Below are 60,948 nucleotides of genomic sequence, written 5' to 3' on the forward strand. Positions count from 1 at the left end.
ACCAACATCATGCCTGGCAAGCCTCTGAAGGACATCAATTTCAATCATTGCAGCTTCCCGATATTTGTGTATGGAGCGAACAACCTTGATTGCCACCACTTCTTTATTTTCATTGTCAAAACATTCCAGGACTTGCCCAAATGTCCCTGCAAAAGTTCTGGGTAAAAGATCACAAGCAGCAAATAAAATCTATAAGCATTACAGAAACATGAGATCCCATATAAAACCTGAATAGTGCGGATAGAAATTCAACTCCATTATTCTTTTTTTAATAAGTAAGAAAATTTATTGATCCACATAATTAGGCATGGCCCAAGTACACAGGTAATATACAAGAGAGAGAAATTCAACTCCATTATTTCAACCCCCAAAAAAGTACCCAAGAGATAGTAAACATATATACTACCATTTAAAGAGGATATCATTTCATAAATGAAAAATGAAATTGAAACATATAAAGATAAAGGAAGGAAAAATAAAAAACTGAGTGAAATACTGACCTTCCCCCATTTTGCCAAGAATCCTGTCTGCATGTATAATAAGAAAAAAAAAACGTATAAGGTTAGATACTAGTGAACAAGTAATAAATAGCAGTATCACTCATGGATCAGAAGAATCCATAATAAAATAGCAACATAAACAAAAGCATGCATAAAATCAATATATGAATGATTCTCCACGCATGTATACCGAAAATGGACAAGGTGTTCAGTCATGCTATAACAATTGAGACCAAAACTATTTCGCATCCAAATCAGAAGCCCAGAAGCCACACTAACACTTCCGTTTAAATATGCAGGATGTCCACAAGTGGCAACTCAAGCATAATCTGAAGCACATTTTACTCATACACAACCACAAAATATGGTTGCTTATAAAGTTTTAACACTCCCACCAAATTTTGAGAGGAGAATTGTGAAAGATATTTAATCAACATCCTACATATATGCACGAATAAATCACGAACACGATGTACAACTTCACCCAAAACCTAAGAGCAATTATTATCACACTGCGATATGTTATCATTTTTTCATTTAAAGGGCTATATTTTACAATGATTGGGAATATGCTTACAGCGAGGAGTTATATTTTCCCCGATCACAAAAACATAATGGCCATCTTTGTCGTCCGGTCTCCAAGGTGGGGAGCCATAGCGAGGCATTCCCCTGTTGTAGAATACAGATGAAGAATGTGCATAATTGTATGCTGGAATCACCTGCATTCGAAAAGCACAAAATAGAACATTAGCGTCTACCATTCATATAAAACAGACCACGTCAAGAAAATTAGGTAAAAATTAAAACCAGTTGACAATTCTTAGATCTAGCGGACAGTTACAAAATAATGAAAAAGGCGAAAAACAATTCAGTAATTACACAGTGAAAATTACGCTTTTTCTCGTAAGCTAAAAATTGTAGAACCACATCAAGAGCGAATTTTCGAATTTAAAAAATAAAAATAAATAAATAAATATACCTCATTTAATTTAAGATGAAAATTAAGAAATCGTTGGCAGGATTAAAAAATAATCAACAATCAAGGATAGCGAAATCCCGTAAAACCGTACAGAATACGTATAATGAAATAGAAAACAGAGAGAAGATTAATACCTTGGGAAGAGGAAGAGGAGGGGGCACATCCCAAGCTAAACGAGGTCTCTTCCTCGGGCGCTTGTCCATGTTTTTGAGCGGGAATTCCATCATTCTATACGTTTCCCTTTTTCTTTCTTTATTTTTCTCCAATTTCCCTCTTCGCAAGAGAGATGACACGATGAATCTGCAGAATCAAGAACTTTCAAGAAGCCATGGATCCGATTCGAACTGATCCAGAATTAAAACGGAGAGATTCGAAAGCTAGAAACCCTAATCAGGAAGCAGATCTGGAAGCTAAACCAGAAGCGAGGAGGAACCAAACCCTCAGATTCATGGTGTGCTTCTAACCATGGTTGAACTTGAGAGATCTGGGCCACCTGAGAGTTGAGGGCCTGAGGCCTGACTGCTTCCCTCGATCACAAAGTTTTTGTGTTTTTAATAAAAACCGGCCTCGCATTCAGGCCCATAATGCTTTTCGGCATTTCCCATGGCATCGTCATCCTATTCTCGTATATGATTATAATTAGTCAAATACATGCAGAAAAAAAATTATTAATTTTTTTATAAAAGTTTTATATGTAATTACTTTTGCGTATTCTTTATGCATTCGTGATTGGCCACATCATTTTTTTAATATAAAATAACTAATTTAACCAATCACATTAGTAGAATGTGCAAAAAATATACAAAAATGACAATATATAGTAGAACTCGTTATTTTAATATATAATTTGATTAATTTATTTTAAATTTATTTGTGAGTAGCTTTGTGGATTACTATATTTCAAACTAAATATAGAAGAAAGAAAGAAGATAAAAGCAAATCAAACTTTTAAAATTTTAATTTGCTTAATATTTATTGACATGACTTTTTATAATATTTTAAATTCGAGTGGTACTGTTTGAATGACATAATTTGATTTACAAGAAAAAATTAAAATTACTATTATTTTTTTTTTAATAAATCAAATCTTGTGTTACTTGATTTGCGAGGAATTTCGAGGGCATCCTTTTCAAAATCCACCATTCTATGCCGGTTATAAGTAATACGTGTAAGCAAATAACATTGATACGTTTTCTTTGGTAGTACATAGGTTAAGGCTTTGTTTGCTTCTGTAATTCATCTCAACTCATATCAACTCATTATTATAACTTTTTCAAATTCAAATATAAAATATAATATATAATTCAACTTTTTCAAATCTCAAAATAATAATAATAATATTAAAAAAATAATATTCTAACAATATTTTATTATCTCAACTCAACTTAGTTCAATATCCAAACGCAGTCTAAGGCATTCACCAACTCTTCATCTTCGAATAGGATACCATTTTATTTCACTTGAAGATTATAGTATTTATTTAGTATAAAATATAATGTAGTTAGGTCATTTCACTTATAATCTAATCACTTTTATAAATGAGTCATACTAGATACAAGTCTAAATTGTGCAAGCTTTGTGCAAGTCCTTTATAAAATGAGACTGCACAAGACTTATATATTTGAGATTTGTATATATCATCACTCTTTAAAAGTACTAGTTAAAAGTACCACATATAGTATGTAATGCTTAATAAATTGAAAAATGCTTAAGACAGTCGCCTGCCTCAAGCGTCGTGCAAACGGTTGCTGAGTTGGCAAAACACAAAACGCATCGTTTTGTTTTCTTGTCATTTGTCCCTCTACAAGACCCTTCCCTCTCCTCGAGACATCCCAAATCATGCAGACCCAGAACTTCTCCTTGAAGCATCCCAAATCAAGCAGACCCTTCCCTCTCCTCCATCACAAATCACGCTGCAAGACCTCTCTCTCCTCAGACCCACACCACAAGACGGCAAGACCCTTCCCTCTCCTCCATCCCAAGACCATCACGCTGCAAGACCTTCCCTCTCTCTCCTCAGACCCACGCTGCAAGACCTTCCCTCTCTCTGCACAAATCTTACGGACTCGGGAGCTCACATAGGTCCGACATCACCTGGTAGTTCAAGGCCCACGCGGATCCGTCCCAGTAATATCCTTGGAGGTTCCCGTCCGGTTCTAACCGAAGTCGAAGGAATCCATTGATGGGTCTGTGGAATCTGTTGAAGGGTTGTATGTCCACTGGTTTGCTTCCATTTTGATACATGCCCAGATATCCATCTGTGTTTACTTGGGTATAAATCAGTCCTTGCCCTTCTACTACCTCTGCTTTGGCCTCCATCATTGTGTGTTTGCAGTATATCTAATTAGAGTTCGATCCAAAGTTCGCATATAAGCCCCAAAAGTCGTAACCTAAGCGCATCGAGTAAAGCCCATTCGATGAAATCAAAAACAAATAATCTGTAATGGGAGTTTCTCCTCCATCACAGAAACATGAATTTCATTCACACAAGAATTTGCATTTCTTGCAGTATATCTAATCAGAGTTCGATCCAGAGTTCGCATATAAGCCCCAAAAGTCGTAACCTAAGCACATTGAGTAAAGCCCATTTGATGAAATCAAACACAAATAATCTGTAATGGGAGTTTCTCCTCTATCACAGACACATGAATTTCATTCACACAAGAATTTGCATTTCTACGGCATAAACACAAGAATATGTTTTTTATTTTTGTGTTTTCATGTTTTTTTTTAAATAATAAATAAAAATTGACGTGACATTATTATATTTGATGTTTACGTCCCGTTTGCACGAGGCGACTATATGTAGAAGTTCTGTAATAAATAATACTAGAGAAGGGGTGAGATTTGCATAGGACATATATTCAAATATTATTAAAAAAAATACAGTCTAGGTCCGGTTTGGATAGTGAGATGAGATAGTTTTAGATCAAAATTGAATAAAATATTATTATAATATTATTTTGTAATAATATTATTATTTTGAGATTTGAAAAGGTTGAATTGTTTATTATATTTTTGTGCAAAAATTTGAGAAATTTGAAATGATAAGATGAGATGAGATTAAACACTTTCACTATCCAAACGAGACCTAAATTTCAAGATCTCTTTTAGAGATTTTTCTTCTATTCTCTTCTCTTTCTTTTTTCTTTTTTTTTTTCTTGGAAAAAAATTTGTTTTGGGGGGGGGGGGGGGGGGCGTTAGTGGTGAGCACTCACCCAATTGGAGTCGGACTCCCCTAAATCCGATTTCAACTTCCAAATTTGAATTCCGACTCCAACTTGTTGGAGCGAAGCCAGATTTGGACTTTTTTTAGTTTCATATTTAGCCTATTTTTAAAAATGATATTTTTGTAGGCTTTTAAATTTCAATTTTTTTCAAAAATTAAAAACTAAAACTAAATCGTTCACAGTTGATTTATTTCTATACTAATATCTAATTTATTTTATGCTAGACTTATACTATAGTGTCTAATTACATGTTATTATACTTTAGTAAATTAGTATTATGTTATGATACTAGACTTATTAATTAATTAATTCTATACTAGTGTTTAATTTATTTTTATATAAGACTTATTCTATAGTGCTGTTTAATTACATATTATTATAAAAATATCTAACTCATTTCTAACTTGATTCTATATTAGATTTTCTACTGTGTCTAATTATTATTATACTTTAGTAAATTAGTATTATATGTGATTAACTTATTATATTAATCTTATTTCATTACTAGTGTCTAACTTATTTCTATACTTGATCATATGATAAAAATACTATGATGTCTATATATATTAAACTATTATTAGTCTATTTATATTATAGTATAAGTATATTATTTTATATTAGTATATTATTGAATTTAACTATATAATTTTTCATTATATAACTATATAACTATATATGATAAACATATAGATAACTACATATTTTTATATCATATTTATAATATCAGAGTTTGATTCAGAGTCGGAGTTGAGTAGGTCTAGCAACTCCTCCAACTCCAACTAAAAAATTAAAAAAAAAATCTGACACGGAGTCAGAACGGAGTCAGATTTTTGAATTTTTGCTCAGTCCTAGGTGGCTGTACGTGTTTTAAGAAAAATTAGTACTAATTTCTCTTCATTACAAATGAACTTCCTCTACCATAAGTTTCAATAAGATCATTAGCTTCACATAGAATTTAAAAGAAAAAAAATGCCAAAAACCAAAATTCAAAGAAAAGATAGCATATATATATATATATATATATATATTTAAATTATTCTCGCCAGCCACCATTTACCATCTCACACCTTACATCTTATGTAAAATACCCCCACACCTTATGAAAAATATCCTCACACTCTATGAAAAAAGTTGTAAGTGTAGGGTGTGGGAGTAAATAGTGAATGATGCATGGTGTGTGTATATATATATATATATATATATAACCCCATGCCACAGCGCCACGTGCATGAAAGGGAATGAAAGATCACATCCTTTTCTACCAAAACTCACGCAGTGTGGGTTTTCCATGCTAACACGTACAAGTCACTTTCCATGCTACAATATCGTTCACATGTATTGTTTTCCCATATCAACTTTAACCTGAATTATGAAGACTGATGGTGGAAACATTGAAAATAATCACAAAATATGTGAAGCAAGTTTCCTTTACAGTTGCAGCTTGTCCCAATAACCAAATTTTCCTTTCCTTTATAATTGCTTGTCTTTGACTCACTGTGTATTTGGCATGATTTTCCACTCGACAAAAGCAGGCCGAGGCCAGTCAATTATACGTGTATTCTTATTTTCTTGACTATCCTTATTAGCCCTCGCTTCCATTCCTCTGCAATTCTAGCCTTACTCATTCCAACATGCAGTGAAATTTTTAAGATCTCCGTGTGTTTGGATCAGCTTGCTGGCCCTTAACTCGGTTCTATAACTCACATAAGTTTGATTTTCGATCTGTCCAATGTGTCTACATAGGAGCAAGCCTAGCCCACAAAGGATCCATATGTTACCACATTCCCACCAAACGTACCTACATTTCCAAAGACATAAAATTTGACGAAACATGTTTTCCATTTGCCCAAACAAATGCCTTTCAGCCCACTTCATCTACTGAACCCACCTATTCATACATTCCCCTTCTCTTAGTTCATGTGGGCCCCTCCTCACCTACCCAATCCATTTTAGGCCCACCACCATCGTCATCTTACTTTTCTATCTCGTTTGCTCCTCACATGTATACACTTCCTGCTCAGCACTCTGTCCGTTCAGTCACGGCATGTTCACATATCAGCTCAGCTCACCTATGTTAGTTCACCGACAGCACCATCACTTGGCCTCCACCCTGAGCTCATATCACCACCACATTAGATATTCCTGAAACCCCAACCTGCTTCTCCACTACTCAGAAATACCAAGAATGGCTCAATGCCATGTCCACAGAGTTTAATGTCCTTCTCAAAAATAATATGGACTCCTATTTCCCCATCTGAGGCCCCTAATGTCATCTCATGCAAATGGGTGTTTAGAACAAAACATAATGCAAATGGTACCATTGAGCGGCGCAAAGCTCGATTGGTGGTCAAAGGGTTCTTTCAAAAGTTTGTTTTAAACTATGATCAGACGTTTAGTCCATTCATAAAGGCAACCACAATTCGCCTTGCTCTAGCTCTTGCAATCACTAACAACTGGCTCATTCACTAATATGATGTAGCAAATGCATTTCTTCGAGGCCCTTTGTCTAAGACTGTGTATATGGAACAACCACCCGGATTTATTCATCCTCAATTTCTCACACACGTATGCAAGCTCTAAAAGGCCATCTATGGCTTAAAGCAATCCCCAAGAGCTTGGTACTCTCGCCTCAGCCAGAAACTCATTAATGTTGGCTTCAGTATATGCTCTGCCGATTGCTCATTATTTGTGCAAAAAGATGGACCCAGTGCACTTTATATGCTTGTTTATGTGGATGACCTGCTTGTAACAGGTTCTACAATGGCCATAATTACGGAACTTCTTCATGCACTACAAGCTGAATTTCCAATTACTGATCTGGGTTCTCTCAATTTCTTTCTAGGGATCGAAGCAAAAGACACCAAGGAGGACCTCTTACTCACTCAAAGAAAATACATTTATGATCTTTTGCAGCAAACAAACAGGGCTCATGCAAAGCCTGTTAAAACACCCATGGCCACTTCAATACCACTCAATCTGCACACTGGCCATCCTTTTGAAGATCCCTCCTTATACCGAAGCATTGTTGGATCATTACAATATCTCAGCTTCACGCAACATGATCTCACATTTGCGGTAAGTAAGGTATGTCAATACATGCATGCTCCTCGAGTACCTCATTGGCAAGCGGTAAAACGGATTCTCCAATATCTCAAGCGAACTTCACAACTCGGTCTATTCTTCTGCAAATCATCATCCATGAACATCAATGCCATCTTAGACGCGGATTGGGCTGAGTGTCCCGACAATAGGAAATCCACTGGTGCATACCTCATTTACTCTGGTTCCAATTTGATCTCATGGTCCTCTAAGAAGCAACCAACAATTGCTAGGTCTTCTACTGAAATTAAGTTTAAAGTTGTAGCCAAAGTCACAACTGAAAATCATCTGGATTCAACACATTTGCAAAGGTCTTAGCATCTGTCTTACAACTGCACCTACAAAGCACTATGACAATTTGGGCAAACCTAGTATTCCATGCTAGGACAAAACACGTGGAGATTGATTTTCATTTTGTAAGAAATTGAGTTCTAAACAAATCGCTAACAATAGCATTCATCTTTGAAAAAGAACAACTGGCTGATGTCCTAACTAAGCCATTATCGTCTACAAGATTCCAGACTTTGTTTTCAAGTCTACGCTTAAGGCAGCTTGACTTGAGGGGGCCTGTTCAAGTTACATTCCATGCCCATGCAAACCATGCACATTCACGTATTGAAATGCACGATACCACAACAAACTACATACCAGCAGCGCACTCACCTTCCACAACAAATTCTCTGCAGCGCCATTCGTTGTAGCTCATGCAGTGTGCATGCCGCAGTGCATAGCACTAGCTGTACAGTTTCCATTAAATCTAGAATACTCTTTCATACTTGTATAAAAAGGGCACTTAGCCTCTCATTGTATTAAAGGATATAGAGAATGAAATATATAAAGTAAGTTTTCAGCAAGAGGAAAAATAGGCTTCGATTGGAGAAAATTTCGTGAATATAATTAGAAACCTTAGATCACATCTAAGAATAGTGAGTTCTTCCACTCTTTGTTCTTTGAATCTTACTTAACATGTACCAGTTCAAGTTTTGTACAATTAACACTTTAGTTCATGTTATATGTGCTAAGACAAATATAAATGATTAAATCTCTATCTTTTCACTAGATTAAACTATTGGGATAAGTGGTGACTTCACATGTTATCAGAATAGAGATCCTGAGTTTGAACTATGACTCTACAGTTGCACTCATCTGATCATTAAATATTCCACGTATTGGCCCAACTCATTAAGATCAAAGAGTTTGGCCTACATATGAATGAGAGTGTTAAGACAAATATAAATGAATAAATCTAATACCTAATTTTTCCATGAGTTTAACCTTTTAGGACAAATTATGATTTCACAATATATATATATATATATATATATATATATAAAAGGTCTGAGAGGCATCAAGCTATATTCTCTTCAAAAAGACTTCTAGGATTATATTACCTCATAATGTAGCTTAAGATAGCTAGTAGAATGTGAAGTACTTCAAGTATCTTAAGGGAGAAAGCTTCCCATGCACTTAATGATATATCATTCTTATAATGAACATGGAAAATTCCAGATTCGTCTAAAAATATCCTCGTGACTCTGATTAATTAGCGTTATGGAAAATCTTAGTATATTATGTTGCCCACACAGTACGTGGGAAAATGCCAAGTCATCCTTAAATTAATTGTTTTAGTAAGATTGGTATTGCTGACATATAATCTATTATAATGTAATTTATATTACAATGTATGTTTCCCTACACTTCGCAGATTTATATATATATATATATATATATATATAATGTTGGACCATAAAATGAGTAGAAAAGACACTCTAATTAGGGCAAACTTGTGCTTGGACCAGCTTTAGATATCGTTTGGATTCGAAGATGAGTTGAGATGGGTTGTGAATAGTAGTGAAATGAGTTGTGAATAGTAGTGAGATTTATGGTTAAAGTTGATGAATAATAATGAATAGTAATAAGATGAGTTGAGATGAGTTAAAATGAGTTGAGAGATGACTTGCAAATACAAACTGGGCCTTAGTCGATGCAGGAGAATCAATAGGGAAAGTATATCATGTTGAGACAATTCTCAATAGTGCCTGCAATGTCCTCTACGTCCATGATCATTGCCTGCAAAACAGAGAAACAAACTCGAGCTAGTGATTCCAGTGGAGATATTTTTTTATGATTATGGTATGTTTGGGTAATGAGCTGATCTCAAATGATATGTAAATAGTAGTGAAAAAAAGGTAAAAAAATAACGATAATAATAGTGAATAGTAGTGAAAATTAGATAAAAAGTGACTCACTCAAAAATGAGTAGCACAAAGGATATCCCAAGTGCAAGAGGGTATTGTGTAATAATTAAGAATAAATTCCTAAATCGTCTCCTCAGTGAAAGTTACTTAAAATCAAACTCGTTTAAAATGGTAAAAATATTCACAAAGAAAAAATAAAAGTAATGGTATGTGCAATGAATGGAAGAGTGCAACAGGAATGAAAAGGGCACTAGTCTTGGACTAGATTTATATTTTTAGATTTTTGAGTGTCGAAATGAAATGTAAAAGACTAACAAATTGAAATTAATAATCAAAGAATCAACTAAACTAAACAATCTTAATTAATCTGAAAATTAAATAATAAAACTGAAATTATTTAAGTCCTAATTAAGCTTTAATTAATCTAATATGCAATTAAACTAAGAGATTAATAAAACTAAGCCAAGAATTAACCTAGATTAGAAAGTAATTGATAAAATATGAACTGAGAATTGAAAAGTCCCAAAATCACGATTATAGAGTTCATTCTTGTATTCAAATCATAAATTCTCAAAATCAATCCATAACAATTGTAATCACTGTTAAACGAAAGCTTAAAAGAGTAAGAAAAATAACTACATCAAACTTAAACATACTGAAAATAAAATATTCAAACTCAAATGATTCTAAAAATAAAATAGAGATTAGGGAAAGAAAAGAGCAAGCCAAATAAATGGAGATAAAGATGGAAAGAAGTGGAGGAGGCTGGGCAGCGGCAGACATTGGACTCCTCAAAGTTCTTCAAACTGAAAGAAAAAAAAAAGAATAAAAAGGATATGCTGCCCTCTCTATTTTTCGTCCGTTTCTTCCAAAAAAAAAAACCCAATAAAATCAACTTCCGTTGTGGCGTTTTTCTTTTGGCGTGCATGCATTTGCGTCCGTAAAAACCATAAGGCCCCCACTTCTAGTCCAAATCCCATTATAGAAATTGGGCCGAGTCTTTTGCTTTTGACCTTTTTGACTCTTTTTTTCTTTTCTATATGCGTGCTTCACCTATATATATCTTTTCGATTATATAAAAGCCAAGTTCACTTCCTGACTTGGCATGTGTATCGCATTTGCTGGTTTTACAGTTGATTCGTGTCGCATTACTTGGGTACTCAAGCATCAACCAAGATTATTTATGAAGTGGTGGGAAATGGAACCGGGCTAGCAAGATTGTTAAAGAGATTGTTTATGAAGCGGTGCTGCAGAAAGGAAACCGACAATCACACAAATGGGCAAGCGGTGCTTCAAACCAACTCTCCGGTACCATAAGTTACCGTCTTGCCCATATAATTCAATAGCAGTTTTTATCACCATTTTTCAAATAGTCAAGCGGTGTAGAAGATGAGAATAGTAGTTCTTTTTGTGCCAATTTTCTACGAGCTTTAAGATTGTTTCGTGGTGGGGTTTCTCTACATAGATGAGAATTTTGCAAATTATGGCTTTTCTTTCTTATTGGCGGATCTCAACTCAATGCGCCTGATCTTTGGTCCACAAAACCCAATGCATTTCAGAAAATCCCGAAACTGATAACAAAAATGAAATCCAACCAAGTGGGAAGTAATGGCAGGCTATCTGTTCGTGCTAAGTACCGGTATATTCTGGACTTCAATGATCAATCTATGTGAAGTTTTATGTCTGAATATTTATATTGCATATGAATACAGACCGGGTTATAAAAAGTCTTTATTTTCTTTGCTTTTTGTTGGCTTTATATGATGGAATGTGTTTTTTAAATCCTGTTAAAATCTATAGATAAATTACACTATTTTTGCTCTCTTCTGTTTATATTAAGTGAAAATTTAAAAAGTAATCTTAAAACTATTTATAGATTATTAAAACTGTAGTTTTGTGTTTGTAATAATCTTAAACCACCCTATAAACCATTTTGAATTTCTTCACTATAAAATCCAGTGTCTCTCTAATTTTCTCTCCCTCATACACAACAATTCGCAAATTGCACGGGTTATAGGCTCGTATATATAAAATAGAAATCAGAAAAAATAAAAAAAGAAGAATAAAATATCAAAAATTGTGTTATACATGTGAAAAAATATAGTTCAATTAAATCACAAGTTATAAAATTAAGCATAAACCATGCTATAAACCAATTTAAATCACAACTTGGATTTATGCATTTTAACATCTAAAACCAATAATAATGTAATGTAATAATTAAAATATATTAGTTCTAAATGTATAAAATATGCAATAACTCAGCTCAATCAAAAAGTAATAATAAAATATTGAATAATAGTATCATTCCGCTACCCAAATACAACCAAATCAACAAGAAAAGCAATAATCTCTAAGTGAATCTATACATTTTGTAATACGCACTTGAAAATATACATATTTATAGAATTTGGAGAGCACAACATGGAAGAGAGAGAGAAAAGCTAGGGAACAGCCCGGCTGCTTAGTAAACAATAGTAGCCCTCCATTTGCAGCACAACACGTAGGCGATTTATTGTGAAATTTTTACATCTGCAGACACCAGATCATTGAATTCATTACACATTCTTTACTCGTATTTGTATGTTGCCCTTTCTACTTCTTCCTGAGGAACCCCGACGGGCTAAAGATCTCAACACTGCGATCTCGCATGGCACTCGACCCAAACGGTGGCGGAGCTTGACCCAGACGGTGGCGATGACCCAGACGAACAGCTCGACCCAAATGTTGTATTTCTCATCTTTGTCTCTCAGTAATCTCTCTCTCCGTCTCTTTCAAATTTCTCGGTTATATTTGTTTCTTCTTTCTAGTTGTTTTTTGTTACTATAGAATTTCTCTTCTGAATCTTGTTTCTATAGCTTTGCTAGAATTCAGAAACCCTAATTAATTGTAAACCCGTAACTCAAATCACCGAGGGAAGTGTAAATTAGGGTTTGAAATTAGGGATGTAAATTTGGGAATTGTAAATTCACTATTGGGTTTAAATTCCGTAACTAGATAGCTAGCATTGTTGATTGGAGAAACAAGAGTAGAGTTCTGCAGTGAGAGTTCTCATGCTATCCATGTGGGCTTAAAAACGAGATAGATTACCTCAATCATCTGTTACCCACAACTATGAATTCAACAATCGAACAAAAGGCAATAGAACAAGAAGTTTTGAAATTGGGAGAGAGTTATGAAATTAGATTATAGTTCTGGGAATATAGTAACTCATCATCGGCATCTTGTCTTCGATAGTCAATCAATAGACATGAAGTCTTTTTAATTTTTTGATTCCTAATTAAATCAATGGTTGATTATTAGGACCATTGCTAGGTCATTTCATGCCTTCCCTCTTCCACAATTTTATTTGAAATGTTTGTGTTAATTAATATTAGTCATGGATTTGAAAGAGGTGTTTCTTTTTGCATGCATTATCATTTGTTTTTGAGATAATACGGACTAAAATGTTTGTGTTAATTAATACTAGGACCATTGATCTTTTCTTGACATTTGTTTGCACTAATTGCAGTGAAGTGCAGTAAGTATTTACGGATGTAGAGTATCCATTATTTTTATGAGATAATACAAATCTAAATTCTACATGACATCATTGGGCACATTGTTGACCATGTACATTTTGAATTAGGACTCCAAAATTGTTATTAGTAGAATCAAAATTTTCTAGTAACTTACACTTTCTGAAAATTTTGAGCTGGGGATTCTTGCTGGTAATGATCTGAATAGTGCTGGTAATTTTGTCTGTTGTATGCCAGCTTGTGATGTAGTAGTTGTTTAGGAAATTTATTTTTTGATCTCTTTTTCAAATTTTTTGTTTTTGTCCCATATATGCTTACTTTCTTCTATATTTTCCAGAAAATGAAAAATTGGTGTTCTCATTCCAGTTCAAGTCCGTGGACCTCAAGAGGGAAGGAAAAACATGTTTGGACAGGCCACTTTGCTACTGTGGCATTCCATCGAAGTGCCGAATCTCTAGCCTGGATAATAGCTTTTGCAAAAGATTTTACAACTGCCCAAACTATAAGATCAATAAACAATGTGACTTTTTTCAATTGATTGATCTTGAAAGTGAACAAAACTCATGCTTCAAGTTCACATTGGAGTTAGCTCAACGAATGAATGAGAGGTTACTTCATGAACATCAATTGACTAAACAAGCCAAATATAAAGCAATGGAGAAAAAGTATAGGGGAACTTTGAAAGTGTCGTTGACATCGTAGTTTTGTTAATTGTGCTTTTTGTTGTAATTATTATGTATCCTAAAAATATTAGTGTAGATCGGATAATGCTCTCTTAAACTTTTGAACAATTGATTGTAATCAAAATGTGAAGATTAGCTGAGAACAATTGTACAACTATTTTGAGTTTGCTGTGTATTTTAGCTATGTATTTGGACACAGACTTTTAGCAACTATATGTTTGCAAGTTTGTGAATCACTTTTGCCCCTTTATTGAAATTGTATTTCCTTCCAATCATATTACAGTTAATTTTTTTCACTACTTCGGCATCTCAATACAAATAAGGGCTTAAATAGTGGCTGCAGAACTAATGTAAAAGCATTTTAATTTTATCCCTTCTACTAAGGGGTTAGGTTGCAGGACTGATAAATCACATTGTAAACAGGGGCTTAAACAAGTGCCAACTCCTTAATTTATAAGCAATAAAAATACATAACATTTGTGCCAAGGACATAAGCACACTGACTTACATTGAATTACAAATTGAGCATAACATTTGGTGCCAAAGACATAGTTACATAAGTTCAAACTGAAAGTTTCCTCAAGTCTCAATCAACAAAATTACTAAGAATATGAAGCTTCAATCCACAAATACCCGATAAAAAATATCCCTACTTCAACTCTCCCAACACATTAACCGTAAAACCATTACATTTATAAGGACATATCTCAAATAAAATAAAAAATAAAAAATTGTTCAAAACAAAGATATAAGCAAACCTCCAAGTTAGTGCGCTTGATCTCAGGTGTATGTCCAATATTCCTATATAAACAACAGTAAATGCAATATATATATAAAAAAAAGTAACACTTCGATTAGAACAAATAAAAAAAGAGTATTCAAATTTACAATACCTTACTAAAAGACAGTTGATCCTGGCATATGCTTTATTTTTGCAAATGGTTCAACATCTTTTCTTGGTTGGTTGAGTCTCTTTTGGGTTCTTCGCTCTCAATGCCTTTGAGCGCCCTTTCGTGGGCACCTGTGGAGGGTCTTACACCGTTTGTGAAAAGTTCGACACAACTTGACTTCTTAATATTTGATCATTAGTGGTTGCCTCCATTCTTTGTAAACATTCTACATGATCTTCCATTGCAAACAACTCTTTGTAAACTTTCTCTAATGCAAGTGTGAAGTGATTGTATTTTTCTGTTGTTTGTGATGCAAGTTCTACAATGTCATAAAGTTGTATCATTATCATGTTTTTTCTCATCGTAGGTTCACATTGTCCTTGCCCAACTTGCCCTTCAAAACATGGTATGTTGGGAATGGGCCAACTCTTAGCATTAATAATCCATCTATCTAGTACATAATTATGTGGCAACCTGTTTAATTTCGCTTTCTTGCCAAAAAACACACAAGATATGCCTACAAAGAATCTCCATAAACTCCTACATATGGCATGTACATGTTGCATGTCCTTCATCGCCCTCCAATATCACATGGTAAAGAAGTGTTTCTTTACCATAAGCTGTCACTCCATATGTCTTGGTCTCACCCTCTTTGAAAAACTTTTTCGCTTGGTACCATAGACTGTCAAATAGCTCATTTTGGAAGATCATGAAAGACTTTTTTGTATAAACATTTGCCGCCTTCTCTTCAATTTTAAGAGGTGTCTTCAATATCTCCTGTGTAGATTTAGTCTTGACATTCTTCTCCTTCTTTTTAAAGTAACATGCATCTATAGCTTTTTCATACTGATACATGAAGTCACTAATCATGGTGCTTGAACGAACATAATCTTTAAAAAATTTGTTCATGCTTTCACTCCTTTGAGTTGTTGACATACCGGCAAAAAATATCTAACACAAGTAAGCCAGTACCCACTTATCCCGTCGGCTGTAAAGATTTTACAATCAAATATTTTCCTCTAGCTCATACATCATTACTATTGAAGCTCATTCTTGGTTGAACTCATCAAATGTAATTATCTCATCGATGCAATGACAAAATTCTTTTTGAAAGTCTGAGAATTTGTTATATACATAGGCCAAGTGTTTGGAAAACTTTTGTAAAATGTGCCACAAGCACAACCTATGAGTTGTATTCAAGAGTACCTCTACAATGACTTTTGTCATTGCCTTGTCATCATTGGTAATTATAGTTGAAGGGGCACGCCCAAGCATAGTATCTTGCCATGTTCTCAATAACCAAGTATATGATTCTGTTGTTTCATTAACTAACAAAGCACAACTAAATATTATGGTCTGATGTTGATGGTTAATTCCAGAAAACAGTACAAATGACATCTTATAAATCTTGGTCAGATAAGTGGCATCAAATGTAACAACATCCCCCAAAATATTGGTATGCAACTCTTGATCGCGCATCAGTCCAAAAATAACTTTCCATACACCAATCCTTATCAACTTGCATGAAATAAACAAATCCAGATTCTTTGAGTTGCCAATCAATAAAGTAGGAATATAACCTTTGTGCATCTCATCTTCAAATAATTTTCTCCTTTTGGTTTCAAAATAATTTTCAACATCCTTGCCAATACAACTAACATTAAAGTCACCACTTGATTTTTTACTCAACACCTACATAATTTTCATGTCCGTACACCGAACTCATTCAACGTCATAATCAGTTTTTTTTAGACTTTAGTAACTCTCCTATGTCCATGAAGCAAATTAGTACTTCTTAGGGTGAGTAGAATATGGTTATGTCCAACTACAAATTTGTTGACTATCTACTTTTCACCAACTTTTTTTATTCTCATTATTACTTTACATCTAATCTTTGTCTCTGGAGGTTCAGGGAGTGTTTGATCTTTTTCTTTCCGACTAACCCACCGGAATCCTGCCCTTGTGCAAACATAGTCTACTGTACAAAGAGTTTTATAATCTTTCGACAACCAAGTATGATTCGTTCAAATTGTAAAATATTTTCGTCTTGCATATGCCTTATAAAATGTTTGGGCGTTTTCCACATTCTCAAATACCATACCAATGAATGGCTTCAAAGTACCACTACTAGAAGAGACTCCTCCATCCACATTCACCCCATCTCCGACATTCACACCATCTCCGACATTCACCCCATCTTCAAGATTCAGATCATCTGAAATATATACACTTTTAGCCTCAAATTCATCACTATTACCATAAAAAATTTGTTCCTACAATAAAAAACCGCCACATTATAAATTTAGTACTTATTCAAAATAACCACATTAACTATATTGAAATTCTAAATCAAATAATTTTAATCAGCATGGTATGAGACTTGCCCAAAAAATAAAAACTTAAATTCTCTCTTATCTGTTTTATGAGGAATTTCAACTCTTTTTCAAACTTTAATTTTGCTACTTCATTAGGATTATAAAACTGAGATGGTTGGTGAGTTTAATAGTGTTAAAGTATCAATTTCACGTAAATATATAATATTACAGTTTTTAATTTGTCTGAACCTTATTGGAATGTGAAAACGAAAGTGGGAGCTCATGCATGGCATAATGTTATATATATAATTATAATATAATGAAGTACAAAATTAGGAGGGAATTTGTTTGTAATGCGCAAAGTGTATGGGTGATTGAACTAACTAGGTAGGAGCAGGGTTCAAAGATGTGGATAAAAGCACATAGAAAAGTCTATAATACTTGACCGAAATTAAAGTAATGATCATCATTCTTTTTGATGATTTGCAGACTCTTGAAATGGGTTGTTAGAATGCTACAAACACAACTTACAAACTAAAACTTCATTTGAATAAAATGTTATGGCATCAGGAGAAGAACTTATGCGTCATTCAATTTGTGAAGATACATTATATTTTCTCACTTCCGACAGCCTCTCTTCAATATATATATCTACATACAAATCAATACCCAGTACAAATCAATATATATCATGAGTTTAATAAGCTGAGATGTTTCTCATTGACATTTAATCAAACACATATAGGGTAACCAATACGCATGCCGATTGGGGTGGTGCAAAACAATAAGTTGCCGACTGGGGTGGTACGAAATTACCTGAGCAACACCAAAGTCACCTTCCTCAGCCATGGAAACCCATAAATTGCTTCGGTGGTGGTCGAAATCTAGTCGTCTGAAAATTTATTGAAGTGGTAACTTGATTCGACGTCGGAATTAGATGGTGGTGGTGGAACCTTGGTCGGTGTCCGACGGTGGTGCTCAAGTCTTGGTCAGTGGGTGGCAAGCTTGGTGGCGCAACAAGGAGGCAAGCTGGAAGTGCAGGAAGACAAGAAAAGAAATATGAAAGTTGGAAACCCGATTCTGTGAAGAGAATTACTTGTGATTCTGTGTGGTGAGGTCTAAAGGGTTTATTGTATTTTTGTCTACGTGTCACCGTGTGATTGGAGGGCTGCTATTCTAAGCTTAACAGCCGGACCACTCCTCAGCATTTCTGCATGGAAGAATCGTACGTGTCACCCCCGGTACAATATTTGCTCCTTTATTTTTCTATCATTGAATGGGCATATTTGAAAGAGTTGATTGCCTAAGACACCTAGCAAGTCCCTACTTTGTATATTGAGAATATTTCAGATATTCTCAAAATGTCTCATTATTTTTTTATTATTATTTTACACATACTTTTCACTACTATTTAATATTTTATCATTACTTTTTCATTATTATTCATAAAATAATTTAAAATATCTCATTACCCATACACAGTGTTAGGTTTGGACAATAAGTTGAGATGAGATGAGTTAAAATAAAAGTTAAAGGTTAAATAAAATATTGTTAGAATATTATTTTTTAACATTATTATTATTATTTTGAAATTTGAAAAAGTTGAATTGTTTATTATATTTTATGTAAAAAATTGTTTAAATTATAAAAGTAAAATAAAATAAGATAAGATGAATTGAAAGTATTTCTCAAATTTGCAAAATGGTCCATGAACACACCTGCCTTTAAATTATCAAATTGGCAACTAAACAATAGTTTTAAGAACAAGCTGAAATGGGCCCTCACATAAAGCAGTGTCCCAAATCCCACGTTTGGGGGTAGTCTCAGACCTATACATAGAGAACTACTTTTACATATCGAAATTGATTTTGACTGGAAAAAGATTAGCTGTACTCTTGATACATGATGGAAAGGTAATCAAAGCAACACATCCTATCTTTGGCCTTCATGTGTAGAGCCTAGCTGTATTTTGTGGAGGTCCGATTGAATAATTTGACTCAACAAGGACGCGTTGTCCTTTTTTTTATGGATTTTTAATGCGATGTGAGTCAGGAAGTAGAAGTTTGGGCCAATAAGTAATGGGATTAACCGAATATTTAGAGATGACTTTGAAATAGGTTAGCGGAAGTAAATAATAAAAATTTAACAATCACATAAATAATACTAAAATTTAAATATTTTATTTGAACAACAGCTTACATCTACTGGTAGAGTCGATCTCAAAAAATTCATTATCACAAAATAGAGTACAAGAAAGAAATCACAAATTACTTTTCAATCCCAAAAACCTCAATTAGCTCTTGTAATCTCACAAAAGGGTTTCTCTCTCTTTCTAGCCGCAACTCACTTTACCAAAAATATATTTATATATAAAACAGTGTGAGAGCTAGGGTTTCTGAACATTCACTCGAGCGGAGTGTCGATTGAACAATCTGTCTAAAGTTTGCTCGAGTCAAGGTCGAGCCAAAATTCGCTCGAGCCAAGTCTCTAGAATGGTGTTTTCAACAGGAAATCAAGCCAACATTCCAACAAATTTCCACCTTGGCTTGAATTCCGTCAATCCTAAATAAATATCCAAAAGCTATTGAAGGAGAAAGGTTCACCCAATAGCAAGCTGTATTGATCGCTTCACCCATTAGACAAGTCTGAGATACCAAAAGCATACTACGGGCTTTCACACAAGAGTCTGATTCACTCCGTTCAACTACCATTTTTGTGTGGAGTGAACCCAACTGTACAATATCTGAAATCACTCTACCTTCTTGCCTGTCGGATTCTCAAGGCCTTCACAAGTGTTTGAACTTATCAAACACTTCACTCACTGCTTCAAAAAAATAAGTCTAGCTTTTTCTCAAAATGGTCACCAAACAACATGAGTAAGAATAAGGCACCACTTTGCACAAGATGTACCCCAAAATCAAAACAAATAAACTACAATAAACTTGATTCTGCACTGATTCACAAAGATACAATGCTAACACAAAAAAAAAAAAAAAAAGGCTTCCCTATCTTCTGATTACACAAAAGCAAAAAGTTGTCTTCTCGCAAATGACCAGCTTGTTCACCAATATAGCCCAATCACATGTGTCATAAACGAGTCATACTTGAATCTGGAATGTATAAAAATAACTTGTGCCTTCCTTCTTGTTTTTCAATCCCAGACACTTATTCATGTAATGATCAAATTTGTAACAATAGTGGCATTTAATGTTTTTCTTGTTAAATTTAGAGCTACCACTAGAACTACTCACACTCTGATCCAAACCTCCTCCACCAGATCTACCACTAGAGGAACATTTCACAAACAGACTATCATCTTGATTATACGTGCCTTGTACACCCAATTTTATTCTCAACTCTTTAAAATTCAAAACAGATTTTACATTCGCTAAGAAGATGGTATCTCTACCATACAACATCGAGTTCACAAAGTTATCAAACGACGTAGGCAACAACACAACAAAATTAAAGCTTGACCTTCCTCGTCAAGTTCAATATCAATGTTCCTTAGATCCATAATGATTTTGTTAAATTCATCTAGATAATCGGACATACAAGTACCTTCATTCATTTGGAGAGTGTACAACCATTGCTTCAAATATGTACAAACGGTTGGTGAGTGACTTCTTCAAATACAAACTCTCCAATTTCCACCAAAGACCTGTGACGGTCTCTTCATCGGCCACTTCGTGCAAACCTGCATTAGAAACAGATAGCAAAATCGCACTAAATGCTTTCTCTTTCTCTTCCTTTGATGATGTAGAAGGTTCATCCATCACCTTCTCCTCCGAGACTTTCGCCAACCCTTGTTCTCGTAACGAGACCCTCATCTTGATGTATCACAAGCTGAAACCATTTTGACCATCGAATTTCTCTACATCAAATTTCATCGAAGCCATCTCTCAAGAACAAAGATATTCCATAAAGCCTAGCCCTCTGATACCAGTTTGTTGGGATTAGCCAGATATCTAGATATGACTTTGAAATAGAATAGCGGAAGCAAATAACAAAAATTTGATAATTACACAAAGCATACCAAGATTTAAGTGGTTCGACTTGAACAATAGCCTACATTCCCTGGCAGAGTCGATTTCAAGGAATTCACTATCACAAAATGGAGTATAAGAGAGAAATCACAAATAACTCCTCAATCCCAAAAGTCCCAATACACTCAATGAGCTCTCAAAATCTCACAAAAGGAGCTCTCTCTTTCTGGTAGCAATTCACTTTACAAAAAAGTAAGTTTATATATAAAACGACATAAGAAATAGGGTTTCTGAACATTGGCTCAAGCGGAATGTCGAGCAAATATTCTGTCTGAAGTTCGTTTGAGTGGAGTTTCGAGCGAATGTTATGTCTGAAGTTCGCTCAAGCCAAGGTCGAGCCACAGTCAAGCCAAGTCTCTAGAATGTCGTTTACAATAGGAAATCAAGCCACCATTTCAACAATAAGCTCAGCTCAAGTTGGCAATCATAGACTTAAGTCTTGTTAGGGTCCGCCCTCGAATTTTTTTTTGACTAATTTCTCTTGTTAATCTTACTTGACCTGCTAATTATGGTTTACTATATATTGTATTAAATCCTTGTACATCCGCCACACTATATCTTTAATTTTCATCTGAATAAATTCATCTACAACTTTGTGACATAAGCACGTTATCAATCCACGTAAACTTATGGTTTGTGTGATTAATTCCACCTTTTTTTATTTTATTTTTTTCTCTTATAGTTCCAAACAAGCTATGCTTGTTTTTTATGTTTGTCAGTTTTTTCACTATAAGAAAAATGTCTTTTTCTAGCGATTTTATGTTTGACAGAAATAAAATCACTACAAAAAACCTTTATTTCCGGCGATATTGATGTCGTTGCAAAGTTTTTACATCAAAGTTTGAAATTGGTTTTTTATAGCGATTTTTTTTTTTACTCTTTATGACGACTATAATTCGCCGCAATATTCAAATTGGTTTTTTCCCGGCGATTTTTTCTTTGTTGCAATAGAAAAATTGCCGCAATAATCAAAAACCAAAAAAATACCATTTTCCAGTGATGTAAATTTAGTCCTAAAAGCTCAATTTTAATCACTTAGTGCCAAAAAGCCTTATACTCACTTTTTTCCTCCCCTCTCTCTCTTCCCCCTGTGCCGTTCTACTTCCCTCCCTCATGGCTTCTCTCTCTCTCACGAATCTTCCTCTCCCTTCACCCTTGAAGTTGTTTCTCTCTCGGGTTCCCAGTGCTGCCGCTTCCTCAGCTGCCGCACCACATCTAGCTACCAGCGTAGCTACCCGTCCATCCCCTCCACAAGCTCTCCCTCTCTCTCACCATATATCTACTCTCCCCCCGCACAGATCTCTCTTAAGCACCTCATACAAGCCCTGCATCGCCTTCCTCCACGGCGCAACACCACCGCAAGTCAGCCCTCTACAAGGCCGCAACGCCACCCCCATGCTCCACCGCCTCCTCTTCAACGCTGTAAGCCAACCTAAAATAGAGTAACTCTCTGCTTTTGTTTACCAACATATAGGAAAGTAGCTTTTATCTCCAATTAAGTGAAATTCTTAGTGCCTTGATGGTGGGTTTGGTAGATAGTTGTGAATATAACTCATAAATCTAGCAGCTATTTTGGTTTCTCGGATGCTTATACTCACTGTTAGATTCAATTTCCTATATATATATATATATATATTTTGTTCTTCCCTGATTTCAAATTATTGGTATACCAAAATGCTTGCTAGTTGGTCTACTTCTATCAGCATCCATTGATCACATTGTGAAATTCTTATACTTTATTAGGTAAGAATATGGTCTGTAATTTTTATTGGGTTTTATTTCTTTAACTTTGATTGAGTTTCATGACATGTGGAATCTTTGCTAACAGCCTAATTTAAAATTTAGTGTGTAATTTTTATGCCTTTAACAACTATATCAGCTTCATTATTTTGTTTACATAGTTTTTATCTCATTTAGAATGTAAATGACAAATACTCTGATTATGTATTACTTATTCAAAATGAAATCTTTCATGCTTTTGTATTGATACTTGAAACACTCTTATATTGATCTGTCACATTGTAACATAAATACTCAATGAAATTATGATGCTTGCTTGCAATTTTTCCTGTTTTATTATTATTCGTTAGTGATGTGGTAGATATCACATTGGTATATTGCATTCTTGAAACAAAAATTCTAAAGTTTCTTGTTGATACTTTTTAATAATTAGTCTTCCTATACAGCAAGTTCATTGTGGATGTATTGTTTCGATTCAAACATTTAGTTTCTTGGATCGGGGAGGGATTGAATGCATGAAGTGTGCAAGGAAAAGTGTCCTTTGGGTACAGATATATTTTTCTTCCTTTATGATTCTTTTTTTTTTCATTAGTTGTTTGTAGTGCTACATTTTGTATACTGTCCAATTTGTTGTTTTGGTGTTTTTGCTGATATATCATTATTATAACTATCAACTCACTAAAAATTATAAGCTTTTTGTCTGCTGCTACATCTTTCTTCACATATTTTTACCAGCTTTAATTTCCATTTGGTGATCCACCAACATGCAATTTACTTTTTTAAAAAAAAAAAATCTAGAAGTTTTCTCTAAGTAAAATGAAGATAAGACGGCATTTTGTTGTGCTTCCTTAAATGATTCTTTTTAAAACGCGCTAGTTTGTTATGGTAGAAACAAGGCAAACTTATGCATTGATTTATGAAAGTTTTTTGAGCTGGAGCTTGTGAATGATTAACCAAATGTGGCCTTTATAATGAGTAAATGATTTTATATATTTAAGTTTCTATGTTGCTTGTTGGCAGTTCCTCAGGGTAGAATCATATATATATATATATATATATATATATATATATAGCTCTGGAACTAAATCCTATAATACAAAATCAAAGACAATGCATGCAGCTAATGTTCAATGGATAAGAGTTCTTTACTGTGTCCTTTACTTCAATGGCAATTGCAGTGTGTGCCTATTAAGAATCATGTGGCAAACTATTTGCTTTGAGGAACTGTTTTAGGTTGTAATGTGGTTTTTCATTATCCATAAGCATCCTAGAACAAATCGATGCGCTATGCTAAGCAAAGTTTCTTATTGGCTGGAATTAGTTGTGTAATGGCATTCTCTAGTATTGTCCATGGTTTTGGTAAGTGAAGTTTTGCGTAATTGTTTGTATGTATTTAGTATGTTTTTCATGTGGGCATTTCACTTGTTGACGGCAGTCATACATAATGGTTATTAGATAGAGAAATCCCAGAAACTACCATGAATCTTGTTAGTTGGTTGTAGGTGAATAGATTGGTCTATGGTAGTTTATCCTCTAGTAGTTTTCTCCATAGATGTTGCATATCATATTGCTTCCTTCCTTCCTTACCCGATAAAAATAGATTACTGAAAATCTTTCCACTTCTTTATTCTACATAACAAGATAGCTTATCTATGAATTTTCTATTTTTTTAAGAGGCTTTTAATTCCTATTGTAATGTTGATGTTACAGTAAGGAGGATACTGGGATGAAAACTGCAAAGCTCAGAGATGAGTAAGAAGTTCTAGACAGCCAACAATATGCTGATACTGAATTTCAAAAGAATCTGGAATAGAATCTTCAACAGCTTATAAATCAAGATGACAGGTATGTGGTTTGTTGGTGTACTTGTTTGGTTGATACTTTTTTAAAGACAGAGCCTTTTCCCTTTTAATATATTCATTTGATTAGTATATTCTTTTAGCCTATGGCTTGTATATCTTTTGCCATCTTCTTCTATGTATTCCTTAGATTCGAAAATATACTTTTTGAAATGAATAGAAAAGGAAACGATAAATCAATTTTACTTATTTTCTATCATTTGTTTTGTAATGAATGTACGTTTTGATAATGTTATATGTGGCTAATGAGATCATGGTATTTGTTGAAGTTTTCCTTCATTTGGTTTCCCTGTTTTATGCTAATCTGAATCAAGTCTTTTCATTCAATTCCTTTCTGCTGAATTTTTTATGTGCATTAATGTTTGCAATGGATCTTTTGATGATTTATAATTATGCTGTATTACTGTGAGTCTTGTACTTTCATTCCTTCTATTGGCCATCTTTCTCTTCTTGAAGCCATAAAAGTTTAATTTTTTTTCTGTCTTATTTGGGGATATTTTTTTGACTGTGATATGCAAGGCACGTACATGGAAGGCCCCATTCCTTCTAACATATCAAGGTTGGCGAACTTAGAAGAATTGTGAGTATATGTTCCTTTCCCGGACATTAATTGAGTAGAAATGTGAAATCTGAAGGATTGTACATTTGATTTGTATTAATCTATCATGTTTATCAAGAGGATATTTGATTTAAAATGATCAAGTATTGGTTTTTGTTTTGTTTCTTAAATTTATGGAGTTGTTTCTCTTATTTCTATGCTTTCAGGCTGCTTAGGAATTGCTTAATCACTTCTTCAATCCCAGTTTATATTGGAGAGTTGACAGAATTGAAGATATTGTAAGTTGCTTAAAATGAACTAATTATGTTGTATTGGCTTCTCCACATTACATACCATAGAGTCTCTGTGAGTTCCAAACACCTCCAGAATATAAGTATCCTAGAACAAAATTTGTCTTTGATATTGTATATTGCAGTTGCAGTTAGCATGTAATGGTCTTAGCTATAGAGGTTTAGATCAATAGGTCTTGTAGAGCATACTAATTCTAAAAGCAGGATCACACAAGGGGATTAGGGTAAATACTTAACAGTGTGCATTGGAGAGAACAATTTTCAAGCAGAATTCTTTCTCTGGTTCGTTAGAAACTATAAATTGTAAAACACAGTACTCAATGCCAATTTTTGTCATATTAGTAGCTCATACTTTGGATCTTTTTTGAGTATGTAAAAAAAATATTAGTGCAATCCATAGTGCAAGGTAAAATTGTGAAGCCTACAAAACTTGGATGTGTATAATATTCTTCCTGTATTATGTTTTGTCCTTTTTTTTTCTTCCTTAAACTCCTTTTTCGATGAGTAAAATTTGCCGGAAATAATTATTTCATAGGAGAAACATATTTGGGCGATATGAAATCGCCGCAAATAATATTTTGCGGCGAGACTTATCTACTAGAAATACTTAATGACGACGATAATTTAAAATTGCTGGAAAAAATAATGAGTTATTTGCGGCGATTTATTAACTTTTTGTGACGATACATATCGCCGGAAATAACTTTTATCAGCGATTTTAATGGTAAACGGGAAGGCCATTTCTGTCGATTTTTGAAACATTTGTGACAGACTAAAATCACCGAAAATAGTAGTTTTTTGTGACGATTTTTACCTATCATTGAAATTGATCAAAAGCGACTTTAGGATTTCGGCGAACCTGTAGCGATTTATAAGTCGCTAAAAATGATCAAATGTAACAATTATTATGGATATTTGTAATAATTTTAAGCGCTAGATATCATGTTAACTAATTTTTTATCTCATTATACTTAAGCCAATAGGAGAGGTAAATTTAATAATTTAATTTATATTCAAGTATCCTAGTGTGAATTACGATTTTCTTTAGCATATTGGAAGCCTCTTATAGTTCAACTGCTGATCAATTAATTGATGAATTCGTATGAGTCCAAGTCAGCCAGTCAACAACTGATGGCAATTTGCTCATCCAAAAGTTGAACAATCGTTTGGTGGTTGTCTCGTTCGAGCCCTTTACACATGTTTATGAAGTTGAAAACTAACCATGCATTGCGTAGTAATTGCAAGATATATGCCGTAGTTGCAATTACTACGGCATTCGCGTGTCTCGTTTATTTTTACTATCATTTTTATCTTATTTTATTTAATTATTATAATTTTTTTAAATTTTTATATAAAATAAAATAAATAATTTATTTTTTTAATTTAAAAAAAATATTAAAAAATATTTGAATAATATTTTATTTTATTTTTAATTTTTATCTAATCTTATTTCATCGAAACAAACAAATGAGGATGTTGAAATGGCAACTTAAAAATTTGACTTTGTCTCAAAATTGGGTACAGTTTTGATTTCTTTCGTTCAAGTTTGCCAAACACTCAACCCAGAAGTTGCACTAACTTGCATGCAAAGTTATGGAGGGTCATGTGGGGTCCACACGTTGATGAAGCATTCTGCGAAGCTAGCTGTACTTGTTCTCGAAGGAGCTACTAGCGGCTACTTTTCGCGGTTTCTCCCGGTTCTACATTTCCTGCAACAAGAACTGCCTTCAATTTTGTTATCAACTTTTGCCGGATTTATTGTTTATTATAATACAGTAGAAATATTTATATTAACAATAATAAATATTATATCTATTTCTCTTATCCTTCAAACTTTTAAATTTGATTGCAAATTTAGAACGTCAAGGCCTTTGTTCGTGTAACAAAGTATTCTTATATATTTTATTTCAGATGTTTAAATAAAACATAAAAAGTAATTAGGTTTTTGAAATTTTAAATTTTAAATTATATTTAAAAATTATATTTAAATAATTTTTTAATTTTATAATATTTTTATTCAATTTTTTCTTTCTTACTTTTTAAAATTCAATAAAATATTTTAATAAATCATTTCACTTTTTTACAAATAGTTTATATGAAATTTATTTATTTTTAACTTCTATTTAGTATTATTCAATTTTATTTAAGAGTTGAAAAATTTATAATAATTAAAAGAGATGAAATGAAATTAGATGGTTTATAAAAATAAACCAATCCTAAGTGAATAGGTATAGGTTGAGGAAAAATACTTAGGATCTCAAAAATGGGTACCGAATATTTTTCTTGAAATTTGTTTTTATTTAATGATTAAAAAAATAATTTTTAATAATATTGTGAATTTTTTATTTTTTAAAAAATATTTATGACAATTAAAAAAATACATGAAAAAATAAAATGAACTATACGATCATTCGGAACATATTTTCAGTGACTGTAGCACCGTTCTAGGCTGAATAGCTATGATGATTGCGTCATTTGAAGCCAGTTGCGGCGTGTCTGAAACGAACAGTAAGCACCGTGTGAATATAAGGAGTGACGTCAGACTAACATACCAGCCAAAGTGATAAAAGAATCCAAAACCTGCGGGCCGCGTACTAAAGTTTGTTATTCTTGCTTTATGGTGTGGTTATGGTGTGGAAGCTCCAACTACTGCCGCCGCCAATTTTGTAGAAGAGTACTGATATTATACAATATATTATATAATAATATTTTAAAATAGAGTATTTTATAAAATTATATTATTTTTATAAAATATTTTATAAAAATACTCTTAATTTAACACATTATTATATAATATGTTATACAAAATATTATGTGTAGATCATTTTTCTTTACGAAAACATTAAAATATAAAATAAAATAAAATAATAATACATGAAGAAACATCTTAGAAATTAATACCATTTGAATTGTTCAATCCCATCTTTGAATTGAGATGTTTTCCATTTTTTTTGTTCAAATTCTATACTAGTTATTAGTTACAATATCCAGACCTTATACTATTTACAAAACAATTAATTTTTTCCTAAAAGTTCGTGTCTATCTATATTATTCCATCTTGGTTATCAAAATTAGATTCTTAAAAAATCTCATCAAAACTTTAGGATTTAAAGTGAAAAATATAGATGCTTGAAATATGTCATATAAGATTTATTGAACATTTAATACTATTTAAAACATTTACTCGTGCAGTTATATTCTACACTATGCGTATGTATATCTCATTCTAGACTTTAAGGCCTAGTCTGGATACTGAGAATAAGTATTTTCATAATATCTCATTATTATTTATTATTTTTTTATTACTTTTTATCTATTTTTTACTACTATTCAATACTTTGTTATTATTTTTTTATTACTATTTACAAAATATCTAAAAATATATCACTACCTAAATACTTTTTCCCTATTTTTAGTTGGATCACACTTTCCTTCTACATTCTTTCTATAAAACAGATTGTTGAATTTGTAAATTTGATCATTCAAATCATCACTTAAGACTGCATTTGGCATCCTTCTAAACTTAAATTGCAATGTACGAATAATCTTCCTAGATTTTAGGCATGAAATAACCAAATTATTTTCACTTATAACTTAGTCACCTATTTTGTTTAATGGAGAAAAAAAAGGAGGGTCTATATTGTAATGGAAAATGAGAGGTAATTTTGTAAAATACTTTAGGCTAGTTTAGATAGTGAGATAAGATGAGATAGTTTTAGAAGAGTTGAATAAAATATTATTAGAATATTATTTTTTAATATTATTATTATTATTTTGAGATTTGAAAAAGTAAAATTATTTATTATATTTTGTGTAGAAATTTATAAAAATTATAACGATGAGATGATATGAGATAGTTTTTGTATCCAAATGAGCTTTTTATAAAAATAATATTATTTTATAAAAATGCCATTATCTTACAATATTGTTATAAAAGATGTTGTGAAAATGTGTTACGTGCGTATCAATAGGTGAAAATATGTTATTTGCGTATCAATACTCTATTGCAATTGAAGTATCAAGTTGGGGGTATAAACTATAAAGTGTCAGAACTTATTGTCGGAAGATTACAAAGTAATTTTTAAAAGCAAATGAAAATTCGCCAATTAGGTATCCTTTTTCCTTTTATAATAATGGATTTTTAGTCTTATCCTTCTTTTAGCATTGGATTCTCACGTAGGACACTTTTGGCAACCAACCAAGCTTTGAGACTTCAGATTGATTAGGATTATTTTATATTATTTTGAAAAAAAAAAATACAATATTGTTACTAGTCTTGAGCATCTTGAATTTGTCATCTTTATTCATTCAATTATGTTGTGATGTACTTTTAATAATTTTTTATATTAACTATTCAAATGAAAAAAACGGAAATTTTGATTAAAAATAATTAAATAAAATATGAAAAATAAAATTTCTGAAAAGAACAAAAAACTGAGCAGCTTGAATGGATAGTGGTGGGCATATATGCCATGTAGGTCTCGCCTGTAGATTTATCAGCAGCTGGAAAGAAAAATAAAAGTCACTTTTTCACACGAGTTAATATGAGAACGAGACTTCTCAATTAAGTGTAGCAGCCGACACGGTACCTCGATTAATTAACAACGACACGTGGTGATATCATCCTGTACCTTTTCTTAGCATACAAGTGTGGAACCAGAAATGAATAGTCAAAAGTTGCCTCTTACGAGGAACCCAGCACCCCTTATTCCTTGAAAAACATAATCAAGTAAACCGCACCCTTCAAGCTCCCCTCGATCGTCTATAAATACCAAAGCTGCAGCCTCTCTCTTCCTCATACATATTTGCCGTTCAAAGTTTCAATACCAGCAACTTACTTCATCAAGTTCAGCTAGCTAACAATTACGTACTTAAAGAGTCCCCAACGTTAGATACGTCCTTTTTAGATGGCCATGAAGAGAATGAGATCAGAAGATATTGTAGGGAATAAAGACAGCTTAAACGACATGGCAAAGTGTCTGATGCTGCTATCTCATGGAGGTGGCTTAACAGATACAAAGCCCAATACATGTCCACATCCGGTTGATGTCTTCGAGTGCAAGACATGCAACCGTCAGTTTTCATCATTCCAAGCGCTGGGTGGCCACCGAGCCAGCCACAAGAGGCCAAGATTAATGGGGGAAGAACACAAGGTGGATAGGACCAAATTGCAGAGTTCTGGGAACAAACCCAAGATGCATGAGTGCTCGATATGTGGGCAGGAGTTTTCCATGGGCCAGGCTCTTGGTGGGCATATGAGGCGGCATAGAGCGAACGAAGGGTTATCTTCCATTATGAATCCTCTAGATCACGCCAAAGTGCCGACGCTGATGAAGAGATCTAACAGTACGAGGGTTGTCTGCAGCTTGGACTTGAACTTGACGCCCTTGGAGAATGATTTGAAGTTATTATTTGGGAAGATGGCTCCTAAAGTCGATCTTCGTTTGATGATTTGATTATATATGTGATCACTCACTCGTGTATTGATTTTTTTTTCCCATTCATATATATTCGTTAATTTTTTTTTTTAAATTTATGTACGTACAATATATATAATACCATTCGGTTCTTTCCAAATTCCATCTGAACATTAATGAATTAGCGTTTCTCTATGTGTTATGAGTTGAAGTTTACCATCTTCTATGTTTTCTCTTCTTGACTTGGTTCATCTATTGGGTCCGGTCTTAGCATTCCCATCCCATGCCCTACTTCACTGTTATCTCTAAATTATAAGAAATTATTTAGGAAAAAGCTGAAAAACTCCCACTCATCCCATTTTCTATTTTAGCATTTTGATTTAGGGGATCATGAACAATAATTTTTTAAATATAGGAAATTACTATTCATCCGCTAAATCATCTTTTATCAATATTTTATTCTAATAAATAAAATAAATCATTATTTCAATCATCTACAATTTCTCTCATACTCATATTTATTATAGTTTTAAATAATAATTTTAAAAATTACTAAAATATATAAAAAATAATTTTAAAAATATTATCATTCCCGTACAAAAATAATTTAAATTTTTGTAAATGGAAGTGAGAGAAAAAAATAATAAAGAAAGAATAGAAGAATATTATTTTAATAAAATAGAGAATATGAAATGAGATGTAGAAGGTTTTTTGAAAATGAGTAAAATTTAGGATGAAATTATAGAGAGTGTCGTTTTTAGCTAAAATTTAGAGAAAAATTTAGGAAACCGGATGAGAATGCTCTAAAAGAAGATTTACTTTTTAAGGAACCAAGAAAAAATAAATAGATGTTAGCTAGGGAGTTCAAAGAGCTTTTCACGTACGTAGACGATAGACAGTAGGTAAACCAAACAACAGAGGAAATATATTGATCAGTTTTGAACCCTAAATGGGCCAATCTTATTATCTCAACCTGGAAATGCTTGCCTGGCTTTCATCAATTTCTGCAAAGAGATTTTATTTTTATTAAAGAAAAAACCACCACAGAGTAATGCGGCGGTCAGACACTGACCATATATTAACTTTGAAGGTAGTAGAATATCTAAAAACATATATTGTAATTTCTGATTTTTATTCTTTTAGAATATAATATATATATATATATATATGTATTTAGAGAGAGAGAGAGAGAGAGAGAGAGAGAGAGAATCATCAGTTTGCGTACTCTTCGCAATCAAGCTGGTCGAGAGGTAAACAGCCCTTTGCGCAAGTTACGTGGAATTTAGACGTATCTTCTACACGCTTCTTTTATTCCGAATTGAATTTCATTCATATATATATTAGAACTAAACTAATTACGCGTATATTAATATATTATGAGTTTCAGGCACATGTCATGAAAGATCTACTAGAGTACAGGCCCCTACGTACCTCGTATCTTGCATGCAATGCTATTTTTATCGTTTTTGTATTTATTTATTTATTTTAGTAATTAAGAAAGTGATTATTAGTATATTAATTTTTTTATTTTTTAAAATAAATCTAAAGATGTTAAAAAATATATAAAAATACATAAATTTTGCCTAAACCCAACTATCACTGCTGAACGGGAGCCAAACATTGCTCTTCTAGGAAACTTCCCTTGTACTACTACTTTCCATTTTTGCAGTCATCGAACAACGCGCGATCACCCATTTTTTTTTATAAACGTTTTGCGTGCACGACGTACGTCATTGCTTTGCATATGTAGCGTATTTCTACATACATTTTTTTTTTTTTCTCGATACATCATAACGTGTCTTATGCGAAAATCAAATTACATCAGCAACCTACCTATCTGCATATAATTTTCAGTTGTTATTACTCCAATTTTCTCGTTCAGACTAGTGTTAAGACATTGGAACTTGCACTGCGTGCATGATGGAAATTGTTACATCTTATTGAGAACAGATTGTGAGATGTGTCCCTTAGCAAATCTTATGAGTTAAGAATATAATATAAATGTACCTTTTTTATCGGTTTAAATTTTAAGTTTTTGGAATAAATAATGATTTTGCATAATATAAATTAAGTAGAAATCCTAATTAAGTTCAAATCTTTACTTGAGATGTGAAAAAAGGATGACATACAAGTAAGTAAAATAAGAAATTAATTACACGACGCAAATATTTATGTAATTCGGCAACATACCTATATCCATGGAGCTCCGGATGATTTTCTTACTTGAGGAATAACAAAATACACTTTGGAGCGAAAATACATTATTCTAGACTAGCCATATTACTCATAATAAAATTTATAGGGTTGTATGAAGTAAACCCTAATTTCACAATTACTAAGTTATTCACTTGAGCGAATTCTCTATGTGAGTTTTGCTCAAGCGACCTCTCACGCAAATGTTGAGCGAACTTTTTGTTTAACATTTTTTGAGTTACAGACTAGGTCAAAAAAAATTTCCAGGGCTTCCACCCCTGAACCCCCATGAGGCTTGTCCAAGTTTGTTTCCATTAGGCCTAAACTTCATTGAAAATCCATCAATAAAATCACAACGAATCATTGTTAAGTGGGGTCATTAAATCGGACCGGCATAAGAATAAACTAGGCTCTACAAATCCAACACAACATTTTATCCCATTTAATTAAATATTTTTTCTACCTAGGTACTGTCCTTTGGCTTCAATGTTTCCCAACTTTCTCATGTCCATTTATCAATGCTTGTATGCAGGCATATATGGCTTGGCACTCTCTCAATATTAGTACGTGTGTATATATATATATATATATATATATATATATATATATGTTATGCGCGCGCGCGCGCGTTTGGTACTGTACTGGCCAGTTACTGGCCGGCCATTTCCGCTTAAGGTGGCTCTGAATTTATGATATAGTCCCGTAATTAATTTCCAATTTGACTCTTTTTTTGTTTTTCTTTCTCAAGAGATCCACATGGGGAAAAAGAACCCTCCAATTCGACTAGTTTTCTCATCAATCAGCTGGGTCAGGAGGTAATAGAAGTTACGTGAAAAATACGATGTTCTTATGAATGTTAGACAGGTCTCCAGTACTTTAGCAGGTGAATATATATATATATATATATGCTTCTTAATTAAGCTTTCTTGTCTCAACATGTGTTTAGATCGAATTCCATTCAAACAGCTACGAAAATTTAATTAACGAACCTGCAGGCAAATACATTATATATGAATCACAAGTTGGACGGTATATGCCACGACAGACAACATGCAGAAATTAATTAATTAAGAACATAAACATGGCCTGCTCTTTTTCGATCTGAGCACGCGCGTACGCACGGCACCAGCCAAAGATGACTTCGATCGGCTGACTGGGCCTGATCATGACCAACCAATTAGCTGGAAATTCCTAGCCAACATGACACGTGATTGGATTTATTCTAGTAGTACTGCTTGTCTTCAACACCATCTCTACATCTCGTTCTAGGGCTTTTTTAGACAAAGAGGTGGGATGAAACTATCTCATTTAATTTTATTTAATTTTAATTAATAATTTCATTATTATTCACAAACTATCTCAATTCATCTCATCTCATTATTCAAACTGTCTAGCATTTAATTCTCTATATTTAGAAACTCAAATTATATATATACTCTTAATCTAGATCACAGTATCACATTAATAAACCTCCATTAATATTAATGAATTGAGCTTTTGAGGCCAGACTAATTAATTCTAGCAGGTGAATATATGGGATATCAGTTAAAAAAAAAAAAATTATTGAGGTTGTAGTGCCCTTAAGAATGAATTAATCTCTAGCTCTAACGCAACGAGCAGCCATTCCTACTGCATTTTTATATACGTTTGTGCATATAATTTTTTTAATAAACCTGTTACCTAGTGCCACCACATGATGCTGGTGCTACGTCAATATCAAAGCAAAGTGAGCGATATAATTAGAGCAACATAGTAGTATTTTTTTTTTATCCCGCATATTGTAATTAGTTACATCATATTAATTAATATTTTAGAATATTAGTCGTTGGTTTAGGATGACTTGCTTGTAGAATTATTTTTGATGCGATTCCTGCACGTGCACGTCACTATATATATATATATATATATAATATAATATAATGAAATTTACATACATTAGTTTTGGGTGTAGCGGGCCAGCGGCTTGAGAAAATATTTTATACTACATCTTATCCAACAGGACCAAGCTCATGTCCTGATCTAGTGTCCAACCTTTCTCTTCCCCTTCTTTTTTTCCACCATTTATCTTCTTATCTATGTTTTTTTAGAAAAATGCTAACTTACCTCGTCATTTTGTCTCATCATTTTGACCACTCATATATTTTATTTTATTTTTTAATTTTTTTACTTAATAATTAAAAAAATGACTATTTGTAAATTTTTATATTTTTCTTAAATGTTTAAAGATGTTTAAAAATGGTTGAAATAAAAAAGAAAAATAAATTGAACTAGCAGTATGCCCAGCAAGAAACGTTGGGTGGCCAACTAGTATTGTCTATTTTTTTACCTATCTTTCATGAGAAATGATATTTGCAGTCGTTGAGTGCGCAATCATTGTACAATCCCTTTGAAAAAGTGAGTAAACGAGACCGGCCATATGAAAAAATAAAAAAATTAATTTTTTAATAGTAAATTTCACTCTTCACGACTGTACATAACATTATTCATCTTCTATATATGCCAAAGAGAAATGCTAAATCGCCCTATCATTTTGCTCCATAATTTTGACCGCTCCTTTATTTTACTTTATTTTTATTTTTTTCTTAATGGTTAAGAAAATGACTATTAGTGAATTTATATATATATATATATATATTTTTAAATGTTTAAAGATATTTAAAAAATATTTGAAAAAAATGCAATTATACTAATGATAACTTTGAAGAGACATGTGTATAGGGAAGAAAATATGGTAGCCCATAAGTTGGCTAGACATGCTTTTTTTTTTTCAGGGTGGAAAGTATGGATGTTTGGTGGGATTGTATTTCAGACTGTGTTTCTCAAGCCCTATGGCTTGATAATTATCTGTAATCGTTTTCTATTGATTAATGATATTCTCATTTTATCAAAAAAAAAAAAAAAAAAAAAACTTTGAAGAGACATAATGATGAGATTCAATGCCAAAATACTACCGGCCTTTGATGACCAAAATAGCATCCACGTACGCCAAACTGCTATATATTGGACAATGGGTGCACACCAAATGTGCACTCGAAATATATTGCACACCAAGGTAAATAGATTTTTTTTCTTTTATTTTTAACATTTTTTAAACATACTTAACCATTAAAAAAAATACAAATTCACTAATAATCATCACTTTCTTAATCATTAAGATACAAAATTTAAAAAAAATTAAAATACACCAGTGTATATATTTAGGAGTCATAATATCATTTTTCTTATATATTTCGCTCAGTACCGGAATTTGGGTAATTATCTAGACACTTATGTCACTACAAAAAAAACGGATTTTTGTGACCAGTTAATTTCAGCGAAATGACTATTTACAACTAAAATTAATTGTGAATAGTCTTTTAGTTACAATAAATTAGTCACAAAAGTCCGTTTTTCTTGTAGTGTGTATATAATAATATAGTGCATGGAAGAGCAAAAAATGATCTATTTCGAGAGGGCAACCTTATATTATTGTAGAAATATATATTAATTCATGCATGCATGCACGGCGTCAATTATGTCCTGATAGAACGTACGTGTTATATATTTGAGGTAAATTCGGTCAAACAGTACCCTGTTGTTATGGTTTATGATCAATTTAGGATTAGGTGCTCGTGCAGCCGTGCCGTTCTATTCTTGTTTTAAGAATAACATGATGAGTGATGATATGATTTATTTAGATCCAGGTTGATACGATCCACGCTCATGATGTGGATTTGCAATTTTAGCTCGCAAGAAAAATAAAAGCCACTTTTCACTTGAGCTACGTACGAGACTTCCTCAATGGGTAGCGGCCGACGCGTACCAAAATATAACACAGTCTCGTGGAGATATCATCCCCTAATTACCTTTCTTAGCATATATACAAAGTGTGGATCCAGTCAAACAAATAGTCAAAGTTTCCTCCTGCTAGAAATTACGTACCCAACACCTTGCATGATTCCTTAAAAAACATAGTCAAATAAACCGCACCGGCCTACAACCTCCCCTCATCTTTAAATACCAAAGCTGCAGCCTCTTTCTTCCTCATACATATGTGCAGTTCAAAGTTTCCATACCGGTAAAGTACGTTATCAAGTTCAGCCTACAATTACGTAAAGAGTCCCCAACGAACGTTAGATACGTCCTCTTTAGATGGCCATGAAGAGAATGAGGCTAGGAGATGTAGGGAATAAAGATGGCTTAGATGACATGATGGCGAAGTGTCGGATGCTGCTGTCTCATGGCCGCGGCATAGCAGATACAAAGCCGAAAACATGTCCACTTCCGGTTCATGTCTTCGAATGCAAGACATGCAACCGTCAGTTTTCATCATTCCAAGCGCTGGGTGGCCACCGAGCCAGCCACAAGAAACCAAGATTGATGGGGGAAGAACACAAGGATCAGACCAAGTTGCAGAGTAATTCTGCAGGGAATAAAAAACCCAAGATGCATGAGTGCTCGATATGTGGACAGACGTTCTCCATGGGGCAGGCTTTGGGTGGGCATATGAAGCGGCATAGAGCGAATGAAGGGTTATCAGCTTCCATTCTGAATCCTCTAGATCACGCCAAAGTGCAGGTGCTGATGAAGAGATCTAACAGTACGAGGGTTTTCTGCAGCTTGGACTTGAACTTGACACCCTTGGAGAATGATTTGAAGTTATTATTTGGGAAGATGGCTCCTAAATTCGATCTTCGTTTGATGATTTGATTTATATGATCACTGATCATCGATCACACATGTATTGATTCTTTTTCCATTCATATTCATTAATTTATTTTACGTACAATATTATTCAATTCTTTCCAAATTCTATCTGAACATTCGAATTATACCTTTTTCTCTTCTTGTAAATGTGTTGCGTTAATTTTACCATCCTCTATGCTTCCTCTTCATTTGGCTCATGATCTCTTGTACGCCCGGTCGTCAGACTTGTCTGTTAGAGACGATTAACTTTTTAAAAAACCAAGAAAAAATAAATAGATGTTAGGGAATTCAAAGAACTTTTCACGTAGATAATAGACAGTAGGTAAGCCAACATTAACAAATTAAAAGAAGGAAAAAATTTTATTGCAACCTACTGTGTGCTGCAGCCGCAGCACATCATGTGTTGAGTTTAAAAAAAAAAAAAAAAATCTCACATGAAGTGTGCAGAGAGAGTGCGGCTGATGAGCAGAATATCTCTTAAAAGAAATATATTCAGTTTTAAACCCCCAATGGGCCAAATCTTATCTCAACCTGGCGGCGGCGGTCAGACATGACTGGCCATTAACTTTGAAAGTGGGAGAATCAGAGTTTTAAATAACGTGCCTTACCATCAGGGTAATTTCTGGTACAAGAAATGTATGTGTTTTGTATTGGGTTAAATACCGATCATATCGGTATGTTTCGGTCAATATTGGCCGGTTTCGGTGTACCGGTCAAAATTAGTGGATTTTTTTAAATAATATTAAAATTCTGACTTTTTCATAATTTTTAATCTAATTTTTACATCTAAAGACAATTTTCTTAACTTTTTTTAATCTCATTTTCTCGAGGACTAAAAATCAAATCCTAAACCCTTTTCATGATGAAGATAAGTAATTATTTTTTTAAATAGTCGGATTGAAAACTTAGAAATATTATTGAGTTTTATAAATATGTGTTTTAACTTTTTAAGACTTGCATTGATGTTATTTTGAAATAAAATTTATACATATATAATTAATTTATTATATATAGACCATCCCAAAACGATACCCATAACAGTACCAATATTGAAATATTTCGTTCCAGTATTTTAACCGAAACAGTCACCGAAACGGTATTTAAAACTTTGGATAGAATATTTGAACATAAATATGTAATTTCTAGATCCAGAGAGAGAGAGAGAGAGAGAGAGAGAGAGAGCATCAATAAGCTCTACTACAGGTACACGGGGTTGGGTACTTTGGGGGAATCGGCTGACGTAGTGACATATTAATAAAAAAGAAACATAAAAAATACAAAATGAGAGGGAAACAAAATGAAAGGAAAGGAAAACGAAATGAAACCCACTGGTGTCATCTATAAGCTCGACGACGAGCACTCCACGCCGTATCATTCTCCCTGCCCAGCAACCACAACTGCATGCTCCTCCCTCATTCGCCAACACAATGACGAAGCCACTGCACCACCCCAGCGTCGGAAGCACTACCCTTGTGAAATAGCCAAATTGTGAGCCCAAAGCTCCAATGAAGATTGAATATGGATAGAATTTTTGTTGCTCACAAAACAATTGTATATTCACACACTAATTGATACACGGATAAGTATACAGGTTCTATTCTAAGTAAGAAGACTAAAATTGTGGCTGAAATTTCTGTTGGTTATAGAGTCAAACAAAGTCATAAATCCTTTGTGATTTTCTAACTGTTACAACCATCCTTCATGCCTAATGCTTAGCTTGATTGATCTTCCTTGATTCAAAGGATCATCCTTTATAAGCCCCACCATGCGCCACAACTTTTCACCACCACCTTCGGAGCCTCCTTCACACTGCAGCAGCCACGCCCAACCCTTCACTTAGTCCACTGCCCAGCTAAGCACCAACCATGCACCAAGAACCACCAACCACCGCCTAGGGCCTCCACCTCATGCAGTTACTCCACGCCACAGTCAACTGAAACATACTTTGTTTTTCTACTTTGAAACAGAGCATTCTACCAACCACCATGGAAGCCCAGTCCTCCACCACCCTCTCAGCTGCTCCATGTCATGATGTGTCGCCGCATATCCTCCATCCCGCAGTCTCTATCCCTAATGACTTCTGCTCTAACCACTGGCTCTTTGCCCCTCTCGGGAAGATCCCCAAACTACCACCTCTCCTCTTCTTCTCTCCACTGTTGGTCAATATCACGAAACCTAACCTTTCCTCCCACTATACAAAGCTCGTGCCTCAGTGAGCCACCATCACAGGGTATTTCCACCCTTCTCAATTGTTCTGTAAAACTCTCACTCTCTTTCTTGGTCCCTCCCTCAAGTTAACTTTCTCTTATCGTATTCTCTTTTTCATGGGGGTGTTTCGTGTTTCGATTGTGATGTTTCAACGCACTGTTTTATTATTGTACACGTGGAGGGACGGGTACGCTGGGGTTTCCAACCCCAGATACAAGTAGAGCTTTTCAGCATCAATTGGCGTACTCTCCTTAATCACGATTGCGCAATAAACAACATGGCCTTTACACAAGTTACGTGGAATCTTATACAGCATGCTTCTGTACTTTCTAATAGAATTTCATTCATTCAAATACCATAACAAAGATAGACCACGTTTGGATTTGGAAAATGTTTTATATCTGATCTCATCATTACAACTTTCTCAAATTCTTACACAAAATATAATAAATAATTCAACTTTTTCAAATCTTAATTCAACATTTTCAAATCGTAAAATAATAATATTATTAAAAAATAATATTCTAATAATATTTTTTTTCTACTTTCATCTTTCATCTTTCATCTTTCATCTTTCATCTAAAACCATCTCATTTCATCTTTGAATTCAAACCAGCCGTTTAAGTAGAATATGTCACGAAAAATCTACTTTCCGATTTTGCATTCAACTTAACAGACTCAACACTAACGTACACCATTTTTTTAACGGCTTTGCACGACATTCTTATATATATATATATATATATATATAATATAGCAGCTTGCTGACGAACGAAACTTATGTTCTATAGATGGTAGATCTCCATGAAATTAATGTGTAACGTGTACGTACGTCCCGGTCCTATATATAGGAAAGTCAAATTACGTTGGCAGCCTCTGATGATCTGCATATACTATACAGGACAAGGCTAGGTTACACACCAATTATGCACTTGAAATATGAACACCAGTGTAAATAAGTTTTTTTTTGTCTACTTCTTTTCTGCATTTTTTACACATTCTTAATCACTAAGAAAAATAAAATATAAATATAAATTCACTTATAGTCATTTCCTTAACTATTAAGAAAAAATAAAAAAAATATGAGTGGGCACATTACATATATATATATATATATATATGCAACCTTTGACTGTCACGGCCGAGAAAATTATTTGAGCTAATTTAAAACTGAATGTATCGTGAAAAAATACTTTTGGAAGACATGATCAAATGCTAGCTAGGGAAGAGAGACATGCATAAATAAAACAAAAAATTAGAATAACTGAGGTACGTATATATATACGGTACGTAGTCTTAAGAAATTTATAATCTCTCTGACGCAACAAGCCAAGCCATGCCTATTGTACTGATCATGATGAGCTTGCATCAGCTTGTAGAGTTTTCTTGCTTGGCTTGCTTGTAGAGTTTTCATGACGTACGTACGTGATGATCAAGAAAGACCACGTACGTACACAACCCAATCAATTGCAATTTGCACATAATAAACTCTCTCTCAGTAAAAATCGCCAGAGTAAAACGCTCTGGCGATTTTTACTTGAGAGTATTTGTTCTTGTTCAACATACAAGTTTTACTTAATTTCCTATATTTGCCCTGTTGTGGGCATTCTCTCTTTCCGTAATGGCATAAGATTTATTACTCAGTATTGACAAATTACAGTTGTCTGCAATAAAATCTGAGGAAATCATGGTTGCCGAACCATTTCCCGAGTTTATTTCTGGCACAATTTACAGAGATTGCGGATAAAGCTCGTGTTCTTCGTTTTTTTTATAAGAGTACTCTCGTACTGATGCGGGATTAAGATGGAAATTGCCAGATTTCTACTATCTGTATACATTATGCGTCTTTTTGGATTCGGCTTTAGGATTTGTCGTTGAATTGCATGAATACGTCGGTAATCCATATCATTGGTAATTCTATTGGAGAAGAAGAGGATATCGATTTACCAGAATCAACACCGGCCTAGGGAGAATTCTGTAGAGTCCGCGTTAAATTGGATATCCGTCGGCCTCTTCCACGCATTAAACGTCTGTGTTTATGCAAATCTGTGACAGTTTGGATTCACTTAAAAAATGAGAAGTTACCGACCTTTTGTTACTGTTGTGGCAAATTGGGGCATTCAGATAGGGACTATGAATTATGGGCAATTCACATATCACAATTTGAGAAAGAAAGGTTCCTCTTGATGTCATGTTTCGCAGGCCTGGGCAACTCTACGCAAGCAGTGCCAATATGTGAATTATTTGGAGTTCCCAGCAATGTTCCGGTGCAGTTATACAGTGGCGGTTTGTACGTCCATGGTAGTGGATGGAAAATAAGTGATGTGAAAGTAAAAATAGATGACACCAAGATTTACGTAGTTCGGCAATACACCTACGTCCACGGGAGTTTGGGGAGGGAAGTTTCCAATATAATATATATGTTTACAATCACTCATAGATCCTCATATCTTATTGTATAGAGAAGGTTGAAGCTCTTCCTATCTATCTCAAAAATCCCTCTTGATTCGTTTGTCCCCCATCTGTTTGTTGACCGTCCTATCCTAAAAATTCATTCTTTATGTTGTTTGTGCATCCCCTTTTATATATTTGCCTGACCCTTTACTATACATTGGCAGATCCCCTTGCGTGCACACTTCTCCTTCTTCTTCTGACCCTCTGCCATTTTATAGCCCTAATATCTCTATTGTCTCCCTCTTAGCTCCCTCTGACATTTGCAGCCCTATATCCCTCTTGTTCTCTTCTTATTTCTTATTTGTCTCCCTTTTTGTCTTTACTGATGGCTTGGTGGGTTGGGCCCAATTTATGGGCTATGGGCATTTTTCCCCTTCACACTTTCCATATGGGGCTTGGTTACGTGTGGATCATGAAAATTTATTGTTGAATAAGCTAGGCAGGTTTACACGCAGAAGGGATGTAAAAGCTCATCAAATGTTATCTAGGAAAGGTGATTCTTCTTCTTCTAGTAGTTCTTCGCATGCCATGGTTGTCCTATGGAGGTCACTTGTTAGGGTTTGACTTGTAACTATTATTTTATGCTAGTAATTGTATTAAGGCACTTCAAGGGGCCTCTCCTCCAATACTCAAATTATGGCTGAAACTGATGAAAAATTCTCATTAATACTGAATTACAATACTTATAAAGAAATAGATTAAACTTAGTCACAAAATAACTGCAACAGATACAAACAACTGCCCCACTTTGTAAATAACTGCAACTAAGGACTTAATAACTCAGCCCATGTTGTGACCCGCCGAGCTCACGTCTTAACCCAACTAAATAACTAAACAACAGAAGCAATGCAATTTTCTTAAATGGCCCGGTCGCCCACGTAGCCCATTGACAAGAAGCTAATTATCTAGGATTCCTTCGAGGTGCATAACATCACTGGCGACGACATACTCAAATAGAGCAATGTTGAGCCATTATCGAGGAAGAAAGTCTTGACAGTTATGACAGTTATCGATGAAGATTATGTTGGTTCTCCATTTAAATTTTCAAAGTTTGCTAGGAAGATGAAAGACCAGGGGCCTTCAGTTTTGCCTCGAAGTGGGCTTGGGCAAGTTGGTTTGTCAGGTGGATCAGACTTGGATCTTGGGCCTCTTTACACCAGTTATGGCATCACAACAATATTCCTTTACATGACTAATTCCCCCAATTTCAGATGAATTGCTTAGTCCCTCTACATCTATTCATGGTGATGGGTGCAATGTGATTCCAGTATCATTTGTGGAGAAGGCGTCTAATGCTATTCCCTCGTCATCTTCACCATTGAAAGGAATTTTGGTTATTGGGCCAGTTCAACATGAGGCAAAGTGGACTATTGTGCCCACATTCAAAATCTATTTTGGTGAGGGTAATAGTCGTCGGCTTCCTCCCAAGAAAAAAGACAATGTGACTCAACCAATTCCATGTAAGTCTTCCTCTTCTAATACTCCCTTTAAGAGCCTGAATGTGCTAGTTGGTTGTGATGATGTTAAGTCCCCTACTGATTCTAAAAGACTTCATCCCTCTGATGATAGATGTCTGGTGGAAGTGCAAGTATTATCGGCAGAGGCAGATTTTTGGCCCCGGCGATCATCATGAAACTAATGAGTTGGAACTCTCGTGGGCTTGGGAACCCACGAGCACTTCATGTTCTTCGTGACGTTGTCCGAAAAGAAGTTCTCGAAGTGTTGTTTGTGATGGAGACAAAGTCGTTAATTCATAAGATGGAAAATTTAAAATTTACTTTGAGGTTTTCAGGCTTTTAGCAGTGAACTGTGAAGGCCGTAATGGGGGTATTGTGCTTTTTTTGGCATAAGGATGTTAATCTGGAAATTGTCTCATATTCTAAATACGATATTGATGCATGGGTCACTGATTTGAACTTAAACTATAAATGGCGTATCACTACCATGTATGTTCACCTAGAGGTTGGGCACAGAAAGGGCATTTGGCAATTGTTAAAATCTATTTTGGTCTCTCTGATTGTTCCATGGATATGTTTTTGGGATTTTAATGAAGTGGTGTCTAATTTTGAAAAAACAATATGGTTGAATTCGTTTTGAATAGCAAATGCGAGATTTTAAGATTTCATTGATTCATGTAATTTTTCAGATTTTAACAATAGAGGGGGCTTTTTTTCACATGGCCCAATATGAGGGAAGTGGAGGATTTCATCCAGGAGAGGCTTGACAGACTTCTAGCTAATCTCGAGTGGATGCTCAAGTATCCCTCTACAAAGGTCAGTAATTTTGCTCTTACTCATTCTGATCATAATTGTTTACTCCTTGATACTTGTGGGTCTGTTTATACACTACGGAGAAAAATGAAACTATTTTGCTTTGAGGATATGTGGATTGGGGCTGATGGGTGTGAGGACATTGTTTGCAATTCTTGGGATGCTCGGCCTACTGATAATGTTGTAGTTAATTTGCAACAGTCTATTTCTCATTTTCCACTTCTTCTAAAATGACTTGTTTATTCTTTCAAAATTGATGCTTAACTTATCCTTTGAAGATGAGTTGGAGGATGTTGTTAATGACGGTGATGGATCAACATCAACTCATCATCGCAATTGCCAATGTCGTAAATATATTCGGCGTGATCATATTCAAGGCCATGAACGGCTATTTCATGACTATTTTGTAGAAGTACCTGTATATCCCTTGAATCTATTTTGAATGAGATTTTGTATGAGTCGTTCTCTATTTCTTCATATTCAACATGAGATAGAGACTCAGAGCCCTACTTCATCCAAAGAAGAGATAATGTTAAAAGACTCGGTCTATCTTTCTTGCAAAAGATAACTGATGCATTAGAAGGCTTGCGTATGTAGTAACTGTTGATTTTATGGATGAATACATACGGATTGGAGAAAGCACTACAAGAAAGAGCCTCAAAAAAATTGTAACCACAATTGTAAATAGTTTTTCTAATGAATATTTGCAGTCTCCAAATGCCGCTGATATTGCTTAATTGCTCGCTCTTGGTAAACAACGTGAATTCTCAAGGATGCTAGGAAACATTGATTGCATGCATTGGAAGTGAAAAAATTATCCCGCAACCTGGAATGGTATGTACTCCGGCCATTATCATAAACCAACTATTATACTAGAAGCGGTTGCTTCATATAATCTATGGATATAGCATGCATTTTTTGAACTACCCAGTTCGCATCACAATATAAATGTGCTAGAGAGATCTTTCATTTTCACTAAACTTGCCTAAGGGCTTGCTCCTCTAGTAAATTACTCAATCAATGAAAATAACTACATTATCAGGTACTACCTTGCCAATGGTATTAATCCAAATTGGTCAATATTTGTGAAGACTATTCCATCTCCATAGGGGAATAAAAATAAATATTTGTAGCATCACAAGAATCGACAAGAAAGGATGTGAAGCGTGCATTTGGAGTCCTTCACCAACTCTTTGGAATCATTCTTTGACCTGCTCGAATGTTCAAGATCAAGAATCTAACAATGAAAGCATGCGTTATTTTACATAACATGATCTCGAAGACAAGGATGATGATAATCAAGGTCCCAAGTTTGAGTACGATCAAGTTGATTATGATCTTCCTCAATTCTCGCGCAATCCTACAATCGAACTTATGGAGTTCATTCAGCATCATCATGTAATTAGAGACACTTCGGCACATCATCAACTCCAATCAGACCTAATTGAGCATCAATGGAAATTATATTTCCAAAAGTAGAATAGTTGCAATCCACTATAATTTCTAATGTTATGAGTAGAGACTAGATATTCCTACTTGTTCAACTTTCATTCCCTAAAAAATTTTCTCTTGATATAAAACATGCCATGTAAAGTTGTATTATGTTCATTATCTGTAATAGTGTAAGCAGTTGTAATATTTTGGTTACCATCTTCTATCCTTGCACAAAATCATTGTCAAAAACTTTAAGCTTCTAGAATAAATACTACCAAAGTTACAAAGTATAACATACAAAGTTACAAAATTTCTTAACAATAACAGCTAACCAATGATGCAAACTCATTGATTAATGTTGAAAAAATTATACAAATTGGAGAATGCATCAATAACAGATAAATTTTATAAAAAAAAATAAGTCATTGATTCTCAGCAGTGCGTCTCACTACGATTTTCCTTTGATGATGCTGGAAATATGCCGTTGTTGTCCAAGCAAAGTGGTCACATCGATCAGCATGATTCGCTCCTTTCTCTCCAACCACTCACTCTTCACTCTCTCCTCTGCATGTAACTGGGCAAATTCCAATCTCTCAGACTCCAACCTCAGTCTCTCATCCTCTTTTCATATTTTGTGTCCTTCCCTTTCTCAATCATATTGCATTTTCTCAGCCTTGAGATGGAAAAATTCTCTCTCCTGAGCGTGTGGCTTCTCGAGAAGAGTATACTATATCTTCCTCAACTGAATAATGTCCTCTATTGGCTTGTCTTGGGCCTTACATTTTGCTTTCTCAGCTTTCCTTCCCATTGGTTGCTCCAATTCAACGACATCATTGTTGAAGACATTCTCCGCCTCGATATCATTTACTAAATCTACAAATGTAGCTAAGGTACGAGTCGAAGCCGGGGACATTGTCGACCTTCGTTCTAGACCTTCTTTTGTGCAACGTTGAATCCATTTGGGTTGGTCCTTCAATAGGTGTCAACAATGCTTGAACTGAAATGAAGCAGTATTCTCCAGCGATTGGTACGTAATCTTCGCTTTGTCAAACTAGAAGTTATAGAGAGAAACATAAAATAATTACCAAACAGAACGATAACAAAAACTAAAAAAAATTAGCACCTATAAAAAGTTTTTAGTAGTGGATGGTTATACATTGTTTTGCTCGGTAATACCACTTTGATTCAATCCTTCAACTTGGGCCAATTTTGCACAAAATTTGATGGTCACCTTTTGAATTGCCAACCACCGATGTATTAAGGACCCAACATTTCGCTCAGTTGTACTTTGTTTAAACTCATTGAAGTAAATCAAAATTTTATCCCAAAGTTGGGCTTGTTTTTAGTATATTCCCTGGATGGCATTTACGGAGGTATTCAGGCATGCCGAAACAAGTAACTTGTCTTCTTCTTTGGTGAAGTTCACACCCCTGGCAAATTTTTTTTATTGAGAAATGCTCTATTTGGGGTGAGGGTAGAGAGTCTTCCAACATCACAGGAGATTGTTGAGTTTGACTAATGTAAGTGTGGTCAATAGAAAGGTCCTAGTTGAGGAGGGTCATGAAGTACATATGTCCATGGTCTTGAGAATTCATCTCCAACAAATTCTAGACACACAACAGTTAGTAGACATGTTAGAAACTCAAGAACAATGGATTAGCAATTTTGGGAATAGGCTCAAGAAAGGAGTGGTAACATGTAAGAAGTGTAGCACATCCTCAATTGTTGCATCAATCGGTTGCTAGTAGTGATTGGCCATCAGAGTTACCCTGCCATAGAGTATGTCCCAACTTTCTTTTGTCCCCACTCAATTTTGTCATCATCATAGCTAAGGGGGATAGACATGGATAAAGAACCAAATGAACAAACTAATCCACCAAACAAAACTGAACAACATAGGGTGTAGCACAACAGAACACCATGGGGTACCAAATAACCGAACCAACAAAACCCATTATAGAAGCATGCCAAAATCAAACCAACATAGCCAACTGCAATAAATGATGTAGGTTTGAAGAAGATGAAATGATCTTTAGCGTAGATATCTCACATCAAAACTAGTGAAATAAGAAATTAATCCAACGAAAAAAATTGAATATCACAACTGAACAGCAAACTCATCAAAGTAATCCAACTTCAGAAAACTGAATAGCATCCCTATAGTGTATTAGAATACCTAAATCACAAAATTGAATACCAAGTTTCACAAAACTGAACAACATACATATAGATATCTCACAGCTAAGTTTTACAAAACTGAACAACATGTATAATTTTGTGATTTAGGTAAGCATGCCTATAGAGATCTCATAGCCATCTTTTTTGAACAACAACTCTAAATTGTTAAGCAAGATGCAATATCAGAGCATGAATATAGAATAGTTGGTATATTTCAAAGAAGTAAATAATCCAATGAAAGAAAAGAACTTCACAACTAAGGGGCTTATAAAAATAATCAAGACTTTAGGTTGAAACAACATGGAAGCATCACAACATAAGAATGAAAATAAGAAGCTTTTAGGTTTAAACACAACTAAACAACAAAGAGATGAAATTAATTCAACCAACAGATCTGAATAAAAGAATAATAAAAATGGAAAATTAATCCAACCATAAGAACTTAATAATAGAACTAGAAAAATGGCAAAGTAATAAAACCAACAAAATTGAATAACAGAACAACCAAAATGGCAAAGTAATATCGACAGAATTGAATAGAAGAACAGGAAAAATGAGAAATTAATCCAATCAACAAAACTGAACAACATACCCAAATGACAACAGAACAGTAAAAATGATAGAGAAATACATAAATTACATAACAGTGGAAAAGAAATTTTGGGAGGAGGCTCATAATGGTTTTCTTATTCAGGCATAGGTAAGCAGATAACACAAGCTCGAATGGCTGCAAAACAGTTGACTTTGTGAAAGTTTCACAAAAAATGACCATATGGGTTACCCAGCCATATCGAGCTCACCACATTTACAGAAGTTGTGATTTTACACATTTATCATAACCATCATTACAGCCTAAGCATCATCACAGCCTAATTACACATACAGCCCCTACAAAAACCTCTACTAAGTCAAGAATTAAAGCTGCAAAGAATAAAGCAATGACACTAAGAAAAAGCAAATAAGGAATCAAGAACAAGAACCAGAAAACCAACAACTGGTGAAGCCAACCAACACAGTAATAGGAGAGAAAACGAAGTGTCAGCTTACCCAAACAGTAAACAAAGAAGCATATATAAGTAAGATTTTAGATCATATTGTTTCCTTATTTGATTGTTAACTTTGTACATCCAAAAAAGCTACCAAAGTTTACAATTCACAAAAGTTATGATTTTTAACTCTGAAAATAGAAAAAGTTACCAACCTTATTCATAGAAAAAAATGCAAGCTCACTTAAATATATTATAGAACATTTATCCAAACAGAAAAAAATTTCATGCGAAAATCCAAGCACATAAGCAAGTGAAAATCTTCATAAAAATATACATGAAGAGCTAGATTGAATAAACCCAAGAAAGTACACAAAACATGAATTTCACAAGCAATTCCTCAAAAATGGCAACCTCGTTGATTTTAACTACTACATCAACATATTAAATTACACAGAATGAAATGACAAGTTAGATTGAATAAATTACACAGCAATTACACAAAACAAAAATCAAACAAGCAGTACAATGTCAATGGCAAGGCAACTGACAATGAAACAAAGCACATTAGAGTTGCATGTGAAATTCTTCATAGGAATCAAATGGCAAGCTAGATACAATAAATTAGCCATAAATTTCACAAAACAGAAAGGAAAGCAAGTAGAGAATCTGTATGGGTTGGTCACTGGCAGTGAAACAAAGCATCTGCTATGTCAAATTCTAGGCACACTGAAATGCCACAGGTAGATTGAATAGCAGAATACATAAATTTCACAAAATAGAAATCAAACAAGAAGTGAATCTATATGGAATGCTCACTGACAGTGAAACAAAGCAGCATGTTAAATTCATAGCATAGTGAAATGGACAAACTAGATTGAATAACAGAACACATCAATTTTACAAAATACAAATAAAAAAGCAGTATTTCATGCTGGGTTGGTCACTCATTTTACAATTTTTTTTCCAAAACCTATACAAAAATCGCTATTATACTAACCCTAGAGAAGCATATATAGAAATCATTTTGGTCTAGTGGGCTAGGGTTTTCGAGTTTTATCTCAACATTCAATAATGGAGTTACAGAGACCCAAAATGGTAGAGCACAAACAAAATCGAGCACAAAATTTCTCTCAAAGCTAACAGCATGAGAGACATTGACTGTGTGTGTGAGTTTGTGAGAGATGAAATGGTTATCGTGAGGTTTTCAAGTGAGTTTGTGAGACAAATTTTACCTATTGTGAAAAATGTAGAAGGGGCTGCCATCGATGGACGAGTGAGAGAGAGCCGATAGTAACTAGGGCGCAAGGGACATTGAAGACGTAGGAGGGGAAGAGATAGAAGGACATGGAAAAATAATTAAAAACGGGAAGGGGGATGTACAGTGGTTTCCCATAGATGGAGAACTACGGTAAAAAGCGTAAACATCAACCCTAAAATAGGGAATCAAATGGCAAGACGAAATACAAGTTTTCTCAAAATTGCACATCAAAATTTGGAGAAGAAGAACATATAGAGAGACGGATGCCAGTGCTCTTAGAAGTTATATATTATTGGTTATGGCTCTTCAAAGATCGATCTTATATATCCTAGCTAGATTTTATCCAATTACCCGTCACTTGTGGTCACGAAATAACGTCGATTACAGTGAGAACAAAAGCAAGAGTACTCCAATTAATTTAACCTGTCCTCCTATATATTCATCCTCCTCTGTCTCTTCCCCTTCTTTTTCTATGTTTTATTTTATTCTTTTAATTTTCAAATAACTCTGATCTACTCATGCGCCTGATACAATATACTAGTATTGGGACTATCGTCCTCCTTTGTGAGGTTTCTCTCTAGAATAGAGTAAGCCCTTAGACTGGTTTTACTAGTCTGAATTGGTGAACATGGAGGAATAACTATCGAGACAATGGGAAAGGCTGAGTCTCACTGAGAAGGAGAAGGAACGGGTGGTGTTACCACCCTCCTCGATGGCAAAAACAAGGAATCCAAGTCCCTTCAGTTTGTTGGTGATGATTGTGGCAGATAAAAGTGTTAACAAGGAAGCATTCAAGAGCACTATGACCAAAGTTTGGAGGTGTAAGAGTTGGATCCAATTCTCTGAAGTTGGACTAAACAAGTTCCTCATTGAGTTCAACAATGAACAGGACATGTTATGAGTGGTCAAAGGTAGGCTATGGTCTTTTGATCGCTAGCTCCTGTGCCTCCAACCTTTAGATGGTTCCATGTCCATAAACGAGGTGGCTTTCAACAAAGAGGAGTTTTGGCTCCAAGCTTATGACCTGCCCTTCAACTGTATGAACCAAGAGATTGGCTTCCAACTAGGAAGTAATGTAGGGAGGGTCCTAAAGGTCCATGCAAATGAAAGAGGAATCGGTTGGGGGAGATTCTTGAGAATAAGGGTTGAAGTTGATATTACTAAAGCCCTTCTAAGAGGTACCTTCTAATTATGGATGGGAAGAAGTCATGGGTTCACTTCAAATATGAGAGATTGCATCAGTGTGCTTTAAGTGTGGTATCATCAAGCATTCTCAAAATGTCTGCTTTAGTGCATTGACTATTGAGTGGGGATGGCAAGCAACAATATGGGATATGGTTGAGAGCTCCTGCAGCTAGGGAAAGTGATCTGCAATATAAAAAATATGGAGAAGGGGCTGCTCAGGATGGCCATGCAAACTCCCAGCCATGGAGGACAGGGATGAAGTCCAAAATGGCAAAACAGAAATTAGGGTGGGGTCTCAGGTGCCTGCCAAGGACCACTTTGATCTCAAGGCTAAAGTTGCTGTTCTGGACAACCTGCAGGAATTAAGGGACCTGACAAAGTCAAAGCAGTTACTCGAAAAGGAATGTGAAGGAAAGCAGAATAAGAAAGCAGTTGTCTCTCTAAACCCTTTAGAGGGACCCTGTGGCATGCTAGGAGTGGAGGCTACTAACCTAAAATGGGAAGATACTGAAGCTAAATAGCCCACTCTTGACACTAGCGATGTTAACAGAACAACAAAGGGCTCTGAGGACTCAAATGACCTAGTGTTATAGATAAACTCCCTTGACCAATTCATCTCTGATCAAGTCCAAGCTTTGAAACAGTCCAAGGAAAGTGACTCCTAGAAAAGAATAGCAAGGAATTTATGCTTTGATAGTTTCTATGTGGGACTAAAAAGGGGGGGGGGTTCTACAGGTCTACCAAATAAAAATAAGAGAGTTACAAGTCCCCTTCCTGCTTGTGATGCTCATAACAAGGGTAAAAAGATTGAAATTGATGGAAGACACAACAAGAACTTGTACAATTCAGACATAGTGGAGGCCGTTGAACAGTCCCACCAAGCACAATGAGTGGCATTAGTTGGAACTATCAGGAGCTTGGGAACCCCAAGACAGTTCATGACCTACATCAAATGGTGCAAAAAAAGCTCTTATCTTTTGTTTCCTTGATGGAAACAAAGTGCAAATGGCTCAAAGTTGAAAGCATAAAAAAGACTCTAAGGTTTAAAAACAGTTTTGTAGTAGACTGTAAAGGTCTTAGTGGAGGGATTACATTCCTTTGGAAGGAGGATTTTGAGGCAGTTGTTCACTCCTATACTCGAAACCATATATCCCTAATGGTTAAGGGGGTTGAGGAAGGCAGGGATTGGCTGCTTACAGGCTTTTATGGTTGCCCCATCACAGCTAAAAGGAAGGAAAGCTGGCAGTCATTACAAGCTCTCAAGCCACTGAATCATAAGGGGTGGTTGTGTGTAGGGTATTTTATTGAGGTGCTCAGTTTTGGAGAGAAGTGGGGACCCTCTAAGATCTCACAACCAGATTGAGGCCTTTGGAAGCACTGGTGAAGCATGTGGTTTGTGTGATACGGGATTCATTGGCAATAAATTCACCTAGTCAAATGGAAGATTTTGTTTTTTTTTTTTTTGGGGGGGGGGGGGAGGAGGGGGCGGGGGCGGGGGCTTTTACAAAAGAGAGGCTTGACATAGCCCTCTACAATGCCATACGGTATGAATCCTACCCTAACTCGAGGGTGCTCACTCTCCCAGCATTAAGTTCTAATCACTGCCCAATTCTTGTCACTCTAGATGGGAGCCAACCCCTACTTTCTAAGAGTGATAAGCCCTTTAGATTTGAGGCAAGATGGGCATTGAGAGAGGAGTGCTATAAGGTGGTGGAGGAAGCCTGGAATCATCCCAGGCAGGCAGATAACAAACTTAGCTATGCATTTGAGGGACTTACCATCTATAAATAGAAACTAGTGCAGTGGAGGAAGGTGGTTTCTACAAGACACAAGAAGAAATGAAGGCTTAATTAGCTCTATTAACTGATTTACAAAAGGGAAATAGAGGATACCTCAATGATGCAATTAAGCAAGTGCAAAGAATAGTGAACATACTACTTGAAAAATAAAATTTCAAGTAGAAGTAGAGGGCAAAACAAAAGTGGTTAAGTGAGGGAGACAGAAACACCAAGTTTTTCCACCAATGAGCTTCTCAAATGAGGAAAACCAATGTGATTAACAAAATGGTTGGTGGATATAGCAAGGAAGTTCACTCCAAAGAAGGCATTAGTGCACTTTTCCAAAGCTACTATAAAGACCTGTTCACCACCTCAGAACCAGATAATATATCAGTGTTTAGCCTCACTGAAGCCTCGAGTCACAGCAGCCCAGAATGATCTACTCACAAGTTTTTACACTCAACAAGAAGTGGAGGATGCCCTTTTTCAAATCGAGGGACTGAGCTCCCCAGGACCAGATGGCTTCCCTGCAACTTTTTTATCAAAAACACTGGCCTATCATTGGAGCTCAGGTCTATGATGCAATTTTACTGGTGCTAAACTCCAAAGGTAGTATTGCTGAGATTAACAACAGTTTTATCACTTTAATTCCCGAAAAAAAGGTCCCTACAAAAGGGACTGAGTTTAGACCCATTTCTCTATGTAATGTACTCTATAATCTGGTTTCCAAAGTTGTAGCCAATAGGCTAAAGAAACTATTGCCTCAAATCATTTCCTGCACACAATCTGCATTTGTTCCTAATAGACTTATCTATGATCATATTATAGTGGCTTTCAAGGTCTTGCATACTATGAAATGTAAAATCTCAGGTAATGAGGGTTACATGGCTTTGAAGCTTGACATGAGCAAGGCCTACAATGTAATTGAGTGGAGTTTTCTCAGAGCTATGTTATACAAGTTGGGATTCTGCAGCTAGTGGGTGGAACTAGTTATGCAGTGCATTGAGACAATCTCCTATGAAATTTTGGTGAATGACATACCTCAAGAATCCTTCCATCCAACTAGAGGTATGAGACAAGGTGATCCCCTCTCACTTTATCTTTTTATTTTGTGTGCTAAAAAGCACTTAGCAACCTGATCAATCAAGCTGAAGCTAATGGTCTGATTCATTGTGTTCCAATTGCTAAAGGCCAACTCAGAATTTCTCACCTATTTTTTGCTGGTGACAGCCTTCTCTTTTGTAAGGCTAATGCCTTTGAATGGAGCAGGTTATTTAGCCTGTTGAGAGTGTATGAGTTAGCCTCGAGACAAAGGCTTAACCTTGAAAAAACATCAATTATGTTCAGTAAGAATACAACTTAAGTTGCTTAGAAGTACATCCTTTCCATTGCTTGGATGAGGTCTTTTATGTCCTATGAAAAGTACATTGGGTTGCCCTCTGTTGTTGGTAGGGATTGATGCAAATCTTTCAAAGGTATCCTAGATAGTGTAAGATTGAGAACAAGTAATCACAAAGTCAAGATGCAATCCCAGGCAGGGAAGGAAACCACATCAAAGTTGTGCTCCAAGCCCTCCCCACCAATACCATGAGTGTATTCAAGTTGCCTCACTCTCTTCTCAAAGATATTAACAGTTTATTCCATAACTTCTGGTGGGGGCAGCAAGACAGAGAGAACAAGATCCATTGGATTTCTTGGAAATGGATGGAGAAATCTAAACTAGAAGGGGTTATGAGCTTCAAGGACCTCGAGGCATTCAACAAAGTCATGCTTGCCAAACAATGTTGGAGACTGATCCAGCAACTCGAATCCCTTGTAGCCAAAGTGATGAAAGCCAAATACTATCCAAGATCCATCTTTCAGCAAGCAAAGTTAGGAACCAAGCCATCATTTATATGGAGGTGCTTCCTCTCAGCTAGACCTCTTGTTGAAGCAGGTGCTTACTGGAAGGTTGAGAATGGCAGTGAGATGCACATATGGAAGGACAAATGGATTGCACATCCTACTCCTAGCAAAAGCCTAAGCCCTGTCAAGGTACTGGACAAAATTGCCACTGTCTCGAGTAGTAACTCATCCAGAGAAGTATGGAATCAACTTTGGCAACTCCAAGTGTCATATGGAGAAAAGTATGGAGAGCGTGTCTAGAGTCCCTCCCTACCCAATCCAACCTCTTCAAGAAGAGAATTGTTGAGCATTCCCTCTATCCCATTTGCAGACTAGAAGCAGAAGACACAGTGCATGCACTATGGAGGTGCGAGTCTACCAGAGATGTTTGGGGTGCTTGCTCAAAAAGTCAACAAAAATGTTACCTACCTCAGTTGTCTATGTTGTAGCTCTTTGATGCTCTTTCAAGGACCATGAACATTCAGGTAGTTCAAGAATTTGCAATTGTGGCAATGGTAGGTTATGTATCTGCAACCAAAACACCTCGCTATCAAACTTTATCTGGCCAGGTTTCATCAGACCATCGTAATGAAGTAAAGGGAACAATGCATTATCAAAGAGCCACAAACGTCCATCTAGAATTCTCTTTTTATCCGAATGAGTTGCAAAGGTCACAATAAATACGTTCTTTTCCACCTCCTGGAACACAGCACACTTACTGATCCTCCAAATTTTAGCCATCATATTCGAGATATGCTCTTTTCCTATGACTCTATCACTGTATATTTTCCCAATAAGACTTCTCTCACCCTTTCTCTTTACTTCCTCCACCCCAGAAGGAATCTCTAACACCACTTCCTCCTCCTCTGAAAGGCACAATTGTTTTCAACGAACTTCAAGATCATCCATAACTCACCCACTCACAGCACTCACGAAACTGAAAGAAAACTAAAACACCACCTCTGAATCGCCAAAGGACCAAACCAGAGAGGAGACTTATCTGCATTATTAATAATCAATTAGTAGCAAAGTAATTAATATTTTGCATACACGCGCAGTCTCAGACTCTCATGTAATATTCAGCTATATACATATATATATATATATATATATAGTAGTTTCGGCTGACATTAAGAAAATGAGTTGAGCTTTAATAATATATTGTAATCATTGAAAAAATACTTTTGGAAGAGTATAAATGATAGTTAGCCAGTGATCAACATATATAGACATAATTAATTAATTAAAACCACAATAATTGAAGTTGTCTCGCTTAATTAAGCACTTAAGTACTACTTTCTCTATTAACAATAATTAATAGTACTACTCACAACAGATTTATTATATTTTAATCCCTCTATTTTGTGTCGTTTCTTTATATATTCAAATGCAATCGTCAATAATTTACAGATCTAGATTTAACATCTTAATTTTCACTGAGTGATCATCATGCACGGGGTCCGTACGTGTTCTAATTTCCACATTTTATAGGCTGATCATTATGAATCACATTCTTTTTCTATATATTTCAGAATATTCTACATATGATCACCTGAAATCATTGCTGACGTACGAAATCTAAATACAAGAATCGTTTCATCTCATCTCAACTTATCATATCTCATGATGATAATTTTTCTAAATTTTTACACAAAATATAATAAAAAATTCAACTTTTTCAAATCTCAAAATAATAATAATATTAAAAAATAATATTCTAAAAATATTTTATTCAACTTTTAACTTTCATCTCAACTCATATCATCTTAACTCATTATCCAAACGACACCTGATCTTCTAAGTAACGGCCTCATTTGTTTTCATAGATGAGATAAGAAGAAGTTGAAAGTTAAATAAAATATTGTTAGAATATATTTTTTAATATTATTTTTGTTTTGAAATTTAAGAAAGTTGAATTTTTTATTTTATTTTGTGTAAAAATTTGAGAAACTAGTTGTAATAATTAGATGAAATGAGACGAGATGAAACGAGAATAATTGTGAAAACAATCGAGACTAATTGTCTAATTAATTACACCTTCTAATTAATGGCCGCAGTTGTTGATGAAGTTGAGAGCAAATTCTTTTAATGGCTACAATATTTCATCGTTATGACTTCAATCATATTCATCAACTACCATATGTATCATGCTTCTGCTGTCAATTTTTGAATTTTTGTTTTTTTGTTTGAGAAATTTCTTAAGTTCTGTATAATTCAAGCAAAGTGACAATTAATGCATTCGAACTTCAGTGCTTACCTAAAAAAACAAAAATAGATCTTGGGTAGGTTTGTTATTCAGAAAAATGCATCTCCTAAAAGGATATTGGAGGGGATATTTGGGTCCTCTTGCTGCCAGAATCACAACTGGTAGGCAGGCCTAGCTTACCACTTTGACCTACAAAGCTCGCGGCCCAAGGGCCCACGAGAACATGGTATCAACAAGGGAGAGCCACTATTCGCAAGGCGATAACTCCCTATAAATCAAAGCGGTTATGTCCTCCATCTCCTCCTCTGTTAAGGGATAATTAGTGATAAATGTAAAGAACAGATGGTTATTGACTCTGTGGACACGTTCTTGCGTCTCTATAAATTGTACATGATGGTAACAAATGCTCTCTTGAATTTGATTGAGATATTATATATTGAGATCACATCTCTAACTTAGGTATCAGAGTTTATGCTAGGCAGCACCTAGTGTCGTCGAGTTGGTTCATTGCAGGTCATTCAAGTGGCTAGTAGTGTCAAACACGTTATTTACAGTGGCACCATTTGTGGGATCTTTGCAGACTTCAACGTGATTTTCACATGCTAACTACTGTGCGATCTCAAGCAACTCGTGATCAAGAGATGAATGCAGTGGAGATAGAAGCGAGGCTGGTAGAGGTCGAACAGAAGATGAGAGAGGATGTGATGGTAGTGGAGTAGTTACAAAAGGAGAACAAAGAATAGAAGCAGCATAACGACGTCGTACCAACTGTTTAAAATGGGCATGTAGAAGGAGATGTACACAGTACGGGAGATATAAATATGGAAGACCTAGAAAAGTAAAGGCTACATGATGAAGTACGTAGCCTTGTTGACAAATATGAAGAGATGGCAAGAAGGATGGGAGGATCCTCTTCGATGGAACAGTTGCTCACCCGCACTGACCTCCCTTATCGCGAGGAAGTGATGGTGGTTCCCCTCCAACAGAGGTTTAAGATTCCTCAGATTGACTTATATGACAGGTCGAAAAACCTTGTGGATCACAATGAAAACTTCAAAGCACACATGACCCTCCACGGATTTCTTGGGGAGGTCACGTGTCATGCTTTCCCATTGACGTTGAAACAAAATAGCAAGAGGCTGGTTCGGAACGTTATGTCTAGGATCCATCTGTAGCTTTAAGGAACTGGCCCCAGTTCCTTACACAATTCATAGCGAGCAGGAGGCACCACAGACTAGCCGCCTACTTGTGACCATCAAGCAAAAAGGAGAGAGCTTGAAAGCGTATCTGACCAATTTCAACAAGGAGAGACTGACTACAGATGACCAGGACGAGAAGATCACGTTGGCTACCCTCTTGAAGGCCAATGTTCAGAAAATTTTGGGAGCTATCTAAATTTGTTGGGTGACATTTTTTTGTGGGTTTTTTGAGTGTCCTACTTGGCTGTCACGGGTGGGAAATGCTTTTGTTGTCATAGGGAGAGAAGGAATCTGTAAAATTTTGTGGGTGCCTTTCTGATGGCATACATGGTTAGGTGGATGGGATGGAGAAAATATTAGCATTACTAGATACTTGTCATCTATGAACTCGTTGGTCAGGGTGCAAGGTATATGACACTTCTCAATGGCATTATGTCATACATATATATATATATATATATATATGGTTCAACTCTAAATGATGCTTTCTGATTGTTTTCGGTTCATATGGAATCTATGCACAGCATGGTTAGTAATCTGTTAAATGATCTCATATTATTTCCAGTGTAATTATTAATGTAAGAAATTCTTTATTATATGGGTTGATGTTTACTGGTTAGCAAATTTTGTGTTACTCAGCCAATAACTAAACTATTGAAGTTGGGTTGAAGTTAGGTACGTAATAATTGTATTATTATTTTTTCTATGTGATAAAGTGAAATTATAACTGAAATCTGGAAGTCTAATTATAAGTTTGGAATTGTTAATATATATGACTCATATCCCATTTATTCCTATTTGCGACGGACCAACATTAACAAATTACACTCTGTTCTGACCAACTAAAGGCAAAAACAACGCCGGAATGGATTGCAAATTAGACCCATTTCCGACGATAATAATTACGTTGACGCGAGAACAACAACATTTGCGACGCTATCCATGGCATCGGAAAAAATGGCATACTGGGTTTACAAATCAGCTTATGCGGCGCGTCATAGGGTATTGCAGCGCATGGGAAATGACGGCAACTCACATTGCGGAATGATATTTGCGGCACTACCCTAAGCGACGCAAAAAAACCGAGTCTTTCCAAGCGATTTTCCCCATTTTTTGCGACGGGGATAGGACAGCCGTTAATGGCATTTTGCGACTCAACAACTTTCGCAGCAACTAAACCTAATCAATTGCGGCGTGTTTTGGGTATTAATAACGCTAGTCCATGGCTGCAATTAAATCTTTTCAGTAGCATAATCAGATCATTATGGCGTACTAATTTATAAACAGCGGCAATATAAAACGCCGTAAATAAAAGATCTTTTAGCGACCCTCTAAAAGAATTTTTGAAACGGATTAGTACCGACCATCAAACTGTGAAAGACTGAGGATGCTAATGCATTTTTTACGGCTACATTAACAAAAAGTCCGATCCCGTGTAGTGAGTAAGTTTTTGGTGAATATATATACTGTTTATTTTGAGATTTATAATAATTATGAAAAAAAAATTAAAACTAATTGATATGACAAATTTTGACATCGGTAACTTATTTAGTATATGAAATATTATTGCATAGACTTAAAAATAATTTGTTCCTTTTTTATTAGCCAAATACGGTTGTATTCTTAAACAAGCCAAGACTGACTTATATATGAACAGTTTTTTCCTTCTTCTCTCTCCTCCTTCTCTTTCTCTCTAAAATTTC

The 60,948-nt window shown here is 34.8% G+C and overlaps 4 protein-coding genes across 5 annotated transcripts in view; 2 read left to right on the forward strand and 2 right to left on the reverse strand.

Moving 5' to 3' along the window:
• The window catches only part of LOC121266956 (serine/threonine-protein kinase AFC1), a 5,459-nt gene extending 3,441 nt beyond the window's left edge, over positions 1-2,018 (reverse strand). The window contains exons 1-4 of one of the 2 annotated variants that reach the window (XM_041170820.1): positions 1,614-2,018; positions 1,078-1,219; positions 501-527; positions 1-146 (exon numbers count right to left, since the gene is read on the reverse strand). The exon at positions 1-146 is cut by the window's left edge and continues 8 nt beyond it. In XM_041170820.1, the coding sequence (XP_041026754.1) occupies positions 1-146; positions 501-527; positions 1,078-1,219; positions 1,614-1,706 (408 nt within the window). In that variant the 5' untranslated portion in view covers positions 1,707-2,018. Of the gene's footprint in view, positions 158-500; positions 528-1,077; positions 1,220-1,613 lie in introns of those variants that run through there. The other variant, XM_041170821.1, reaches the window with a different exon arrangement.
• Positions 2,019-15,637: 13,619 nt separating this feature from the next.
• Positions 15,638-16,033, reverse strand: LOC121267272 (protein FAR1-RELATED SEQUENCE 5-like). Its single transcript, XM_041171121.1, has one exon. It carries the CDS (start codon positions 16,031-16,033, stop codon positions 15,638-15,640), a length of 396 nt encoding a protein of 131 aa, XP_041027055.1.
• Positions 16,034-30,658: 14,625 nt separating this feature from the next.
• LOC121267273 (zinc finger protein ZAT1-like) lies at positions 30,659-38,279 on the forward strand. The gene is made up of 2 exons (XM_041171122.1): positions 30,659-31,359; positions 37,648-38,279. The coding sequence occupies exons 1-2, from the start codon at positions 30,814-30,816 to the stop codon at positions 38,203-38,205; spliced, it is 1,104 nt and encodes a 367-aa protein (XP_041027056.1). The 5' UTR covers positions 30,659-30,813; the 3' UTR covers positions 38,206-38,279.
• A 17,264-nt stretch (positions 38,280-55,543) lies between these two features.
• LOC121267274 (uncharacterized mitochondrial protein AtMg00310-like) lies at positions 55,544-56,101 on the forward strand. The gene has a single exon (XM_041171123.1). The coding sequence runs from the start codon at positions 55,544-55,546 to the stop codon at positions 56,099-56,101; it is 558 nt and encodes a 185-aa protein (XP_041027057.1).
• The last annotated feature ends 4,847 nt before the right edge of the window (positions 56,102-60,948 follow it).

The sequence above is a fragment of the Juglans microcarpa x Juglans regia genome, chromosome 5S (assembly GCF_004785595.1).
Source record: "Juglans microcarpa x Juglans regia isolate MS1-56 chromosome 5S, Jm3101_v1.0, whole genome shotgun sequence".
Taxonomy (NCBI): Eukaryota; Viridiplantae; Streptophyta; class Magnoliopsida; order Fagales; family Juglandaceae; genus Juglans; species Juglans microcarpa x Juglans regia.

Coding starts and splice junctions, on each gene's coding strand:
- LOC121267272 (XM_041171121.1), bottom strand. CDS start 16,033: ATGTCAACAACTCAAAGGAGTGAAAGCATGAACAAATTTTTTAAAGAT.
- LOC121267273 (XM_041171122.1), top strand. CDS start 30,814: ATGGCCATGAAGAGAATGAGATCAGAAGATATTGTAGGGAATAAAGAC. Junction 31,360..37,647: donor TCGATCTTCGTTTGATGATT/TGATTATATATG, acceptor CGTCCTCTTTAG/ATGGCCATGAAGAGAATGAG.
- LOC121267274 (XM_041171123.1), top strand. CDS start 55,544: ATGAGTGTATTCAAGTTGCCTCACTCTCTTCTCAAAGATATTAACAGT.